Here is a 72,089-nt window from a genome sequence, read left to right as displayed (position 1 = left end):
GACCTAGGTTTGCCAAATGTAGACATTAAATGGATTGGAAAGAGAGGGTTAAAGTGGCACCAATTGATGCCATTGGTAAAATCCTTTATGCATAGCCAACGCCCTGACCTCATAATAGTGCACTGTGGTGGCAATGACCTAGGCACTTTGACTGGGGTAGGTCTGGAAATGCTTATGAAGGACACCTTTGCAGAATTGATTTCACTTTTTCCCAAAACTGCCTTTGTGTATTCTAACATATGCCAAAGGCAGAAATGGAACTGCTCCAATCATTTTTGTCCACAAATTGAGAAAGCTAGGAAACATGTGAATAAATCTGTTTCTGCTTTTCTCCGAGACTATAGAATGGGGTCCATTTTCAATAACAATCTGCGCTTCCATATGCAAGAGATGTATAGGAGAGATGGAGTACACTTTACTGAAGAATGAAACAGAGTCTTCCTCAACAACTTTAGACTCTGTATAGGTACTTACTTATAACTACCAAAACTCTCAATGAACACAACGGCTCTTTTTAGAGCCACTCAAGAACAAAACACTTAAGCTTGATGTTTATCTCCCCAAAATTTCAGTTTTTTTCCTTGGATCCGCGCACCCAACGCGTTAGCAACCTTGTACCCTACGCAAGAGAAATCGGCTACCAACGCGTTAGGATGCGCAACTAAAAGAAATAGCCCCTATCACTAATTTTTATTATCCCCGGGGACCCCATCCCCAGGGGTTTATAAAAAAAACTTTGGGGACCGTGGGGGGACCCAACGCCCCCATCCTTCGGGAGCAGGCATTGCTTTTCCACATGGGGAGCTGCTGACATGCAGCTCCACATGTGGAAAAGCAATATCGTTAGGATTTTGAAAGAGAGAGCAGGTTTCCCTGCTCTCTCTTTCAAAATCCTAACGAAGTTTACTATGGGAGGGTAGGAGTCTCCCGCCCTCTCATAGCAAACAGCAGTGTCCTGGGGGTGGGCACCCCAGGACACTGTAGGAGCCGGCCCTGGGGGGGTGGCGGTCGCCAGGGCACTCGAGGGTGCCAGGAGGGGGGCCAAACAGCCCCCCTCCCCTAATAATTTGTAAAGATTTTGCCCCAGGGATTTGGCCACCCGGGGGCTAATTATTAACAAAGCCCGGAGGTCCACGTTTCAGGTTATTTTTTTTGGGCCGGATCCGCGCACCCTGCGCGCATTTAGCCGTTTAAAAAAAATAATAGAGGGTCAGAGTATTTCTACCCTGCCCCCTTTACATCTTTCACACACTTATTTCCCTTACTTAATCAGCCTCGCTTCTACCGAGGCACAAAATGGCTGCCAACAGTTCCTGGTTTCGAATGTAGACAGACACTTGACAGACACTTGACAGCCAATTAGCATTCAGCGCGTAATCGGGAGGGTGCGCGCTCGGTTCGCAGAGGGTGTGCTTAGGGTGCTCCGAGGCCATAGATATATATATCTATCTTTTTTAGTCTAATTTTCTCAGGAACTACTGAACGGATTTACACCATTTACGCAAAATTCACGAGTCTGAACTGAGGACTACCTCTTTGCCAAATTTGCCAATTTTAACCTTTAACCTTTCCCCCTTACACGCCAGCCAGTGAACAAGGAAACATATCCGAAACGCGTATGGCAGACATGGTGGTACATTATGCTGTGAGGACGTATCTTAGCCTGCTGTTGCCTCCCAGACAATAAAAGGTTAAAATTGAACATTGTGTGTGGTGTCCTCAACTGGGAGCAGTTTTGATTGGAATATTGTGTGGTCCGCTCTGACCACGAGGAACACCCCACTGTTGAAAAGCAGATCCGTGTGCTGAGGGCACAGAAAACGGAACAACGTACCTGTTTGGAATGGGCGTCACGAAAGCAGCAAGCGGGATCCTTCCGCACAACGACCCAACGGGATCATATTTGGGGAGGAAAAGGTAAAGCGACATCCACTATGGACATTAATTGGCTAAGAACTACATTAACCAGAATGCCGAGCAAGCACGCGCCCAATGGGGCGGGACCATTACTTGAAATCATCTGTGATAAACCGGCAAGCTGCTCCTTTCCCCCTTACACGCCAGCCAGTGAACAAGGAAACATATCCGAAACGCGTATGGCAGACATGGTGGTACATTACGCTGTGAGGACGTATCTTAGCCTGCTGTTGCCTCCCAGACAATAAAAGGTTAAAATTGAACGTTGTGTGTGGTGTCCTCAACTGGGAGCAGTTTCGTTTGGAATATTGTGTGGTCCGCTCTGACCACGAGGAACACCCCACTGTTGAAAAGCAGATCCGTGTGCTGAGGGCACAGAAAACGGAACAACGTACCTGTTTGGAATGGGCGTCATGAAAGCAGCAAGCGGGATTCTTCCGCACAACGACCCAACGGGATCATATTTGGGGAGGAAAAGGTAAAGCGACATCCATTATGGACATTAATTGGCTAAGAACTACATTAACCAGAATGCCGAGCAAGCACGCGCCCAATGGGGCGGGATCATTACTTGAAATCATCTGTGATAAACCGGCAAGCTGCTCCTTTCCCCCTTACACGCCAGCCAGTGAACAAGGAAACATATCCGAAACGCGTATGGCAGACATGGTGGTACATTACGCTGTGAGGACGTATCTTAGCCTGCTGTTGCCTCCCAGACAATAAAAGGTTAAAATTGAACGTTGTGTGTGGTGTCCTCAACTGGGAGCAGTTTCGTTTGGAATATTGTGTGGTCCGCTCTGACCACGAGGAACACCCCACTGTTGAAAAGCAGATCCGTGTGCTGAGGGCACAGAAAACGGAACAACGTACCTGTTTGGAATGGGCGTCACGAAAGCAGCAAGCGGGATTCTTCCGCACAACGACCCAACGGGATCATATTTGGGGAGGAAAAGGTAAAGTGACATCCACTATGGACATTAATTGGCTAAGAACTACATTAACCAGAATGCCGAGCAAGCACGCGCCCAATGGGGCTGTCGTAAATAAATTATTACGCGTTCTGAATTTCTATATATCAATATGATCATGCATGAAGCAAGAGGCCGAGTCCGTGGTATCAGGTTCAAAAGGGCTTTATTATTCAAATAACTCGAGTTATAGGGAGAATAGTTCCATCACCACAAGGGATCAGGACCAGGATTCTCAAAAAGGTATTCTCAAACTTTGTTCACAGAGTACAGTATATATATGTTTGTAATAATATACGTAAGCAAGAGTGCTTCAGGCGGAGCAAGAGAGAATGAGATAAGAGCATGTGGGTGTGTAAGTAGGCATGAAGGTGGGCGTCCACTCGATGATAATAGGTAAGTGTCATAGGTGGGTGGATGCCTAGAGGGGGTTGCGTGATCAGCTAGAACTGACGTGTGAAAGGGTTGCTATGCAACCGGGGAGCCTGGAGTCTAGAAGTGAGGCCTTCAGTGTCAGGGCGACCAGCACATCTTGTATTATCTGGTATCTAAAGTCTGGAGCAGGGACTGATACGTGACATAGGTTGCCCATCACCAAGGGCCAATGTGGCATTTATTTCTTCGTTTACTGCTGAAATCTCACATGGGGGCTATGGGCTTTTCACTGACGTGAGCTTTGTAATCACACAAAAAGAGACAGAAAGGCTGGGCTTTCTCCTTTGCGGATGGGTCATGTTTATCCCTCCTTCTCCAGGCAGGAATGTGGTTTCAGTAGGAGTAAGCAGATAACCGTGCTCAATACTGTCTCGGACAGGGCCCCTTTGGCTGAGGCCCAAGTGTGCAAGGCCAAGGGTACGCAGCTACAGCTTTCAGAGCTTTCTGAGTCCTGAAGCCTCTTTTCGGCTCTGGCTGGGCCACAATAATGGAAATGCGGGAAAACATGGTGCAAAACGTGTAGGCCTCAGAGCAGATTTGTCGTTTCTCTCATGGGAGACTGGATTATGGCAGGCCACGTTATAGCATAAGCATCATGTTAGACAGGCCATGGAGGGGAAATACATAGGTGACATGTATGTGCGCATGAGTGTGGGGGAACACACGGGGACACATAGGCCTCATGATATTTTATTTTCCTCATTCCCTCCTTGTCCCCTAGTGGACCCTCATGTCATATCTATTCTCATGAGACAGTCAATATGTTTTTGCAGCATTATTTTACCATTTTCAATGCTTTGTAAATGGGGATGTGGAACACATGCAGTAGCACACAGGCCGTAAATGGCCGGGCCACACTGCAGACATAGGCAACAACTGAATATCATCAGTAGTATTAGTCAACACTTTCCATCCCCATGCTGATATTATTTCCCAGAGCCAACTGGACCAAGTCCACGTGCCTGGGTCTTGGTGTATGCTTTGGGCAATCTTGTGGAGCCTTGTTATTGCTTTGTATACAGACGGTGCATTATTAGGTATGAAAACGCAACAGCTGGAACCGATGACCCTACAGGCCCCGCCCCTATCCGCTAGGATGACGTCAAGAACAAGACGATTCTGAAGAATGACCATTCTCATAGCAGACTGTTCCTGGGTCAGGTTCCCCAGGGCTGATGCAGTCTCATTAGCAACTGTTTCTAGAATCCTTGTTAGTCTGCGGATAAGTTTACTATTCTGGACGGGACCTATGAAGAAAAAGAATCCTTTGTTGAAATCTGTATATTGCTCCCAAGCTGTTTCAGTCTGGTCAATGCCAGAGGCATCGAGCCCTCGTCTGTGTCTGATAAGTGCTAGTTGAAGATTTTGATGATAGTTCGATGGGGCCAAGAAAACGGGTGGTAGAAGAAATGATATATAGCACGTCCCACCCCAGTCTAAGGGCAGTTGTACATAGGCTGTCTGGCCACAAACAAAGTAGGTGTGTCGTGATGCTCTGAAGTAAGACTTTCCTTTGTCTTTAAACACTAGTATAGTGTTACACTCGCTGTGCCCCAAATGTACAGAGCCTTCTTTTCTGACACACAAGTTCCCTTTTACTGGCAGGACTGTGATTGAGGATGGACCTAAATTGTGTATGGGCTTGACATTCAACACTATAAAGTCAAGGGTCGCATTTCCTTGCAGATACTCTTCATTTTCTAGATCGGTACCTTTCCTTTGGGGAAGACCTTCTTCATCTGGGAAACATGCTTTATTCATGACTTTATTCAAGTTACCCCATACCCAGTCACCTCTACACTCCTTGTCTTGACATTCTTTGGCATCACCGTTGATGGATGTCATTAAGGCAAACCATGCTCCGCAAGAACCATTATGGGAGAATGGAAAAGGGAAAAGAGGCAACACTCCCTTCACCTTCTGATACGGGGGAAGTCGGCCACAGACCCAGCAGTCTGTAGCATTGCTAGTCTGATGTGAATGGTGCAGCATCTGAATAAAGGTATTGTTGCGTAAGGCAAGTCGATATGATAGCTCATGGGATGGCAGATCACTAAATGTGTGCTTTATGGTATCATTGGTAGAGTGTAAGAGTGAGGCAATAGGAGGAAAAATAGCATGTAGTATTAAGCTGATACATATCATCGTGATGCACAGAAGAAATAAAAATATCAAAGTCACTATACATCTACCACTTAATATTTTACAGTATTTGCTTTTCATCTTGCTCTTTTTCTCATCCGCGGTATCCAAGATCTTATGCAAGCCAGAATACATGTTCAACCGCTTCACCACCTAGTGGACTTAATTGATCAAACGGGTTCTGACTTTTTAGATCTAAGTTTAGTTTTGTACTCCTGCTGGGGAGTCTCCTCTAGTAAAGGGTGCTCAAAGTCTGAAGTCTTTATGTCTTTTTTAAACGAATCGTTATTTCCAAAGTAGCGTTTACAATGATGAAGATGAACCCATCCTTTCCGTCCTTCGACTTTAACAGCGGTCCTCGTGGTCAATAATACCAATTTGGGCGTTTTCCACCTTGGCTCAAGAGGGCTCGTTCTGTCAAAGTTCCTTATGAGAACATAGTCCCCAGGGGCGAGGGAATGTTCCTTGACCTGGGTGTTGTCAGGGAAGGCGGCAGCAACCTGCGAACGACAAGAGAGTAGTGCAGACATCAAGGAAGCCAGGTAATCTGTCAGCATGTTACTATCAACATCAGTGATCTTTTTAGGCATTGGAGTGCCCCACATATTCGGTGGTCTACCAAAGACCACTTCATAGGGAGATAAACCTGTTCTAGAATGGGCTACCATTCGCATGTAAAAGAGGGCAACCGGCAGGGCTACCATCCAATCCACACCTTTGTCTGCGCAAATCTTTGCTACTTTTATCTTTAAGGTCTGATTATGTCTTTCTACAAGGCCTGCTGCCTCAGGATGTCGTACACAATGGAACTTCCAGGTATACCCTAACAGAAGGGACACCTGTTTCATGAGTTCAGAGGAGAAAGGCTGACCGTTGTCGGAATATACGACACGCGGTAATCCATAACGTGGGAAAAACTCTCGCACCAGTTGTCTGGCGGTAGTTACAGCAGTATAATCAGGGACTGGATAGGCCTCTGTCCATCTTGATAGGGAACATACTACTACTAGGACATATTTGTTACCTCTGCATCTGTCCATTTGGATATAATCCATTTGGAGGACTTCAAAAGGATGGTCAGGTGGATGGAAACCACCTTGTTCCATTGGAATGCCTTTACCTGGATTGAATTGGCAACAGATCATACATGTTCTGACCTTTTGTTTCGCTGCTGCACGCAGGTGCTTGTTGAACCATATATTCTGTAAGCTGTCTAGCATTGCTTTCTCTCCTAAGTGTGCAGGACTATGTGCGGTATTTATGATCACTTGTACCATCGAATCAGGAAGAAACCATGTTTCTTTGCCCTTAGTCATCCAACCCTGATCAGTCAGTACCCCTCCTTGTCCCGACCATTTCTTTAATTCGTCTAGAGTAGCTGTGTCTGAATGTCTTGTACGTCCTTGGAAGGATCCCTAACTGTCATGGCTTTGGACATTAATGGTACCTGTGATTTCGTCATGTCTAGTGGGGTCTGAGCTGTCTGTTTAGCTGTTCGGTCTGCCAGATCATTGCCTTGAGAAATGGTATCTGTGGCTTTAGTATGTGCTTTGCATTTCAGGATAGCTATGGCTGTTGGTAAATGTATCGCTTCCAAAAGGGCTTGAATAAGGGGACAATGCTGTATCTTGGCCCCGTGAGAAGCCAAGAAACCTCTTTCCCTCCATAGGACGCCGAAGTCATGAACTACCCCATATGCGTATTGTGAGTCAGTGTAAATGTTTACTCTCAGGTGCTTAGCTCTTATGCACGCTTGTGTCAGAGCGATGAGCTCTGCTGCTTGTGCTGACAGTATGTCTATTCTTTTAGTCTCTATGATTTCAGTAGCAGTGGTCACTGCATATGCTGCCACTAATTCTCCCGCCCCCGTCCTCATACATGAACCGTCAACAAAGAGTGTTAGGTCAGGGTCTGGGAGTGCAACATCTGTCAAGTCTTGTCTTGGTTTTGTCACGGTATGTATCACTTCAACACAGTCATGTGGGGAAACGTTTTCTGTACTGGAGGGCAAAAGAGTAGCAGGATTCAGTATATTGCATCGTCTGATCTCTATGTGTGGTTGAAATAACGTCAGCTCATAACCTGTCAGTCTCGCTACAGTCAGGTGTTGTGTTTGTGTTCGGTTCAAGAGAACCTCTACTGCGTGTGGTACTTGTACTGTCAGGGGGTGGCCCAGCACTATCGAGTCACTTTGTCTTATGGCTAAGGCTGTTGCTGCAACAGATTTTAGGCACGCAGGCAAAGCCTGTGCTACTGGGTCCAATGTACTAGAGAAATAAGCACAGGGCTTGTGTTTTCCTGCATGATCTTGTGTGAGGACAGATAGTGCCGTTCCATCCCACTCTGTCACAAAAAGCATAAAAGATTTGTTGTAATCAGGGATCGCTAAAACTGGTGCTTGACATAAAGCTCTTTTTAATTCTTCAAATGCCACAGTGTGTTCTTGTGTCCAAGGGAGGACTTTAGTAGAAGCTACCTCCTGTGTCGTCAGCTGTATTAGGGGCTTGGCTATGTGAGCATACTGGGGAATCCACTGCCTGCAATATGAAGTGAGGCCAATGAATGCACGTACCTCCTTTTGTGTCTTGGGCTGTGAAAGGCCAGAAATCAATTGAATACGTTCTGGTGTCAGTCGCCTACCCTCCTTGGATAGCAAGTGCCCAAGGTACGCCACTTGCTGTTCACAGAATTGCAACTTCGAAGGGGACACCTTGTGCCCCTTGTCAGCCAGGAAATGTAAAACAGTGAGTGATGCATTTTCACAGTCAGTTTCCGATCGTGCAGTAATGAGAATGTCATCTACATACTGTATCAGTGCTGCAGTGGTAGGCATATGAATACTGTCTAGTTGTCTTTTGAGCGCCTGACTGTAGATGCTAGGACTTTCCGTGAAGCCCTGTGGTGCTCTTGTGAATCTGAAGCTGCGGCCTTTTAAACTGAAACCGAAAAGATATTGGCTGTCCGGATGTATAGGGATACTGAAAAAGGCGTTCTTCAGATCGATAACTGTAAAGAACGTAGCCTTCGCATCAATGGCAGTCAATAATGAAGAAATGTCCGGGACCACAGGGTACTGTGGCACCACACATTTGTTTAATTCTCGCAGGTCCACAACTAATCTATAGGCAGGTGATGCATTGGGATCAGTTCTTTTAAGAATAGGAAGAACAGGTGAATTGCATATGTTTGACTCTGTCTCTATCACCACCCCTTGTGTGATGAGTTCATCGATAATTTTCAGCAACCCTACTTCAGCTTCAGGTGGAATTTTATGTTGTCGAATCCGTGGCAGCACCACTCCTTCCTTGAGGGTGACCTGGACCTGGTATGGTGTAATGTTCATGAAACCTACGTCAGTCGGGCCTTGGGCCCATAGGTGCTGTGGTACATTTTGAAGCCTGATGTCAATATCTTTCATAACAAAATGTCCCTTGAAATCACGTAAATACAGTCGCACTCCTTCTGGCGAGCAACAGATAACTGCTCCCAGTTCCTTTAATGTTTTTATGCCAAGTAAGTTTTCTGGACATGATTTAGTAAGCAGTAAGTCTGTTGTATGTATTAGTGGACCAACTCCTAAAGAGACTGGTTCTGAAACCTCATTGATAATAGGATTTCCTGAAAAGCCCAGGGATATACTCTTTGAGCCCGAGAGGGGTGCCCCTGGAACCTCAGAATGACTGATGGTAGTTCTACTTGCCCCGGTGTCAATCAAAAACTTTTTATTCTTTCCTAGTAAACGTGCATGCACATAGGGACCCGCTTGGTCCACAGGAACTGGAATAAGGGGCAAGTCGAATTCCCTCTCTGGGCTTCTTCACGAATATGCTTGGTATTCTGGGTAGTTAGTCTGAGCGTGCTCATACATTTGTGCTGTGGCGTGGGCTGGTGCAGGTGCATGGACAGGCGGCGGCGGCGGTGGAAATGTATCTGATGTCTGATGTGTGTTATTTTCTTTGGGAGGATAAGGACGTGGCTTAGTTTTACCTATCGCTATATTGTGTTTCAGGACTGTACATTCATTTACGAAGTGGCCTGGCTTCTTGCAATAATTACAGGTCCCATTATTTTGTTTCGTGCTATTCTTGTTCGTGTTTGTGTTTGCCGGGGTCGATTGGGCCACCAGCATCTTCATCTTTGTGTCTCTCATGCGTCTCTTGTCCTGTTCGTGTTCCTCTCTAATTCTGTTCTGGTGGTATTGTAACATCTGTAACATTTGTGGAGGGCTGTTTGCTTGCCAAGTACTCTCAACCTTCAGTACCCTATACTTCACTTCTGGTAGGGAATTTTCTACTAGTTTGCTCACGAAAAGATGGGGATATGAATCACTACCGGGCTTAAGACCACTATTGATAGTGAAACATTTCTCAAACCTAGAGTAAAAATCGCTAGTGTCCTCGTCTGGTTTCTGTTTACAGGCCGAAATAGCATCCCAGTCTTCCTTCTTGGTAATTAGTAATCTGGGCAAAACTTGTACAAGGAGTTCAGGTAGGTCTTTAGCTCGGGGACCCAGACCAACCCCCGGGCCTCTTCCTACTTCCTCTCTTTCCAACAGATCCCAACTGAGCCTTTTCTCTCCCACCTCCCAGTCCTGTCCTTTCAGTTTCTCGTAAATACCAGCAGGCAATAGTACTTTTAATAACTTTAGAATGTCAGCATATGTATATTCTCCTAAGCGAAGAATGTCCTTTAGTTCTCGGTGAAAACCCCTCGGGTCTTTATCATGGGATGGTAACATTTTCTTCATTTCCAGTATCTCTAATTTCGACAAGGGGGTGTAGACATACACCCGTTGCAGGTCATTGTTTGCATCCTTTACAGGATGAACCTCTCGTAGGGGGTTCAGCTTGTCGTACGACTGTTCCTTAACCTGGGGTGGAGCGGGAAGCAGGGATCTAGTCACGTATACTATATACTTGTGTCGTTGATCCAGAATGACATTAATCAGTTCAGTACCCATGTTCATCCACCTGTCTAGTATTATGTCGTCCAGCGACTTATACAAAAGACCAGGACCAGAATATTGACTCTCATATAACGTGATCAAATGTTGGACCATGTAAACACCAGCTATGCGCTGTTCGTTTGGTGGGAGGCTCAAGAACGTTTGGGCTACGATATCATTATTATATATATCATATTGGGATATCCACAGGGTGGCTGATCGTGCTAATTCATTTTCGGTCGGGGTGAGGGGCTGATCGTTACCCAGCCATTTATTCACCGCTTTTTCGGTGATCTGGAACAAACTTTCAAGGGAATATCTTTCCTTTATGGCAGTTCCCTGTTTACGGTGATTGAGGCCCTTGGGCCTTTCGAATCGCCGGGCACGGCCCACATAATGTATTCTGTCTTTGTCCCCTGCTTCGTCATCAGATGATAACTCAGCTGTTTCGTTCGGGCCTCCTTCGTGTGATGCTATTATTCCCTTTCAGATTTTGGTCAACATGTTGTCTGTCTGGCCTGATTTATCATGCTGACCGGCATCTATGCGATCACTCCAACCAATATAACAACGGTCTACGTCACCATCACCTTCGTCTTTTTCCCTGATCAAACAATTAATTAGGAAGCGAAGGATATAGTTCTTAATAATTACCTTTCTATTTTGTACGGCTTCTGCTATACACTCAGGACCTTCCCCTGTTCTTATGAATGTGTACATTTTCTTTAGATGTTTATCCATATCTGGTAATTTTTCCAAATCTGCGACTGCTCGTCTAAGCCGTAATGAAAACACGAGCATTCTGCCCTTTCCTGGATCTGGGTCATATATACATTCGGAGATGTCTACTTTTACTGTCGGCCCCCCTCCTGATGTTGCCCCGGAACCTCCCTCCCCGCCGTCCTCGAGCTCCTGGAGCTGTTCTTGCGTTGGGGGTGCAGGGAAAATTCCGTCCACGTATGATGGTGGGGGTTCCTCTAGGTAGGTGTTAATGAACGTGTCGGATGCTGTTTGTTTTATTTTTCGGGGTACTTGCGGTGGCACTCTAACTGGTCTTTCTACTGGGGCCACTTTTGCTAGTTCCTCCGAAAGGACGGGATAAATACCAGCAACGGCAGTATTTCTTTCTCTTTCAGCCTGCTCTCTTTTTACCCGCTCCCCTTCTTCCTGTAATTTTTCTTCTTTGGCTTTTTCGGACTCCTGTCTACTTCTCTCTGCTTTGTGGAACTCTTTCTCTGTTCTTCTATGTGATTCCTTGCGCCATAACTCAATGGCATCCTTCTGAGCAGGTCTAGATTTTCTCCTCCATATCTCTTCCTCTACCTTCATGATGCATTCCGCATCCCACGTTCCCGTAATGGGCCATTTATACTTTGTCTCTAAATCCTTCGTGTAATCCACCCAAAGTTCTAAAAACAACACGGCATCTAAACCATGCTTACAGTACATGAAATGTCCAGGTGTGTCTCTAGGCGGAATGTTAACTGGTTCCTCTAGTACACCTTTCCTGGTACCTATCTTACGCAGTTTTGAAAATAACGGCATGTTGGAATGTAACCGAAAACAAAAATCACAATGAACAAAAAAAAACAAAAATCACAATGAAACAAACTTACACACAAACCTGACACATTCAAACCTAACTGAACCTTACTAAGACAATAACATTCATACAGTTATATCGGTGCACCTGAAAACTTGGACTCTAAATCTTGAAACATTAATCCTTGAATGCATGCTCTTGAACATACCGGTCTCACAAGTGAGACACGTCTTTACCGTGTTCATTAAATGAACCCGTCATTATTGCAACCCCCATGAGAAACTCACCGGGAAGCAGAACTTGAACTTGAACTTGAAGGCCTCGGACACTTGACGCTGCGCAGGGAATGGCGTATCTTAGGTGGATCTCTAGAAACCTCGGACACAGCTCTCTCGCAGGTGGGCTCTGGGTCGGGACGATCCGCAATCCTCACCGCCTCGTATGGATGCCTGGTCGCAGTCCGTCTCCTTCGTTGGCCTGAGGGAGTTGGCGGGAAAACCCGCGACGTGTACACTCGAAGTCCGTCACGGCTGTGGAAGGGGGCAAAACTGGACCTTCATCTCCGGCGCATGGGGAAGGAGATTTGTCCCTATTCAGGCGCCATTAATGTCGTAAATAAATTATTACGCGTTCTGAATTTCTATATATCAATATGATCATGCATGAAGCAAGAGGCTGAGTCCGTGGTATCAGGTTCAAAAGGGCTTTATTATTCAAATAACTCGAGTTATAGGGAGAATAGTTACATCACCACAAGGGATCAGGACCAGGATTCTCAAAAAGGTATTCTCAAACTTTATTCACAGAGTACAGTATATATATGTTTGTAATAATATACGTAAGCAAGAGTGCTTCAGGCGGAGCAAGAGAGAATGAGATAAGAGCATGTGGGTGTGTAAGTAGGCGTGAAGGTGGGCGTCCACTCGATGATAATAGGTAAGTGTCATAGGTGGGTGGATGCCTAGAGGGGGTTGCGTGATCAGCTGGAACTTTACTGGAACTTTGCCTTACTTGTGCTCAACTCGAGCATGACGTGTAACTGACGTGTGAAAGGGTTGCTATGCAACCGGGGAGCCTGGAGTCTAGAAGTGAGGCCTTCAGTGTCAGGGCGACCAGAACATCTTGTATTATCTGGTATCTAAAGTCTGGAGCAGGGACTGATATGTGACATAGGTTGCCCATCACCAAGGGCCAATGTGGCATTTATTTCTTCATTTACTGCTGAAATCTCACATGGGGGCTATGGGCTTTTCACTGACGTGAGCTTTGTAATCACACAAAAAGAGACAGAAAGGCTGGGCTTTCTCCTTTGCGGATGGGTCATGTTTATCCCTCCTTCTCCAGGCAGGAATGTGGTTTCGGTAGGAGTAAGCAGATAACCGTGCTCAATACTGTCTCGGACAGGGCCCCTTTGGCTGAGGCCCAAGTGTGCAAGGCCAAGGATACGCAGCTACACTTTTCAGAGCGTTCTGAGGCCTGAAGCCTCTTTTCGGCTCTGGCTTGGCCACAATAATGGAAATGCTGGAAAACATGGTGCAAAACGTGTAGGCCTCAGAGCAGATTTGTCGTTTCTCTCATGGGAGACTGGATTATGGCAGGCCACGTTATAGCATAAGCATCATGATAGACAGGCCATGGAGGGGAAATACATAGGTGACATGTATGTGCGCATGAGTGTGGGGGAACACACGGGGACACATAGGCCTCATGATATTTTATTTTCCTCAGGGCGGGACCATTACTTGAAATCATCTGTGATAAACCGGCAAGCTGCTCCTTTCCCCCTTACACACCAGCCAGTGAACAAGGAAACATATCCGAAACGCGTATGGCAGACATGGTGGTACATTACGCTGTGAGGACGTATCTTAGCCTGCTGTTGCCTCCCAGACAATAAAAGGTTAAATTTGAACGTTGTGTGTGGTGTCCTCAACTGGGAGCAGTTTCGATTGGAATATATATATATATATATATATATATATATATATATATATATATATATATATATACATACGTACATACTAGTACTTCTAATCAAAATGTCCTTATGCTCATCTTATCCTTATAGGTAAAATGATCATTAAAATAATTATACTGATTCCAATGTGTAGTGTTGATTTGCGCACTGACATACTGAGCTTTTTTTTTTAATTCAGTCTAAATTATTGTTTTTGCCCCACTGCTCAAGGATGATTTTTTTATACAGTATATCATTAATGTGTGTAAGTGTAAAACCTGAGAACAGTAAATACAGGAAACCAATTAGTTTTTTTACTTTAACATAGCTTTATAGCATGAGAATTGTGTAATGATTTGTTGCTATTATGCACTTGTGCATTGTTAAAATTGTTTAATTTGTAATTTTATAAATTCAAATATTCATATTTGTTTTTTATCTTTTTTAAACAGGTGAATATCACTGTTTCTTGGAGTAATGTGGTTTATAAATTAATTGGTGCTGTGTTGTTGCATTAGATTATATTATGAGTGTGTTCCAAACTACAAGTGAAAAAACATATACAGCTTCTTATGTAGTCAGACAGCCACTTACACTCCCATACAGCTACTTATAGACCCACTCAAACTGATACAGATTCTTACACACCAAGGCACATACTGATACAGAAACTGACACACTGATACAGATACTTACACAGCCATTCACACACCGGTACAGCTATTTCCCCACGAGCCACACACTGATACATGTACTCACACACCAATACAGCCACTCACATACCGGCTCACATATGATACAGATACTTACACACTCACTCACACACTGACACAGCCACTCAAACCACTAAGCACACAGCGATACAGCCACTAGCTTACCGAACCACACCCCAATACAGGCACTCACACACTAATACAGTCACTCACACACTGACTCAAACATGATACAGACACTTGCACACCCACTCACACACTGATACAGCCACTTACACACCAATGCAGCCACTCATACATCCAGCCACACACCAATACAGGTGCTCACACACTGATACAGCTACTCACACTCTGACTAACACATCAATACGGACACTCAAACACCCAGCCACACACCGATACAGCCACTCACCCATCCAGCCATAAACTATTAAAGACCCTCACATACCCACTCACATACCAATAGTCACTCACACACCCAGCCACACACTGATACAGAGGGCTACACACCTGCACCCTATACAGCCATTCACACACCCTCAATGATACAGACACACACCAACTCACACACAGATACAGCCACTCACACACTGATACAGACACTTACACACCTAGTAACACACTGATACAGCTACTGATACACCCAACCACACATTGATACAGCCAGTCACACAGCCAACCACAAACCGATACAGGCACTGAAACACCCAACCACACACTTATACACCACTCACACATCCACTCACACACATATGCAGACACTAATGTACCCACTCACACACTGATACAGACAGTTACACACCCATTACTCGTTATATCTGCCACTCACAAACACAGCCACACACCAGTACAGTAATTTACGCACTGGGTCAAACACTGATACAGGCACACATGTATCCTATCCAGCCACTCACACACCAATAGAGTCACTCACATACCCACTTACACACTAATACAGTCACTCATACATGCATTCACACACCGATACAGCTACTAACACAACCAGCTACACATCACTACAGCCACTTAAATACCTAGGTGCTCACCAATACAGTAACTAACATACCCAGCCAACACCGATACAACCACTCAGACACCCACTCACACAGTGACACAGACCCACACCAACTCAAACACTGATAAAGCTACTCACACACTGATATAGACACATACACCCACTGATACAGACAGTTACACACTGACTTACACAGTGATACAGTGACGCACACCTAGTAACAACCTGATACAGCTACTGATACACCCAACCACACATTGATACAGTCAGCCACACAGCCAACCACAAACCGATACAGGAACTGAAACACCCAACCCCACACTGATACAGCCACTCACACACCCACTCAACCACCATGGACTGACCACCACTGCGTACACTTCACCATCGACAAACCCAAGGCACCTAATCCAGCCCCACACCCACCACAAACAAACTGGAGCAAGGTGACTGATGAACAACTCAACTGCCCCCTCACCCAAGACAACCACACCTGGGCATCTGACACAAACATCGCAGCCAGAGAACTCCACACCTGGATGTCCAACTGTGCTACCTGGTTCACCACCGAACTCAAGGAAGCTAGGTGCAACAGCAGATGCCTGTAGAAGAACTGGAGAAACACCAACACAACCAAAAACTACTCCAACTACAAGGACGCCATGACGGAACACCACAAGCAAATCAGAACCACCTAGAGGAACTTCATCCACAACAAAATCCTTGCCAACTCCACCAACTCCAAGGAACTCTTCAAAGTCATTCAGGAATTCAACAACCCACACAGCGAAGCCACAGACATCACCCCATCCCAAGACCTCTGTGACAAACTCGTAACCTACTTCCATCTCAAAAACAAAAACCTCTACGACAACTTTGTCAGACACCCTCCAAATGCCACAGCTGACCCCCCACCCTCCAGACACACCAGCCAGCCCACCATCTCCAACTGGATGCCAATCATGACCAAAGACACTGCCTCGACCATGAAAGGCATACACTCAGGGGCCCCTACAGACCCCTGCCCTCCCCATAGGTACCACTGAGCCGCAGCCGCCATCGCACCCGAACTACAGCGCACCATCAACACCGCCCTCCAAACAGGCACCTTCCCAGATGACTGGAAACGGGCAGAAGTCAGGCCCCTGCTCAAGAAACCCGCAGCTGACCCCACCAACCTCAAGAACTACCGATCCATCTCTCTCTTCCCCTTCGCAGCCAAAGTAGCACAAAAAACAGTCAACAGGGAACTGACTCGAATTATTGAAGAGAACGCCGTCCTCGACCCACCCCAATCCGGATTCCGAAGCAACCACAACACCAAGATTGCCCTGCTCACCGCCACAGACGACACCTGCACCCTCCTGGACCAAAGCCACTCCGCAGCCCTCATCCTACTCGACCTATCAGCGGCCTTTGACACCGTCTCCAACCGCACGCTAGTCACCTGGCTACACGATGCCAGCATACATGGAACAGCCCTGGGTTGGATCCGATCATTCCTCACTGGAAGAAGCCAAAGGATCAGTCTACCACCCTTCCTTTCTGATCCTATGAAACTCACATGCGGAGTCCCACCGGGGTCATTGCTGAGCCCGACCCTCTCCAACATCTACATGGCCCCATCGCAGCCATCGTACAACAACACAGCCTCAACATTGTATCCTACGCCGACGACACCCAGCTCATCCTCTCCCTCACCAAAGACCCCACCACCGCCAAAGTCAACTTCCAGAAAGGAATGCAAGAAGTTGCAGCCTGGATGACCAGCAGCTGCCTGAAACTCAACGCTGAGAATACAGAAGTCCTCATCCTTGGAGCCACCCCCTCAGCATGGGACAACACCTGGTGGCTGACTGCTCTTGGAAGCCCACCTACCCCCACAGACCACGCCAAAAACCTCAGCATCATACTCGATGCATCGCACACCATGAACCGACAGGCCAATGCCGCCACATCCAGCTGCTTCAACATCCTCCGCATCCTCCGCAAGACCTTCAAATGGATCCCCCAAGTCAAGTAAGATTGTCACCCACGTACTCATCACCTGCAGACTGGACTATGGGAACGGGCTCTACGCCGGCATCAAGTCCCTACTCTGCAAACTCCAGACAATACAGAACATGGCCGCCTGACTCGTCCTCGGCATCCCCCGGCATGAACACATCAGCCAACACCTGAGAAGACACCATTGGCTCCCCATGGAGAAAAGAGTCACCTTCAAAATCCTCACTCACGCCTACAAATGCCTACACAACAATGGACCCAAATACCTCAATGACAGAATCAACTTCCACGAACCCAAAACAAACCTCCGATCTTCCAACCTCGCACTGGCCGAAACCCCGCGCATCCACAGAGCCAGAGCAGGCAGATGATCCTTCTCACACATTGCAGCCAAAACCTGGAACGAACTGCCGGAAGACATCAGACACACGCCCTCCCTGGACACCTTCAGGAAGGCCCTCAAGACCTGGCTTTTCGGTTAATCGATCTGCAGACCTCCCCTCAGCGCCTTGAGACCCTTACAGGTGAGTAGCATGCTTACAATTCACTGATTGATTGATTGATTGATTGATCACTCACAAAATATATCCACTCACCCACTGATACAGACAGTTACACTCTGACTTCAGTGATACAGCAACACTCACACATTGATACATACACTTACACACCTAGTAACACACTGAAACAGCTGCTGACACACCCAAGCACACATCGATACAGCCACTAACACACCCAAACACACACTGATAGAGAAACTCACACACTCACTCACACATTGATACAGCTACTGACACACCGAGCCACACACCAATACAGCCATTCAAATGCCCAGGCATACACCGATAGAGCCACGGATGCACCCAGGCACACACCGATACAGCCACTCAAACACCATGGCACACACTGATACAATGACTGACACACAAAACCATACACTGATATATCCAGTCACACAACCAGTCTCACTCCGATACAGTCACTCACACACCCATTCATAAACTAATACAGCCACTTATACACTGATACAGCCACTCACACACCCATTTACCTACTGATACCGATGTATACATACCCAGTCACACGATCATACAGCCACTGACACACCTAGCCACACATTTATACAGTCACTGAAACACATAGGTGCACACTGAAACATTTACTCACACAGTCAGCCACTCACCTAGCAAGTCACTTACACTTACAGAAGCACACATATCACCATGCAACCACTGACAAACTAACTGACAAAAACATACAGTCACTTGCACAATCATTTCCATTTTAGAATTATAGATGACATTGCAAAATAGTTGCTACTGTCTTCTTTAATACTTTAAAGGTTCATTACCCTTGGCGAATATTGAAGTAGTCACATGTCCTATTGTAATTTTACTTATGTGGGGTATATGACATATACACATATATACACTCACAACCACTTAAACAGACACATGTACAAAAACATAAAACACTTACTTAGCTCTTTTTTGATTGGACGGAATGGTTCTGAAAAGAGCCATTTTTTGTAGAAGGTTTTATTAAGTTCTATTTTTTTGTATTTTTTGAAAGAACTTAAATAAACAAGGTAGTAAAGGGCGTAAGGGAAGGGAATAGGGAAGAAGCAACCAGCTTCAGTCCCTCAAAAAGATGACGATTTACCTGCGATCCAAATAAAAAACTTAACAACTGTAATTCCTCACTGCATCAAGGTATGCAACAACCAACATCATCTTCAAACCCACAGGCATGTGGCATTTGTCAGAGTGTGTAGTCATGTCACTTAATTTTTCATAGACAGCTGAAATGGTGATTACTTCAGCTGCTGATGGTTGTGACAATGTTGCTGAAGATGTTCAAGATCCTCTTTCATTTCCCTTCTCCTGCATCATTCTGTTATATGTAAGTACGTGGATGGTCTTCAGGTACTTCCACATGGAACTTGTTTCTTCTTTTTGCAGTGCCTCTGGATTGTAGTTATTCACAGTTGTTGTACTGTGCATGCTTTGCACTAACCATCTTCTAGCCCGAAGGTATGCTGAAGTGGTTCCACAGATCACTTTTTAGCAGATCACATCTCTTCCTTATCTTCAATGACAGGTGTAGGATCTTCTTGCTTAGTGGAAGACATGGCTGCAGCCACCCTAAGTTGTTTTTGGACAAATCAGGAAAAAAACACCAGTTCTTCCCTATCCTCTCTGTACAGAGCTGACAGGAAAATTACTGATTTAGGCTATGGTTTTCTTTCAACATGGGTGGGGTCCTTATGTACACAATCAGAAGTTAAAATGTGCGTGTATCATCAGTGAGTACACAGATTATCATTTTTACAGGTTTTGATGAATCTGTGAATCAGAATTTGCATTTGTGTTCTGATAAGGTGACCGGAATTAGAAACCTTAGAGTGCTTCTAGTTACGTCTTTTTTTGGGGGTACCACGGAGGGTCAGCGGAAACATAAAATAATTTAAAACCAAAGCAAACTTGTTTTATTACATTTTCAAAAATCAGTAAAAAAATGTAATTAACTTACACTGTGATCATTTACTTTTAATATGTATATTAACTATATTTATTTTTAAAAAATCTATAGTTGTAAAAAACTCGTATTACTAAATTGAATATGTAAATGAAATTGTAATACAATATATATTAAATAAGACCTAGAAATTTACTGAAAAAAACTACAGGGACATTAGAGTTATGGAAAATAATTTTTTTTAAACTTGAAATTCACTGAAAAAAAACAAAAGTAACAGGAACTTTATAGTTAGGAAATAGCATTTAAAAAATGCTAGAAATTCATTGTTAAAATGAAAGGTTACAGGTATGATATAAATAGGTAATAGAATTTAAAGGATTATACAAATTCAAAGGTTCCAGGGATGTTATAGTTAGGTAATGGAAATGAAAAACACTTAGAATTCACTGAAAAAACTGTGACGAGTGATGTAGTATATGAGTTCATAAGCAGTGCATTGTGGAGACGTAAGTTACAGCTTGCTGAGGTAACGATAACTACTGAATTTCTATGGTTTTGTGTGTCTAAAATCTGAACCTGACTAGAACGCCACTTTAACTTTTATCCTTTCGAGTGAATATCTAATGTTTTTTATATTCTACTTCCTAACTATAATGTCTCTGTAACCTGTGGCTTTGTCAGTGAGTGTATGTATAAATATATTCACTGAAAAAACCATAGGTTTCAGGGGTGTTATAGTTAGCTGGACTTTTCACTTGTACAAAACCATTGAAATTCCCCCGTTATAGTTAGTTCAGCTAACTATAACTCGCGCGCCCGCAATGCACTGCTGATGACGTCACATATTACATCACTCATGACATGGTCAGTGACATCACTCATGACATCACTGATGACATCTCAAATGACATCACTGATGACATCACTGATGACATCATCCAGTGAATGTGTGTTTTTCTGAAAATTAAATATGTTTTATATATGTATATCTCAAGGTCGATGGAAGAATAAATGGGTATATAAGTGTCTAAATGGATGATTTGTTTTTGAAAAATTGATTGTGTAACTGTCTGATTAAGTGTATCATAGTGAATACATGGCTTAGTGAGTAATGTTTAAATATGTAAATATCTGTATCAGTCTCTCACTTTGTGTATAAGTGGCTGCATGGGTTGGTGAGTAGCTACATGGGTGTCTATATAGGTTATTAGTTGGTTTTTTGAGTATCAGTCTGAGTGTCTGCATGGTTCGGTGGGGGGTATTACGTAGTGCATAGGTGCATGAATGAGTGACTCACTGTTTGTATGGGTTGAACACAGCATGTGTGCAGGACTGTATGGGTGGATGAGTGTGTGTATGGGTGTGTTAGTGAGTGAATGACTGTCTCAATAGTGTCTTTATGAGTAACTACATATGTTTTAAACTAGTATATGTGACTATTGGTGTATATATGTGAGTATATGTGAGAGTGAGAAATTGAAAGAGTTCCTGTATGAATAAGTAGGTGTTTCTATAAGTGATTGTTTAAAAGACTAAGTATGTGTAAGTTTCCGTAGAAGTAAGTAAGGTGGTGTGTGTATAACTGTATATGCAAGTAAATGTATGTTTGATTCTTTATTAGCATGAGTGACTATGTGTGTGAGTAACTCTATGGATGAGTGGCATTGTGTAACAGGATGTATAGGTGTATGAGTACATATGATGAGTGAGTACATGTATGAGTGACTGTATAGGACTGTTGGTGAATGAGGGGATGTGTATGTGGATCTTAGAATTACTGAAGAGGTTGTTGTAACTGGTATTGGTATGTCCATTGTTTTGAAAATTTTAGTCTCTATTTTTGAATGTGTGTATCAAAGGTTATATTAGGGTGAGAGGAGGTCTGCCACTCTATCACAAGGATGATGTCATCAGTGATGTCATCAGTGATGTCATTTGAGATGTCATCAGTGATGTCATGAGTGATGTCACTGACCATGTCATGAGTGATGTAATATGTGACGTCATCAGCAGTGCATTGCGGGCGCGCGAGTTATAGTTAGCTGAACTAACTATAACGGGGGAATTTCAATGGTTTTGTACAAGTGAAAAGTCCAGCTAACTATAACACCCCTGAAACCTATGGTTTTTTCAGTGAATTTCTGAGGTTTTTTAAATGCTAATTCCTAACTATAACGTGCCTGAAACCTATGGTTTTTTCTGTGAATTTCAAAGGTTTTTTAAATGCTAATTTCTAACTATGCCTACAGAGATAGGACATGTGAAGAAAGAAGAAAAAATGCACAGAAAGAAACAAAAGAAGTGCAGAAAGAAGCAACAGAAGTCCTCAAATACGAAGATAAGTGCAGGAAGAAGGATAACGTGCAGAAAGAACAAAAAGAAGAGCAGAAAGAAGCCTTGTTGCAAAATCATCCTGTACCCTCAACTTTTTCAGACGGATACTGGTGGTAACTGAGTCTGACTAACCAGTCCTAGAGCCAGTGCTGTGTTAAAAGACACTTAGAATACAGTGAAAACACCTACATACACTAGGGAACATTATGCGTTGGGGTCCCCCTGTGATTAGCATGACCTCCTCTGTAAGCCCCTAGTATATAATAGGGCATGGGGATTAAAACTACCTCTTAAAACAGGCCACAGGGCGTTTTTGCACACGTTAACTCAGGCCCCGTCCCCTCCATTCACCACTGTGTAAACACGCCCTGTGTCCATTTTTAGTTGGGAGATTAAGTTCATTTGAATCCTCAGGGTCCCTAGGGTCCAACTAGCCCACTAGGTACCTCCAGTAAGTGCCACAGAGCTGCGTTGCAGAGAGGTGTAAAAAGTGGCACGGCCTGGACCACCTCTCTGCAATGCAGCTCAGTGGCGCTTACTGGAAGCACTTGGTGGGCTAGTTAGCCCCCAGGGGCCCTCAGTATTGAAGGGAAATTATATCCCCAATTTAAAACGTGCCACAGTGCGTGTTTGCACACGTCACCTCAGGCCCCGTCCCCTCCCTTCACCACTGTGTAAACGCGCCCTGTGGCTGTTCTAAGTTGAGAGATTAAGTCCCCTTGAATCCTAAGGGTCCCTAGGGTCAAACTAGACCACTAGGTACCTCCAGTAAGCGCCACAGAGCTGCGTTGCAGAGAGGTGTAAAAAGGGGCTTGGCCTCAGAACACCTGGCTGCAGCGCAGCTCCCTGGCGCATACTGGAGATGCCTGTTGGGGGCGCGTTTGCAGAGTGCTGCACGGAGGGGGCATGGCCTCCGGCACGATGCCAGTCTTTTATTTATTTTAGTTTTTTAAGAAGGGGGGCTGTTTGGTTCCCCTTCTTATTCTAATTTATTGGCCCTGATGACCCCATCCCCCAGGGCCAGTCTCCTAATTATATTTTTTTGACCCCAATCCCCAGGGCCGGCCACTGTTTTTTATTATTTTTAAAAAATATATATTCATAGACACACCTAGGACATGCTGGACAAACCGTACGTACCTATCACCATGACGATTTGCGTGATATTCATTAAAAGGCGACTATGCATGCAATGAATCCACGTGGAATGTATTTACACCACTAGTGAAGCTCTGACATGTCCGATGCCCTACCGTGCCTAATCCTGGTAGACACCCTTGTCGTTTATTTATACAAACATGGGTAGCTATTGACGGGCACATTTAATACACATGCACACCAAGCCATTCAAAGGGGATTCGACAAAAATTCGACCAAAACTATGCAAGAAACCCCCCTCATGGTTAATAAAACACACATCCACTGCCGGATGTGTAATACTTTTTATTTTACTCTCTGGAAAGGGGACGAACATCACTTGAGAGTCACAGCGTGCTCCTGACAGAGCCCAATGCTGTGTTACACCCACCATTGCCTGCCGAGTGCCACACACCTCTGTGTTGTATTCCACTAGCTAGTGCATATGCTATGACACTCTCTAGCCCATGTGCACTGTAACACCACCCCGTGAATATGTCATGCCACACTTGTCTTCGCACGGGTTATATTGCCCCATCTAACGTGCCTTTCTCGATGCCTATGTTATAACGCACAGTGCTATGCCATACATATTACAATCTGGGATCCATATCTTTGTCACAGTGCATATGCAACGTTACACTCCCCAGCACATATTTTATATTACAACTTTAGAGACTAGTTAGGTTACACAACACTGCCCTGTGCATATTACACTCCAAGGCGCATATCGCATAGCACGCGCTAGTGCCTGTGCTATCTCGCGCTCTCCAATGAATCTGTCATTGCGCACAATGTATTGCATATTATATTTCACGCCCGGTTCACCTTATATCACACTTTTTGGTGCATAGTTTATACCATACACTATATCTAGTTTTCATTTTCAATCGTGCTCTCAGGACTATGTTCTATATAACACTGTGTTCACCTACCCTTTTCACGGGCATTACATTTTGCGATAGAGGGTGGAGGGTCAGGGGGTGTTTCTGCCAAGTGAGCCCGGAGTCACAGTCACAAACGTCCTCTTCTTCCTGAATAAAAGTGAGATTATGCTGCATACTTGTTCATATTTTAAGTAGTTCGCACAGACACAATGTTTTAAAAACAATAAAGTTCCTAATACCCGCCTTCTCTGAACAGTTAGCTTGCTGCCCCATCCCCTTCCTCCCTATCCTCTGTTGTGTGAATCCATGGACTAGCCTCCTCCCTCCTGCCATGCATGGTCTGATGTGCTGCCACTGCCCTCAGTTTAGTATGATGTACCAGTCCACTCCTCCTGCCCTCCATTGCCCAATTCTATGCCCCATCATTGACCTCCTGCTTAAACTCTGTGCTTAGCTTGCTGCCCCTATTCTCCTTCCCCCTGCCCTCCGATGTCTTTGTGCATGCCCCTGCTCCATCCTTTTTGCCCACCATGTCCCATGGACCTGCCACTCCTATCTACTCTGAGTGTTCTGTTGAGCTGCCACTCCCCTCCCACCTGCCTAGCATTGTCAGATGACTGTAACCTGTCCCTGCCACCTCCACCCTGCCTGTCCACATGCCATGCCCCTATCCTCTTCCTCCTGTCCTACATGGTCCATTGTACTGCCACACCCTTCTGCCCTCCCTGGTCTGTTGTGCTGCAACTGCTCCTCCTGCCTGCCCCGTGTGGTCTGTTGTGAGGTCCCTTCCCCTGAACTTTCTTGTCTGTGCACAGGTCCTGACCCTCCCTTCTATCCTCCATCGTCCTTTGTGCATGCCCCTCCACCCTCCTTCTTGCCCATCATAGCCATTGTGCTGCCACTAACCCTCCCACTTGCCATGCATGGTCTTCTGTGCTGCCATGGCCCCTCCCACCTTCCCTGTGTGGTCAGTTAGCTGCCCCTGACCCCCTCCCACCTTCCCTCCATGGTCTGTGTGTATGCCATCACAGTCTCACTGTTGCTCTTCATGGTGTGTCTTGCTTCTAGTGCCCATCCTGCCTGACCTCCATGGCTATCTTGCTGCTCCTGCCCTGCCCCCTTGCCCCCAGCCCTACTCCCTCCCTCCTGGCTTGTCTGTTCCATTGTAATGCCCCTGATCCGTCCCTCCTGCCCTTTATGGTCTGTTATGCTGCAGCTTTCTCTCCTGTCTGTCCATTATGGTCAGCTAGCTACCATTGCCTCTTGCCCCTCTGTTCTCTGTTGTCCATGTGCATGGTCCTGTCCCCTCCCTCTTGCTTTCTATGGATTGTTGTGCTGCACTCCCGTCCTGCATGCCCTGTGTGGTGTATTGTGCTGCTGCAAACCCTGATGCCTGCCCTGCAGGGTCAGTTTGGTGCACCTCTCCATGTCCCTCCTGTCCTCTGTTATCCAAGTCCATGTCCCTATCCCATTTCCTTCCATGATCCAATGTACCATACTTGCGAACATTTTGAACTTGGTAAGAGGGAGATTTTGAAAAAAACTGGGGTATTGATTTTCCCCTTTGAGTTACATTGAAAAAGAGGATATTGTAGACAGGAGACAGATCAAATAAAGCCCATTTGAGCTTAAAAACATTGGACGTTTCCTGGCTGAATCGGGTCTGTTGGCATGTATGGTTGTACTACCATTGCCTCTTCCTTCTGCCCACAATGGTCTATTACATTGCCACAGCCTTGAAGGAGGGTAGATTTTGTATCACAGGGGCCCCTGGCCCGTTCTGTCCACACCTGAAGTATGAGACCCTTGTCCTTGCCCTGCCAGCTGCATTTGTAGGCCGTATTAAATTGACCAGCGGGTCCTGTGTTGCTATATAATTATCCTGAGACATCCTTACCACTCAGCCAGCATAAACCCCTGTGTAGGCCCTTCTGTTTAATATGTAGGCCTCTTTGTTAAATTGACCATAGCTCTGCAATTTTAGTGTATAGCAGTCTGAAGGCAGGTCTGCGAGGCCTTCTGAGCCAAACTAGTAGCCCCCACCCTACCCGAGTGCTCCGTGCTCGGTATCAAAGTTCAACATCCCCCTGAAGCTGTCGACATACAGTAGGCTGCATCCTGGACTGGTACTTGCTTCCTGGGAAGGTTTCCCGCTTTTAAGGAAGTGGCAACCGCAGAGCGTCAAGTTAGGAGAACTGAGGAGATTTTATACATGAATATATTGAATTCCCGTACAATACCCATTATTTTCTGCTTGCTCTATGGAACTTACGATAAGCGATTGGCCTGAGAGACTGACCTTTTCACCCAGTCCATTGTCAGCATTAAGTGGGTAAATGACGAAATGTCTGGTAAAATCTGCAGACGAAGCTTTTGGGTAGCATATGTAGGTAGATGTAGCGTGCAAAGGAGCCCACAAAATGATATAAAAAGGGAGCACCCACAGATATCGACGGACTACCTCGCCGTCTGTATGTAGGTTAACAGGCAGTGCAGGTTTTCCCCAAGAGCTGGGAGCTCTTGTCTTCCTTTGCTTAAAATGTCTTGCTCTGCTTTGCTTGAAGTATCTTATTCTATTTTACCTATATGAAATGTCATGTTATGTTTAACCATTGTTCTCTTTACATTTGCATTTAAAAGATTTTGTATTGTAATTGCAGGAATGCTTGCTCTAAGAGTAAACGTGAGTGTTCCTAGGTAACATTTTCCTTGGTGTAACTTGTTTCTCATGATGCATTTATAGATGTGTTTTCTCTCTCTCTCTGTCAGTACATTAATTGAGATACAGAGAATATTATGACAGCTGTATGATTATCTGGATTCTGTATTTTGTACTTTATGTCTCTATTCTGCGGTTTCTTTGAAGTTGCATCTTCTCATTAAACTGCCATTGTATTCTGCCTCCAATTCCATGTCTCATATGTCTGTTTTCTTCATTTTTGGAGCAAGCGTTCCTAGGCACCCCGGCTCAAATTAAGGTGCCCCTTTTGTCCCTGACTCACTCTCCTGCTCAGTTCTGTGGTGGCTCCCGGGGATCTGGGGACCGCCCCTAGCTTCCTTGACCCGTAATAGATCTTCCCTCCAACAGCCTCTCTTGCAAGTCCTGTATTGTTGGTTTGTTGCCCCTGCCCCCCTTTCCACTGCCCTCCATAGTCTGTTGTGCTTCCACGGCCCTTCCTGCCTGCTCAGTGTGGTTAAATTGTTGCCTTTGCACCCTCCTACCTGCCTTCAATTTTCAGAGTCCGTGCCCCTGGCCTCTGCCTCTCAACAGTATCCTAATGAACAACTAGATTGCTAACATTCTATATTTATTACAAAAGTGTGGAACGCCTGACATCATCTTGATGTAATCAAAACTGTAATACCTAGAGCATTTCCTTTAGAAATTACATATATGAGAGGGTCTTATTGGCATCAAAATTATGGTTAGTGCTCTAAAAGACTAAAATAAGGACATATTTTCTGAGTTTTCAAATAGCGACAAAGCACTTTTAAATTATTTGTTATCTTTATGTTTTTTTATCCAGTTGACCACTTGATTAAATGTTGCACTTAGGGGAGAGGATGTGGTGTTACTTCCAGAACTGCAGACTTTGCAACTGGGGAACCAGGTTGCAGTTTCTGCTTCAGCTCGACATTCTGTGATTCTGGTCAAATCACTTAGTCTCCCCATGTCTACAACCAAAATGAATTTGTTCTTGTGTGATGTAACCAATGCTCATGTAAAGCACTCCAATACCTGACAAGTCTGCACTATATGACACTGCAAAAACACAAAATAATAAGGGTTTTGCACACTTCTGTCATTGGGCTATATTTGGGCTACATCTGGGTGATTTTGGGCTACATTTGGGCTCTTTTGTCTCCAGTGGCCATCTTGGGAGATTTATTTGTTATGAAGTTTCCTAATTTCCTCATGTACTGCAGTCTCCTCAGTAGGAAATGCTTTCAGTTTTTTACTTTGATTCCATCATGAAGGTATTCAGATATGTCACACATTTGCCATAAATTCTGAATGTTAGCACTCTAGTTGCTCATTAGATCACTGTAGTAAAACTACTGCACCATGGAAGTCTGCTCCTGGTATTAAAAGTGCATGTTTCAGTCTGCATGTCAGAATGTTTTAATGAAATAGAAGAGGATTTGAGAAGTCACTCAAAATGTGCCCTCATTTTCTTTCTTCAGCATTAATCATAATTTCTATGGCAAAATGAACCTCCTCATTGTGTTCCTTTTTAAATTAAATGTTTTAAGTGTTACCAGTTTATTCCAATCAAGATGGCTTCAGGTGTGCCATACTTTTGTCATAATGAAGACAGTAAGCGCTCTAGTTGTTTTTAAGAATATTCTGGGACATTCTGTCATTGGGCTATACTTGGGCTACATCTGGGTGATATTTGGGCTACATTTGGGCTCTTTTGTCTCTGGTGGCCATCTTGGGAGACTTATTTGTTATGAAGTTTCCTAATTTCCTCATTTACTGCAGTCTCCTCAGTAGGAAATACTTTCAGTTTTTTACTTTGATTCCATCAAGAAGGCATTCAGATGTGTCACACATTTGCATAAATTCAGAATGTTAGCACTCTTTTTGCTCATTAGATCACTGTAGTAAAGCTACTGCTCACCAGGGAAAACTGCTGCTGGTATTGAAAGTGCATGTTTCAGTCTGCATGTCAGAATTTTTTAATGAAATAGAAGAGGATTTGAGAAGTCACTCAAAATGTGCCCTAATTTTTCTTTCTGCAGCACTAATCATACTTTTTATGGAAAAATGAACCCCCTCATTTTGTTCCTTTTTAAATTAAATGTTTTAAGAGTTACCACTTTAATCCAAGCAAGATGGCTTCAGGTGTGCCATACGTTTATCATAAGTAGGACTGTTAGCGCTCTAGTAGTTCTTTGGAACACTCTGGGAAGCTGCAGTAGAACACAAAGGAATCAACTGACAGTCTCTGCCCTTGTTGGATGTACATGTTTTACTGAGAATGTCAGACTTCATTCTCACATGACTGAGAAAGATAATGTGAATTTACAGAAAATAAGCTCTCAGTTTAGCCTATAGATCACCTTCCAAACCTCTGTGGTAAAAGCATGAGGGAATATTTTTCTCTCAATCATGATATCCCAGCAGAAGGCTTTTTCACATGGTGAAATCATCTTAGAACATACCACAATTCCTAAAATGAGTATGGTACCATCAACAAATGATTTATAATGTAACTAAAGTCTTAAAACCTTCTATTAACTGCAATGCTTTTTAATGAGGTGCTATCATGTATATTGGTCCCAAGATGGCTGCCAACACTTCTTGGATGAAGTGCTGACAGCCAATCAGATCTCAGGATGAGATGTGTGGTTAGGCTCCGCCCACATATATATATGCTTTTAAATGCTATTTTCTCAGGAAATACTGAACAGATTTACACCAGACCTGCAAAAGGCACTTCCTTGACCTTATGGCTACCTCTCTGCCAAATTTCAAGTAATTCTGTTCAGCCGTTCGGGCTGTAGCTGTGTCTAAAGGTCCTATGGAAAAATGCATGGGGAAAACGCGTTTTGGGACCCCCCTTTTTTCTCGGCCCCTGCTTGACGAATCCCCCCGAGACTTTCAGGGTAGGAGCGGAGCGTAGCGCCCCACCTATTTTGAAAATTTCGCGAGGATTCGTCGACCGGCGCCAAAGTTATTCCAAATAGAATGTTGCGGATTTCCTATGGAAACAGGGTCCTAACTATAATACCTACTGGCGACCGCCAGTAGGTAATATAAAAATATATATATATATATATATATATATATATATATATATATATATATATATATATATATATATATATATATATATATATAGAAAACGATAGTATCCCTGCACCTCCACAGCAATGGCGAACAGAGACGCGGACCCAGCGAAAGTAGGTTAGATGGAGTTTATTTGTTCTTCAACCTCGAACCTGACGCGTTTCGGGCTACGAAAGCCCTTGCTATATATATATATATATATTACCTACTGGCAGTCGCCAGTAGGTAGTTATAGTTAGGACCACGTTTCCCTAGGAAATCCGCAACATTCTATTTTGAATAACTTTTGCGCCGGTCGACGAATCCTCGCGAATTTTTCAAAATAGGTGGGGCGCTACGTTCCGCTCCTACCCTGAAAGTCTCGGGGGGATTCGTCAAGCGGGGGCTGAGATAAAAGGGGGTCCCAAAACGCGTTTTTCCCATGCATTTTTCCATAGGACCTTTAGACACAGCTACAGCCCGAACGGCTGAACAGAATTACTTGAAATTTGGCAGAGAGGTAGTCCTCAGGTCAAGGAAGTGCCTTTTGTAGGTTTGATGTAAATCTGTTCAGTAGATTCTGAGAAAATAGCCTTTAAATCAATATATATATCTGAGCCAGCTTACGGTGCGCTTACGGTGCGCTTACCGTACGCGTACGGTGGCGTGCGCGAGCGCGATTCTGATTGGCTCTTAGATCTTAGTAAACATTCGAATCGGCCGAAACCAGGAAGCGGCGGCCGCCATTTTCTCTCTCGCACTGAGAGTGTGGATTAAAATACAAAGCACAAAAACATGTAAAGGGGCTGTTTGGACAGCTCCAAAGCACCTAGCCATGTTGAGGGAGTCCCCAAAGATCCCCCAAGGCCAAAAACTGATTTTTTTTTTTTCGCTAATTTCGCCGATTACGCTTACCGTACGCGTACTGTAAAAAAATATTTAAAACAAAAAATTATCCACACTCTCCCCACCCCGTGTGCAAATGGGGCCCGAAGGGCACCATTTGTGCATGGCTTATAACAGGTGTGAAAAATTAAAATATTACCTTTCAAAACGAAGTGCATCATATGTCCTCCATGTGCGCACGGTGCGCGAAGCGCATCGTGCGTACATGGCCCATCTAGCGTAACGTGGGCATGCGGTGCGCGTAGCGCACCGCGTGCCCACTGTGTGTGCACGGCACTAACTGCGTAAAGTGGGCGCGCGGTGCGCAAAGCGCACTCGCGCACCGCGTGCTCACTGTGCGCGAGCAGAGGATTGCGGTCGCGTGAGTTATAGTTGCCTGCACTAACTATAACGGGGGAATTTCATTGGTTTTTTATCAGTAAAATTTCCGCTAACTATAACATGTGTGAAACCTATGGTTTTTTCAGTGAATATATATATATATATATATATTCACTGAAAAAACCATAGGTTTCAGGGGCGTTATAGTTAGCTGGACATTTCCCTCGTACAAAACCCTAGAAATTCCCCTCTTATAGTTAGTTCAGCTAACTATAACTCGCGCCCCCGCAATGCACTGCTGATGACGTCACATATTGCATCACTCATGACATGGTCAGTGACATCACGGATGACACCACTGATGACATCTCAAATGACATCACTGATGACATCATCCATTGAGTATGTGTTTCTGAACAGTTTTAATATGTTTAATATATATAGGGAAAGGCCTGTTGAAAAATAAGTGGGTGTACAAGTGTGTGAATGGATGATTTTCTAGGTGTGTAACTGACTCTATAAGTGAGTCATTAAATGTATCTTACTGCACACTAGTGACTAAACTGTGTGAATGTCTGTATGTTTCTGTGTGTTGGTGTATAAGTGGCTGCATGGTTTTGTGAATAGCTATATGAGTGTCTATATGGGTTATTTATTGGTTGTCTGAGTATCTGTATGGGTGCCTGAGTGTTTGTGTGGGTAGGGTGTGTGTGACTCTGTGACTAGATGTGTGAGTGGGTGATTCAGTGGGTGCATGGTTTTAAGAGTGCATCTGTGATGGACTGTATGGTTGGGTGAGTGTATGTATGGGTGTGTTAGTGATTGAATGTATATCTCAGTTGTACATGTGTCAGTAACTACATATGTGAAACGCAGTGTATATGTTTGTAAGAGTACATAACTATCTATATGTGAGAGTGTGTGATTTTGGGAGTGGCTGTATTCGCCATAGTGCAATGATATCTGTGTCATGTGCTGTTTATTTTTCTGCAGGAAGACACAGAATTTGTTAGTATTTTTATGAGTAAGTGAACTTGAGTGTGTTTAACTGTATAGGTGAGTAAATTGGACTGTGATTAATTATTTGCATGACTGACTAGATGTGTCAGTACCTCAATGGATGATTGGTGGTGTGTGAGTGTCTATATAGGTATATAAATACACAGAGTGACTGTAAGTATGAGTGACTGTACAGGTGAGTGAGTGGACATGTATGTAGACCTAAAAGTCAATGAGTGGGTGTGTAGTTATTGGTATTGGAGTATCTATGGTTGTCAAAAGGGCCATTTGAAATTTTGAGTCGGTTCATCAAAGGTTATATTAGGGTGTGAGAAGATGTACTAATTTATCACATGGATGACGTCATCATTTAGCACCTTTTTTTTAAATTGTACTTTAGCCCAACACTAGCAGTGCTACCGTTACCCTCACCTGGCTTTCCCTGCCCGCCTAGCGATCTCCGGACTCGAGATGGTCCCACCTGCGGATCGGGTTCTGGAAACGGCGGCCATTTTGGAGAGGAGGGGTGGTTCAGGCAGGTCTAGTTGTTTTTCTCAAAGACTATTTCAGGGGCACTGGCGCGACCGCGCACTGTCAATTATACTCCTGAGGCTTGAGCTGGGAGCTGGTGACTCATAGGCACATAGACCCGCGTTTGCGGCTTGAGGCGAATATTTTACAGCTTTTATCCTGTTTTAATACTGCATTTGCACTTTGTCGCCGAGCGCACATTTAGCACCTTATTTTTAAATTGTACTTTAGCCCAACACTAGCAGTGCTACCGTTACCCTCACCTGGCTTTCCCTGCCCGCCTAGTGATCTCCAGACTCGAGCAGGTCCCACCTGCGGATCGGGTTCTGGAAACGGCGGCCATTTTGGAGAGGAGGGGTGGTTCAGGCAGGTCTAGTTGTTTTTCTCAAAGACTATTTCAGGGGCACTGGCGCGACCGCGCAGCGGACGCGCGCCGTGAGCGCGCCTAAGGCAAGCCCGTCTGCGCCCGTCCGCGACAGGCCAGGACCAGGGGCCACATCCCCTGCCCAAACGAGTGGTGATACCCTAGGAGAAACGACCTACTCCATCTCCTACTCCAGTAGGGAGCTTATGAGCCTCAACTGTACAAGGGTAAGCAAGCCTGCACTATGTGCAGAATGGGACCATTAACCACCATGGGCCCTTTCTGTTGCCACAACTGCAGATGGGAGAGTGACACCTGGCGCTATCCCACTCCAGTAAACATCCCAAACCTTGCCCTTAAATGCATTTATCTTAACATTAGATCTCTACCCAAACACGTGATGGAGATTTGGGACATATTGACCAATCTTAAACCTGATTTGGCCTTTATAACAGAGACTTGGCTTGATAACCATAGCACCCCCGATGTCGCCTCTGCTCTTCCAGCTGATTACAAAATACTTTATTTAAATAGAGTGAAGAAAAGAGGTGGAGGGGTAGCTTTGTTATTCAAGGACTCCTTCATATGCAGGCAAGTAGCAATCACACAGACCAATAGCCATGAAGCAATGGCATTTTCAGTATCTATAAACACTAACATTCTATTTTGCGGTGTGTTAATTTATAATCCCCCGGGCAGTACGCTGGATTTTAGTGCCCAGCTTCTTGCACAAATCATGCCAGTCTGTCTTAAAAACAAAAATATCCTGCTGATAGGGGACTTTAATATACACTACGACAAAAGTAGTAACCCCCTGACTAAACAGCTACTGGAGGATATGGAAATCCTACAGTTGACTCAAAGAATTAATCAGCCTACACATATGGCAGGGCACATATTAGATTTGATATTCTCTAATATAGGAGTCATCGACATTAATGAGATAAAACCAATGATATGGACAGATCATTTCATGATTGTTTTCTCCGTTCACTTGTTTACTAAACATTCTAAACCACTGGCTTCGGAAGTAGTAAAAACAAGGAGCTGGAAAAAATTCTCTGTAGATAAATTCCAACAACACATCACGCACGTAAACACAGGAACTACTAAAACTAATGACGTAATAGAACTACTTCAGAATGATATTGAGAGTGCACTGGAATATTGTTCTGTACCATACTCCAAGCACAAACATAGACCCACACCATCAGAGAAATGGTACGGACCAGAATTAAAGTCATTAAAAAGGAAATGTACATCATGTGAACATAAATGGAGACTTAATAAAACCCAAGAAACTAGAGCCACTTACAAGAGAGAACTTACGCTTTATAACAAAGCTATTAGGAAAGCAAAGAAAGACTATTTCTCACGTAGAATAACAGAAAATAAAAACTCGTCGAAAGAACTATTTAAAATAGTTAAAGAACTATGTAGCCCTGCAAGTTTTTCACTAGATCTCACCCCTTCGCAAGAAGGCTGCAACAAAATAAATGAATATTTCTGTGAGAAAATAGACACTATCTACGCATCATTCTCTAATATCGACATGGAACATACAGAATTCCATGTGCCGCCGATTATTCAGGCTAGCTGCCCTAGGTTTGGACCCTTCTCAGAAGAGGAGGTGGGCAAAACCATGTTGAAAGTCAAATCGGGCTCTCCATTGGACCCTTGTCCATTTCATATCTTTGCGCAATTAACCCCAATACTCTGTCCGGCTGTAACAAAAGCATTTAACCTCTCTCTGAATTCTGCTGAATTCCCAACAATTTGGAAAAACGCCATAGTCACCCCTTTATTAAAAAAAGCAGGCTCTGATGTTAACAATCCGGCAAACTATCGGCCTATATCGCAATTACCTTATTTATCTAAGGTATTAGAAAAACTAGTCAATAGATAGTTGTCCAATTTCCTGGAAGCCAATGATCTACTGGACATCTCCCAAACAGGGTTCCGATCCAACAATAGCACCGAGACTACACTCTTGGCAGTGATGGATAACATCAGAACCCAGGTAGATCGGGGGAAAACGGTTGCCCTAGTATTATTGGACCTTTCGGCGGCATTCGACACCGTACCACATAATCAGCTACTGGAAATTCTTGCAGCAAAAGGAATCCGAGAAATTGCTTTAGGTTGGCTAAAGTCTTTTTTGCAAGATAGAACCCAATTAGTACGGATGGGTGACTTTTCGTCTCCTCCTCGGAACATTAAGTATGGGGTCCCACAAGGGGCCTCACTGAGTCCGACGTTGTTTAATGTGTTTGTATCTTCGCTAGCTCAAACAGGAAGAAAATGGGGTGTCGATATCTGTTCTTATGCAGACGACACCCAACTGATGATCACATTAGATGAGGAGGATGGCCCAAAGGACAGGTTACTAAATTGCCTTACGGAATTAGCCAACTGGATGCCTGACCACTGTCTTAAGCTGAATGCAGATAAATCCGAAATACTGTTGTTCGGCAGACATATACAACTATGGGATAGCAGCTGGTGGCCCTCAACCTTGGGCACCCCTCCCAAACCGACAACGGCGGCTAAAAATTTAGGTGTGATATTAGACAATACTCTGAGCATGAAAACCCATGTATCAACGATCTGTGGAAAAGGCTTTGCATTATTGAAAATGCTTAGAAGAGTCTTTCCATGGATCCCCACTGAGTGTAGAAAGATCCTGGTTCAGTCGTTATTGATGAGTAGACTTGACTATGGAAACTCCTTGTTCGTGGGAATGGCTGACTACCTTTTCTCTAAATTACAGATTGTACAGAACGCTGCGGCAAAGGCCATCTGTAATAAAAGAAAATACGATCCAGCCAGGAGCTGCATGAGAGAATTACATTGGCTGCCAATGAGACAAAGAGCCACTTTTAAGCTACTATGCATAACGTAGAGCACTGCACAACACAGGCCCACGTATCTTAAAAAACAAAATCACATTTTATGCCCCATCCAGAAATCTACGCTCCCAAACAATAGCAAGAGCAAACATCACCCGCGTGAAAACAGCAAGGATGGGTGGACGGGCTTTCTCCCACCTGGCGGCAACCAGCTGGAACGATCTGCCTGTAAATCTTTAGATTAGCAGACAACTATCTGTCCTTCAGGAAGCAACTGAAAACATTCCTCTTCCCCAAGCCTGTTTAAATAATGACCCTGTCATCTGCCTACCTCTCACTATTGACATTATAGCGCCATGATATCCTATTGGGATGAGTGTTCGCGCTTTATAAGTACTATTAACATAACATAACATAACATCAGTGATGTCATCAGTGATGTCATTTGAGATGTCATCAGTGATGTCATCAGTGATGTCACTGACCATGTCATAAGTGATGTAATATGTGACGTCATTAGCAGTACATTGCGGGGGCGCGAGTTATAGTTAGCTGAACTAACTATAACAGGGGAATTTCTAGGGTTTTGTATGAGGGAAATGTCCAGCTAACTATAACGCCCCTGAAACCTATGGTTTTTTCAGTGAATTTCTAAGGTTTTTTAAATGCTAATTCCTAACTATAACATGCCTGAAACCTATGTTTTTTTCAGTGAATTTCAAAGGTTTTTTAAATGCTAATTCCTATCTATAACTTATCTCTAAAGATATCATGAAAAGCATTCTTTTTTAAAAGTAGGGTGCACATTAGTTTTGTGGAAAAGCATCTTTGTGATTGTTTAAGAAAAAGCAGTTTCAACGTGGAGTACATATCATAGGTTAAAATTTGCTCAGCTCAACCACACCTGCTACTTGCATTTGGAAGGCAATGTTCGAACTTAAAACAATCGTCAACTTTTAACCTGCATGTGCCGTTAAATATTCAAGAAAAAGTTACAAAAAAATATCGTTAAGTTTTAAAAAATTGATGAACTTTTAACCTGCACATGTTGTAGAATGTTCTAGAAAGTGTGTTGATAGAATACGTTGCACTTCTGACTTCTTTGTGTTGTTGAATATTAAAAAAAAGGTTCATATGGAAAATTAAAAAGAAACCAATAGAGAAGTTTTGAAACCTAAAATAATCAAGGAACTATTCTAATGTATTCTTTACATGTATTTATGTGTGCAGCAACAAAATTATAGACACAACAGCACTAGGAAGAGGAAGAAGCAGGGAGTGGGGGAGGGGGGGAGATGGGCAGAATGGCACACATGCACAATTAAGTACAACACACATATAGACTAACAATGGCCAAAATGAAACACACCAACAAGGAGCACAAGACACACAACCCGCCAACATCACACCACTGAACGAGCATAGAAGTGAAAATCACGCTGCATTCATACAGGATGTGTACAAAGGCCAGTCGTTGGTGTTGTGGGATGTCTGCGACCGTGGTCATCATGGATGAGATGCCCAGCATGTGGCACATGGTCGAGTTCACTGTGTGTTATGTTGCCAAACGGCTGCTCCTCCCTCCCACGAGCCCCCACACTTTTGTACGGTGCGCTGTTGTATCTCGTGCACTCGTACGGCACACCATTGTAATGCCTATTTGCGCATGTCCTGCTACATTCCAACTTCAACATCAGAGTGCCGTTTGGAGGTGGTGCATGCCACTTTACAACATCGACTGCTGCGGCTCTTGTAGCAGGCCACACCAGAACACAGAGACACACTTACCGCACTTCCTGTACACGGACATGTCCGAGACACCCCGTTCCCCTTGCCGGATAGGCACACCCCTGCACTGACCTGTGAACCCCAGACCAGCACACGCCAGTTGTGCACGCAGGAGGATGCGTGCGTAGCTACACATCCAGGCTCACTGCCAACGCTGAGGTGACAGCACACTGTGATGTTGCAGGGCTCGTGCCTATCATGCTAAGACAATGACCACAGGGACACACTTACTAAGATGTGGGTTTGGGGGGCATTGGCGGTCCTGGACTTGTTGAGATGAGTCTTCTGGCCCTCATGGGTATCCCTGTATCATGCTCATTGACACTATGGCACCTGTGGGTGTTCTGGTGTGGCTCTTGGCTGTGTTCCCTTTCATGGTGCAGGTAGTTGTCCTGCTTAACACCAGCAGAAAGCAGGTGTAAAATCCCTGGTGCTAACGTGTCTTATCACCGGAATTTGTTTCGCATTGCAATTGGTGTGAAAGTTGTGATGTGATTTTTTTTGTGTGCAGAACAATATACGAACTGAGCAGTGTATCTCGTCAAGATCCAGCACCTGACGCACTATTCCCAATCAATATAAATACAATGAGATTTCTTAATAGATTTTGTGTAAGTGCAGCCAATACCTCAGTGCAATTCAATACAGGATTTTAGTATTTAGAATAAATCGGAAAGGTGCACCTCGTGTCTTTTTGCACGGGAACGGCTACTCTCTATTTCATTATCAGCACTTTAACGGAAGTAAAGTTGAGATAAATCTAACACACTATTCAGAAGTTGGTGCAAACTGCAGATATCACCAGTATTCCAGCAATAAGTGCCCCAAAATTTAACACCATGGTGGACTCCATCAAATAACAGTAATAAGAACAAGAAAGAGTCACACAGCAGTTAAGAGAACAACCAAAAACGTTATAAATTTTTTTTTCAAACTTTATTTTTTATAATAATAAATATATAAACGATAAACTATTTTCAAACTTTATTTTTTTATTTACATATATATGAACAATAAACTAATAAACAAAATGTAACAACAATAATACAAAACAACAAGGCGGACACTCGTGTGGGGACCATTGATGTCGACGACAGACCTGGAAAATCAGAAAGATTGTTAAAAAAAAAACAACATGGTATTCTCATCAAAATACCACAAGAAACAAATCACAGATATATAAAATGCATACAGCTAACAAAATTTTATAAGTTTAACTTACAAAAACTGTAAATGTTGCTGCTTTCAAATATTTACCGAATCTGAGGAAAAATATTTGCAGAAGGCACCACGCCCACAATGTTTTTCTTCAGTGGTGAGGACATTTTTTTACTTTTCCCAAGGGGCAAACAAAGACCAATGCCGTCTTCGTCACTCGCAAGATTTGCCAAAGAGTTCTGTTACGAGGGGATCCTAACAAAAAATACTCGTGCGGCACAGCAAGTATGATGAAACTCCTAGGACCCTTCATCCAAACAATCTTGCACGAGAAGAGTGCAAACAGATGAGAAACACTCCTGTTCTGTATCTGTAAAAAAGAATCACAAATAAATGTATATTAATAACTTTCAAATTTATACTATTCCATCACTGTACAAACACATTTTATATAAAAACTGACTAAGAAACTATAGCCCTGAACCACAAGTGTGACGATCGTTAAAACACTACATGCATAGTGCATACTACTTTGAAGCAGTTCATGCCCTAAAGCCTACCTCACTAAAAGACTACATGCTAATTGACGAAATGATTACAGTACTATAAGGAGACATACTGGGTGAGTGACAGGGTGTTTGCTAGAAGAGTATGAATACTAACTAGGGAATAGAAGGTGTGAAACACAACTGTGTAGGTGATTAGAGGACTGCATCCATACTGCATAGGCATTTAAAGCAATCCATGTGCTAAGGCCTGGCTCACTGCATGACTACTTGGGTACTGACTGAATGATTAGAGTACAGCAAGGAGAGTGCCTAGGTGAATTTATAAGTGCTAGGCTTTTCGCACAGGCAATGGATTAGTACTTGGTACTGAATGGGTCACTAAAGGAGTGCAAAGGCAGTGACAAGTGCTGGACTGTATGGATACTGACTAGGAAATTGAAAGTGTGAAAGACAAGTGTCTAGGTGGTTAGAAGTAGGCCTGGGCGGTAAATTCCGTTCCGCTCGCGGAATTTCGGCAATTTCGCGTTCTGCGGAGAACGTGAAATTGCCCAAAATTCTGCTTTCCGCGACTTCGCGAAATTTTTTCTTGTTCGCATTCTCAGAATGCGTGTTCGCGAGATATTTCTCCCCGAGCACGCGTAAGTAAGTGTGGTTAGGCTCCGCCCAGATATATATATATGATTTTACTTTTGATTTTCTCAGGAACTACTGAACAGATTGACACCATATATGCAAAAGGCACATGCCTGAGCTGGGGACTACCTATTTGCCAAATTTCAAGTAATTCTGTTCAGCCGTTCGGGCTGTACCTTGGACTAAAGGTCCCTATGGAAAATTGCATGTGGAAAACACGTTTTGGGACCCCCCTTTTTTCTCAGCCCCCGCTTGACGAATCCCCCCGAGACTTTCAGGGTAGGAGCGGAGCGGAGCGCCCCACCTATTTTGAAAATTTCGCGAGGATTCGTCAACCGGCGCCAAAGTTATTCCAAATAGAATGTTGCGGATTTCCTATGGAAACACGGTCCTAACTATAACTATCTACTGGCGACCGCCAGTAGATAATGTATTATCTACTGGCGGTCGCCAGTAGATAGTTATAGTTACAACCTAGTTTCCATAGGAAATCTCAAAATTCTATTTAGAATAACTTTGGCGCTGGTTGACGAATCCTCGCGAAATTTTCAAAACAAACGGGGCGCTCCGTTCAGCTCCTACCCTGAAAGTCTCGGGGTGATTCGTCAAGCGGGGGCCGAGAAAAAGGGGGGGTCCCAAAAGGCGTTTTCCCCATGCATTTTTCCATAGGACCTTTAGTCGCAGCTACAGCCCGAACGGCTGAACAGAATTACGTAAAATTTGGCAGAGAGGTAGCCATAAGGTCAAGGAAGTGCCTTTTGCAGGTCTGGTGTAAATCTGTTCAGTATTTCCTGTGAAAATAGCATTTAAAAGAATATCAATATCTATACGCGCGCACCGAGCGCGCACTGTGCGCGCATCCTGCCATGCGCGAGCGCAATTCTGATTGGTTGTTAGATGTCAGTAAACATTCGAATCGGTCGAAACCAGGAAGTGTCGGCCGCCATTTTGTCTCTCGCAGTCTGAGGGGGTGAAAAACAAAGGTGGAGAACGTGAAAAGGGGGCAGAGTGGACAGTTCCTGACCCCCTAGCCTTGGTCAGGGGGTCACAGAAGGACCCCCAAGGGAAAAAAAAACAATTTTTTATTTTTTTAAATCGCGAGGTGCGCGCACCGTGCGCGCATGGCACGCACTGTGAACCGTGGTTGCTCGGTGCGTGAAGCGCACCGAGCGCCCACAGCACGCTCACGGTGCGCGCACGGTGCGCGCACGGTGAAAAACCTGAAAAAAAAATAATTTATAAATACATACCTTATCATTTAAAAAACTGTACAAATTCACTGAAAAAACCATAGGTTTCACACACGTTATAGTTATGAATTAGCATTTAAAAAACCTTGCAAATTCACTTAAAAAACCATAGGTTTCACACATGTTATAGTTAGCTGGACATTTCACTCGTAAAAAACCAATGAAATTCCCCCGTTATAGTTAGTGCAGGCAACTATAACTCACGCGACCGCAATCCTCTGCTGATGACGTCAGATATTACATCACTGATGACATATGTGTCTTTATGAAAAATAAATATTTGTAATATATGTATAGCTAAAGATTAATGGAAGAAGACATGGGTAAATAAGTGTCTAAATACAGTGATGTAATATCTGACGTCATCAGCAGAGGATTGCGGTCGCGTGAGTTATAGTTGCCTGCACTAACTATAACGGGAGAATTTCTAGGCACAGATGTACAGCTTTGGATTGGTAAATACCATCCAAGACAAGCTGAAATGAATGATAAACAACCGCTGACACGTGTTTCGCTTATATTATAGCTCTTCAGAGAGGTATAGCATTACCCCCCCCAAAAAAATGGAGCACCCAGTATAAGTCAAAACAATTCCCTTTCAGGCATAGAGTGATGGATAAATTATGCAAAAAACAAGCAGAGAACTCTGGGTAGTTCTCAAATTTAGGTGGGGCGCAGCTCCAGTTTAGAGCACTCTAACCACCAGCGACACTCTAAATTTGCTCACCTCAAATGCCTGCTTTTCTATCAAAGTCTTTAAGCGGAGGGCTACGACAGTGCCATCCACGCCAAGATAGAACGTGACAAAGTCTTTTACCATTTCTACAACAAAGTTTTTTAAGAATAGGATTAGCACGGTGCTATCCTTGCCAAGCTGTAAAATGGCCAACGCCTTTTACAATTCCAGGCACAGTATTACAGCTTTGGATTGGTAAATACCATCCAAGCCAACCAGAAATTAATAAAAACAACCCCTTACATGTGTTTCGCTCTCATTAGAGCTCTTCAGAGAGGTATAGCTTTGTCCACACACAAGGGAGCACCCAGTATAAGTCATAACAATTCCCTTTCAGGCATAGAGTGACAGATACATTATGCAAAAAGGAAGTAGAGATCTCTGGGTAGTTCTCAAGTTTAGGTGGAAAGCAGCTGAAGTATAGTTCACTCTCAACACAAGCGATACTCTAAATTTGCTCACCTCAAATGTCTGCTTTTCTATCAAAGTCTTTAAGCGGAGGGTTACGACAGTGCCATCCACGCCAAGATAGAATGTGACAAAGTCTTTTACCATTTCTACAGCAAAGTCTTTTAAGCATAGGATTAGCACAGAGCTATCCTTTCCGAGGTGTAAAATGGCAAAAGCCTTTTACCGCTCCAGGCACAGTATTACAGCTGTGCATTGGTAAATACCATCCAAGCCAACCTGAAATGAATAAAAGCAACCCCATAGAGGTATAGCTTTGTCCAGACACAAGAGAGCACCCAGTATAAGTCAAAACAATTCCCTTTCAGGCATAGAGTGACGGATAAATTATGCAAAAGAAAAGCAGAGAGCTCTGGGTAGTTCTCAAGTTTATGTGGAAAGCAGCTCAACTATAGAGCACTCTCAACACCAGCGACACTCAAAAATGTGCTCATCTCAAATGTCTGCTTTTCTTTCAAAGACTTTATGCGTAGGATTAGGACAGTGCCATCCATGCCGAGATAGAAAGTGAAAAAATATTTTACCATTTCTACAGCAAAGTTTTTTAAGCATAGGATTAGCACAGCGCTATCCCTGCCGAACTGTAAAATGGCCAAAGCCTTTTACCATTCCCGGCACAGTATTACAGCTTTGTGTTGGTAAATACCATCCAAGCCAACCTGAAATGAATAAAAGAAACTCCTGACACGTGTTTCGCTCTCATAAGAGCTCTTCAGAGAGGTATAGCCACGTGTTTCGCTCGCATTAGAGCTCTTCCGAAGAGGTATAGCTTTGTCCAGACATAAGGGAGTATCCAGTATAAGTCAAAACAATTCTCTTTCAGGCACAGAGTGATGGATAAATTATGCAAAAAAGAAGCAGTGAATTCTGGGTAGTTCTCAGCTGAGGTGGAAAGCAGCTCCAGTATAGAGCACTCTCAACACCAGCGACACTCTAAATTTGCTCAGCTCAAATGTCTGCTTTTCGATCAAACTCTTTAAGCATAGGATTAGGACAGTGCTTTCGAAGCCGAGATAGAAAGTGACACAGTCTTTTACCATTTCTACAGCAAAGTTTTTTAAGCATAGGATTAGCACAGCGCTATCCTTGCCGAGTTATCACTTCAAGCATAGTATTACAGCTTTGTGTTGGAAAATACCATCCAAGCCAACATGAAATGAATAAAAGCCACCCCTGACACGTGTTTCGCTCCCATTAGAGCTCTTCAGAGTGGTATAGCTTTGCTGAAACACAATGGAGCACCCAGGATAAGTCAAAACAATTCCCTTTCAGGCATACAGTGATGGATAAATTATGCAAAAAAAAGCAGAGAACTCTGGGTAGTTCTCAAGTTTAGGTGGAAAGCAGCTCCAGTATAGAGCACTCTCAACACCAGCGACACTCTAAATTTGCTCACCTCAAATGTCTACTTTTCTATCAAAGTCTTTAAGAGTAGGATTAGGACAGTGCCATCAATGCCAAGATAGAAAGTCACAAAGTCTTTTACCATTTCTACAGAAAAGTATTTTAAGTATAGGATTAGCATAGTGCTATCCTTGCCGAGCAGTAAAATGGCCAAAACCTTTTACCACTGCAGGCACAGTATTACAGCTTTTGATTGGTAAATACCATCCAAGCCAACCTGAAATGAATAAAAGCAACTCCTGACACGTGTTTCGCTCTCATTAGAGCCCTTCAGAGAGGTATAGCTTTGTCCAGACACAAGGGAGCACCCTGTATAAGTCAAAACAATTCACTTTCAGGCATAGAGTGACGGATAAATTATGGAAAAAAGAAGCAGAGAACTCTGGGTAGTTCTCAAGTTTAGATGGAAAGCATCTCCAGTATAAAGCACTCTCAACACAAGCGACACTCTAAATTTGCTCACGTAAAATGTCTGCTTTTCTATCAAAGTCTCTAAGCGGAGAATTAGGACAGTGCCATCCACGCAGAGAGAGAAAGTGACAAAGTCTTTTACCATTTTTACAGCAAAGTTTTTTATGCATAGGATAAGCACAGTGCTATCCTTGCTGAGCAGAAACATGGCCAAAGCATTTTACCACTCCAGGCACAGTATTACAGCTTTGGATTGGTAAACACCATCCAAGCCAACCTGAAATGAATTAAAGCAACCCCTGGCACGTGTTGAGCTCCCATTAGAGCACTTCGGAGAGGTATAGCTTTGCCCAAACACAATGGAGCACCCGGTAGAAGTCAAAACAATTCCCTTTCAGGCATAGAGTGATGGATAAATTATGCAAAAAAAAAGCAGAGAACTCTGGGTAATTCTCAAGTTTAGGTGGAAAGCAGCTCCAGTATACTGCACTCTCAACACCAGCGACACTTTAAATTTGCTCATCTCAAATGTCTGCTTTTCTATCAAAGTCTTTAAGCGTAGGATTAGGACAGTGCCATCCATGCCAAGATAGAAAGTGACAAAGTCTTTTACCATTTCTACAGCAAAGTTTTTTAAGCATAGGATTAGCACAGTGCTATCCTTGCTGAGGTGTAAAATGGCCAAAGCCTTTTACCGCTCCAGGCACAGTATTACAGCTTTTGATTGGTAAATACCATCCAAGCCAACCTGAAATGAATAAAAGCATCCGCTGACACGGGTATCGCTCTCATTATAGCACTTCAGAGAGGTATAGCTTTGTCCAGACACAAGGGAGCACCCAGTATAAGTCAAAACAATTCCCTTTTAGGCATAGAGTGATGGATACATTTTGCAAAAAAAAAGCAGAGATCTCTGGGTAGTTCTCAAGTTTATGTGGAAAGCAGCTCAAGTATAGAGAACTCTCAACACCAGCGACACTCTAAATTTGCTCACCTTATCTAAAATGAGAGGTGGATGGGTGTATGATAACTCCCAGTCAGAGGGATCCAAGGTCCCAGGTCAGGGAACAGTGTGTTAAAAGGATGATTGCACTGTTGCAACAGTTGGTCTGAATCAAGAGAGATGTTTATAATTATAACTATAGTGAGATATTATTTAACACGTGCACCGCATGGCATAGTCAAGCAGGAGCATAATCACAATTTCTATACACAGCTTGGTTAATAGTAGCGCATGCCCAGGGCAACATAGTCAGGCAGGGGCAAATCACAATTTTTAGTTAAATTGCTGAAAGTGCGCCGAGAAGCTTCATGACGTAACAGGTAACAAACTGTGTTTATCCAATGACTTCTTCACATTGTTTTAATGAAAAATAGGCAAATATACTTGGATGAAAACAGTCTACTGCTCACAAGGCAGCAGTAACAAACCACAATGAGCAATGACAATAAGACTGTTCCCGTGGGTCCCGTGGCAGCCCAGTAATGAAGCACCACAAAGCCTCAAGAAGGCACTATCAAAAACAAAATTCTATCAGGGCTGCAGATAAAAATAAGTTAAGATAGCTTATCACTCATGAGGCTGCGTCCACAAGTCAAGGGTAACCTGTATGAGGAACAAACCCTCAGGCAAAGCCAAGCACTTTTTGGCAATAGAGCATAGTGTATTGCTCAATGGGCCACATTTACAGACAGAGGGGAATCTTGCACGACAAGTTAACCCCCGAGTGAAGCCTTGAGCTTATCAACACTAGAACATAATAGAGCCTATAAAAATATAATTAATACTTTGTAAGAGTCCGCGGCAGAGAGACACCCCCAATTGAGTTATAGCATTTATAAGTAAGGACAGTCGAATCCAAAAAGTTGGCATTAAAAACTGGCCGGACCGTGTTGATTCCTGCATTAAATCTCTTACCAGAATTAGTAGGGGTGTTCCTCTTTCATCAGTGGAAGACGGGGTGGGTAAAAGTCGCATTGTGAATCGACTTAATATACTAGCGCCTATTCCAAGCAAGTAGAAACAGCTGAATATGCTGATCTTTGTTGACTTCCGGTATTCCGGAGTCCATGGTGGCCGCCATCTTATGATGGTGTATTTTGTATATCGAGGTATGGAAAAAAGAAGAGTCACTGCACCGAGTTGCTAATGGGCCAGATCAAGAACAGAAAGTAACATTCCTAAGTTAAAATGTTGCATAATTGCAAAAAAATATATATAAAAAGAAGAGAATACGAAATGTCCTCAAGTCCAGCAGGAAGAGCACCGTACCCGTCCAGGATCATGAGAAAGGGTCCCAAAGTACCATGATACATAATACTGCAACATCGCATTAACTTCTGAAATTATTGAGTGGCCACTAATTATGATTATAAAAGGTACCGAAGACGGGCTGTAAAGGAAAATCGGCCAACTCATGGACGCCATTTTGACACTGTGTCCATATCTGCTAATTATAAATATTGAAAACAAACTATTTAGGGAACATTACTGGTATTGGACGCCATATGGATCTGGTGTCCATATACAATAAGATATAATAATCAAATTTTAACAGTTTACAATCTTGATGACCTGAATTCAGCATAGCGGCCGAGGGTAGAAAAGAGGGTTCCGTCTTTCAGAAGTCCCCAACAGAAAGGCTCTCCGAATATGTGGACCAATATTTACAGACTTTGGTCCAAAATTTGCCTGCCTAAATCAAGGATAGCAAGGACATCCTTGTTAAATTTGATGGGTTGTCTTGGTCAGATAGCCTCTATTTTGTGACTATGGACATCGCTAGTCTGTACACCTGCATTAAAAAAGAGTTTTGTGTGAAACCATTGGAGTTCTTTTTAGGTCAGAGAACAGCAGACCTTTATATGCATAACAAAGTATTGATGGATATGACTGACATCATCCTGTCAAAAAAATTCTTTCTACATGATTCAAAGTGGTACCACCAAATACAGGGCACCGCGATGGGCTTGAGGTTTGCTCCCGCTTATGCCGGGCTTTCTTATGGGCTGGTTCGAGCAGAAGCATGCCTGGGGTCATCATGCGGCCCGGTGGATGGAACACATCATTTTCTGGAGCAGGTACATTGATGATGTTATCATGCTTTGGGATGGACCTGCCCCAAGTCTTTTGGATTATCATGCATATTTGAATGAGAATCCCTATAACGTAAAGTTTAACATCAATTACAGTAGGGAACAGATTGACTTTTTGGACATCAACTTTTATGTAGAAACAACTGTATACAGAGCACGATCCACCGTAAAAGCACTGCCTGCAATAGCACCCTACATTTCAAAATCGCCCATCCTCACCATGTGATTGACAACATTCCTTATGGCGAAATGGTTCGCATGAGGAGAAATTGTGGCAAAAATATTAGTGAGACCAAACATCGCTTCCTTGCAAGGGGTTATCCTAAAAATAATGTAGAGAAGGCCCATAAAAGGATTAGTAAAACACCTAGGGAAAATACCCTTAAGTCCAACCCTGCAAAAAAGACTAGAAAGGCCCCTGTGGCTTTTAACACACCATATAATGATCGTAGCAGTAAAGTATACAATGTTCTGAAGAAACATTGGCATTTACTGCTGGAAATCCCCAGTCTCAAAGACCTTGTGACACCTAGGCCTAGGGTCACATACAGAAGAGAACAGAATTTGAGGAACATCTTATGCCCAAGTTATGTAACTACACCAAAGACAGTCTCTTGTTTGCAACACAATATTGAAGGTTTTTACACTTGTGGGGACTGTAATGTCTGTAAATTTGGGAAAAATAAAACCAAAACATTCAGTTTCAATACAAATCGCATACATAATATCAATCACATGATCAACTGTAAAACCAGGTAGGTATGTGCTAGGCTGCCCATGCAACAAAATCTATGTGAGCAGCACTATAAGACTCCTTAAAATCCGATTCCAGGAGCACTTAAGTGCCATACGCAACGGTTACCATAGGTATCCTTTGACCTACCATATGCAGGAAAATCACAGCACTGATGAAGAATGCTGGCTCATAGGAATCGATCACATCCCATTCCATCTGAGAGGAGGTGATAGGGAATTATCATTGAGAAAAAACTAAGCCGGCTGGATTTGTAAACTCCTGTGTGTAGAAATGGGTCATAACAGTGATGATGAGATGCTCTATTTCCTATAGAGTCTGGATATTGCTAGAATGCCTTAGAGGAACATCTATAATCATAATATGGTGATTTGCTGACATTGTAAATTAACATCACATAATTTGGGAAAATTATGCCTCCTTGTACCGTTCTTGATTTACACACTGTAAGGCTGGATTGATCTGAATTTGCATGAATAGTGCAATATTGAAAATATTGATATGTAAAATGTGTATATATTAGCATGATTATCCTCGACTGTTCTCCTTTACAAAATATTGTTTTTACATTCTCTTTTCTGGTCACTCATGACCTTTTTTTTTTCCCCTTTTCATTATTTCTTATTTTTCATATCACATCTATTATGATTCATTTTTTCCTCACTATTTACAGGAATCTGGGAGCTAGGGTATCTACATTTGGTTACTACCACCCAGATTAGAGCGACATTTAAGGGTTAATAGTTGAAATTGCCAGGCCATGGGCAAGAGACAGTTTAAAAACCTGTTTTTTTACCTCAAGAGTTATAAAGTTATATTACCTACAATTACCAGTCTGTCAGATATGGCAGCTGTGTTTTTACGGCTGGGCACATTGGGAGACTAACCTGCCATCGAGATGAACGTCATGTTCTTTATACGTGTTGATTTCAACATCACACTGACTCTAAATGCCACATAACTTGTGACTCTTTTCTCATACGTGTGTCCCCCCATTCTGACAGATGGAACCCCCTTTTGTACAATTGGCCACTATGCTGAATTCAGGTCATCAAGATTGTAAACTTTTAATATTTGATTATTATATCATATTGTATATGGGCACCAGATCTATATGTCGTCCAAAACCGGTAATGTTCCCTAAATCGGTTTTTTTTCTGTATTTCCTGTATTTATAATTAGCATATATGGACACCGTGTCAAAATAGCATCCATGAGTTGGCCGATTTTCCTTTACAGCCCGTCTTCGGTACCTTTTATAATCATAATTAGTGGCCACTCAATGGTTTCAGAAGTTAATGCGATGTTGCACTATTATGTATCATAGTACTTTGGGACCCTTCCTCATGATCCTGGACGGGTACAACGCTCGTCCTACTGGACTTGAGGACATTTCGTATTCTCTTCTTTTTATATATATTTTTTTGCAATTATACAGCACTTTAACTTAGGAATGTTACTTTCTGTTCTTGATCTGGCCCATTAGCAACGCGGTGCAGTGACTCTTCTTTTTTCTGTACCTCAATATACAAAATACACCATCATAGGATGGCGGCCGCCATGAACTCCGGAATACTGGAAGTCGACGAAGATCAGCATATTTAGCTGTTTCTAATTGCTTGGAATAGGCGCGGGTATATTAAGTCGATTCACAATACGACTTTTACCCGTCCTGTCTTCCACTGATGAAAGAGGAACACCCCGACTGATTCTGGTAAGAGATTTGATGCAGGAATCAGCATGGTCCGGCCCATTTTTAATGCCAACTTTTTGGATTCGGCTGTCCTTACTTATAAATGCTATAACTCAATTGGGGGTGTCTCTCTGCCGCGGACTCATACAAAGTATTGAATATATTTTTGTAGGCTCTATTATGTTCTAGTGTTGCTAAGCTCAAGGCTTCGCTCAGGGGTTAACTTGTTGTACAAGATTCCCCTCTGTAAATGTGGCCCCGTGAGCAATACACTATGCTCTATTGCCAAAAAGCGCTTGGCTTTGCCTGAGGGTTTGGTCGTCATGCCAGGTTCCCCTTGACTTGTGGATGCAGCCTCGTGAGTAATAAGCTATGTTATTTTTATCTGCAGCCCTGATAGAATGTTGTTTTTGATTGTGCCTTCTTGAGGCTTTGTGGCGCTTCATTACTGGGCTGCTACGGGACCTGCCCGGGGGATAGTCTTATTGTCATTGATCATTGTGGTTAGTTACTGCTGCCTTGTGAGCAGTAGACTGTTTTCATCCAAGTATATTTTCCTCTTTTTCATTACAACAATGTGAATAAGTCATTGGATAGACAGAGCTTGTTACCTGTTATGTCAAGAAGCTTCTAGGCGCGATTTCGGCAAATAAACCAAAAATTGTGATTTCGCCCCTGCCTGACTATGTTGCCCTAGGCACATGCTAAATAGTATCTCAATATTAACCAAGCTCTGTATAGAAATTGTGACTATGCTCATGCTTGACTATGCCATGCGGTGCACGTGTTAAAGAACATCTCACTATAGTTATAATTATAAACATCTCTCTTGATTCAGGCCGGCTGTTGCAACAATGCAATCATCCTTTTAGCACCCTGTTCCCTGACCTGGGACCATGGATCCCTCTGGCTGGGAGTTATCATACACCCATCTGCCTCTCATTTTAGATAAGGTGCTGCTCAAATACTAAATATAAGTAAGTATAGAGCACCGATCCTAGCTTGTATGCCCGGCCCATTTCCGCCTTGGGGATTATTAACCGAACTGTCTCTCTTAATATAGATACGTTTGATGCTGGAAGAATTTCACACCAAATATTCCTCTTGCTCTGTGGACTATTTACACCGCCAACAATAGAACATATTCATTGCGGTGGGTAAACCACATGAATTTTACGCACACAAACTGGGAATATGGCTCTTTTCACTGTTCTCGTAGATGTGCCATCTCACCTTGATATATCACAATCCTTGGTCTTTTTTACTTAGGACTGTGTGACTTCCCTATTTCTCTTTACTACAAGGCCCCTCCACTCTCTTTCTTTACCGTATGTTAGGTATTAGAATTGAACACAATGATGTACGAAATAACAGCATATAAACTCAAAAAACTGTACCTTCTTAAATATTTGTTGTATATAGCTTGTGATGTTAATGTCTTGTCCTATGTCCCTTTGTGTATACATATTCATGTTTGTACATATGTTTGTTGAACCAACAGCCCTGAAGAAGTCCTTCTGATAAGGACTAAACGCGTCGGCTGTGTTTTGATCATCTCGATTATGTTTTAAAACTTAATTGAAATAAAAGAAGAACCTGGAAGAATACATGTAGACATGGATTTGATAACATTCTTGGTCTAAATCTATCTGTGGTGCACCTGTGCTGTTTGTTTAAATTGTTATATTCCTGGACTGGAATCACATTGTGGCAGTGGGTGTTTTTCAGTGTGCACACGTCTCTCTGGGTAGCTCCAGATCATATTCATACAAGTTAGGGATAGCAAGTTAGGTGCTGAGGTTCATAGGGTTCCACTGTCTAGCCTCCTTGACTCATGACATGGCCATTGACATCACTGATGACATCTCAAATGCAATTGCTGATTACATCACTGATGACATCATCCAGTGACTGTGTGTTTCTGAAAAGTTTAAGTATGTTTTATATATATATACGCCAAGGTGTATTGAAGAATGAGTGGGTGTATGAGTGTCTGAATGGATGATCTAGTAGGTGCACAACTGACTGTATAAGTGAGTGACTACACGTGTCTTAGTGAATGCATGGGTTCGTGATTAATCTGTGTGAATGTCTGTATCAGTCTTTCAATTGGTGTGTGAGTGGCTGCATGGGTTGGTGTGTAACTACTTGACTGTCTATATGGGTTAATGATTGGTTATCTGAGTACCTGTATGGATGCCTGAGTCTCTGTGTGGGTGGGTGTGGGGTGTGTGACTCCCTGCATGGATGTGTGAGTGGGTGATTCACTGGGTTTATGAGTGCATCTATGAGGGGTTGTATAGGTGGGCGAGTATGTGTATGGCTGTGTTGGTGAGTAAATGGATGCCTCAGTGGTACATGTGTGAGTAACTACATATGTGAAAGGCAGTGAATATGAGTATTGGAGTATATAGCTGACTATATGTGAGAGTGAGTGATTGTGAGAGTGGCTGCAAGGATAAGCGTGTGTTTGTGTCACTGATTGTAGAATTATGTGTTAGTATCTGTATGAATAAGTGAGGTGGTGTGTGTATAACTGTATATGAGTAAATCACAGTGTGATTCATTCTTTGGGAGACTGACTAGGTGTGTGAGTAACTCTATGGATGAGTTGCAGTGTGTGAGTATTTGTATAGGTATATGAGTGTGTATATCAGTGGCTGTATTGATGAGTGACTGCGTTTATGAGTGACTGTATGGGCGAGTGGATCTGTGTGTAGACATATGGATCAGTCAGTGGGTATGTACTAACTGGTATTGGTGTGTCTATGGTTTTGAGAATGGAAGTCTGTATTTATGAGTAGGTGTATGAAAGGTTATATTATCGTGTGATGAGGTGCATGAAACTTAAAGTGGATGATGTCATCAGTGATGTCATTTGAGATGTCATCAGTGATGTCACTGACAATATCATCAGTGATGCAATATGCAACGTCATCAGCAGTCCATTGCGAGGGCGCGAGTTATAGTTAGCTCAACAAACTATAATGGCTGAATACCTTAGGTTTTGTACGAGTGAAATGTCCAACTAACTATAACGTTCCTTAAACCTGTGTTTTTTCAATGAATTTCAAAGGTTTTTTAAATGCTAATTTCTAACTATAATTTCCCTGAAACCTGTTGTTTTTTAGTAAATTTCCAAGGTTTTTTAAATGCTAATTACTAACTATTAAGTCCCTAAAACCTATGGTTTTATCAATGAATTTCAAAGTTTTTTTCAATGCTAATTTTTAACTCTAAATAAGGCTCCCTGTTTTCCATTTTTATGGATTTTTAAGATAAATACAGACAGAAAACAATGTGTTTTCTGTCTGCATTTATTTTTAAAGGTGGGTAAATACAGAAAATGTACTTCTTTTAAGTGACTCTGTGTGCTGTCTTTCATAAATTAAAGCTCAATAGCTGCGCAGATGGAAAGCATGGGAAATTAAAAAACAGGATGACATTTCTTTAAATACCTGCATGTGTCAACATACATTTGTGGTAAATGCTAATATTTGCCAGTGGACGTATTGTTATGTAATATTTGGCAACTTAAATAGCTAAAACAAGACAAACATCAAAGTATGAGTGTGCGTCTATCAGTTAAATAAATATGGAAATGTACAGTTTTACAACTACATTTAGATGCAGAACACAAAATAAATATGGATAAATACAGATAAAATGGCCAAAAAATAAATATGGATAAATACTGGCGGAAATGTTATAAAAATAAATACCATAAAACCAGGAGCCCTAACTATAAAGTAGTAGTTGCGTTTGCAGAGTTGTGCAGAAAGGGGCCTGGGTTTCTGACCAGTGCTCAGGAATTCCGCTGCAAAGGACTTACAGAAGGTACCAGGAGGGCTACTTGGCCACCAAAGTCCCTCAGGAGTAAAGTGTACTTCATCCCCAACCAGTATTGTGCCAGGAGGTGCGTTTGCAGAGTGGTGGAGAAAGGTGAGCGTGGCCTCCGAAGATCTCTTAGCAATCCCACTCTGTGGGACTTACTGGAGGTAACAGCAGGGGTAGTTGGCCCCTAAGGTCAACCTTGGGGGCCAACTACCCCTCCTATTACCTCCAGTAAGTCCCACACAGCAGTATTGCTAAGTTCTCATAGCAGGCCATGCCCCCCTTTCCCCACAACTCTGCAAACGCATTTCCTGGCATGCTCTTGGATGGAAATTAGAGTCCCCTTCGCTGTTGGGGGTCCTGAGGGGCCAACTAGCCTACCTGATACCTCCAGAATGCCCCAGATATTGGGATAGCTGACAGGTGGACACAGGCCATACCCCTTTTCTTCACCGTTCTGTAAATATGCCTCCTGGTGCATTCTGGGTTGGGGAATGAAGTCCCCTTGAATCCTGAGAGTCCCTGGGTGCCAACTAGCCCACCAGGTACCTCCAGTAAGCCCCACACAGCTGGATTGCTGAGAGTGGTCCGAGGCCATGCCCTCTTTTTACACCACTCTGCAAACACCTCCTAGCACACTGCTGCCTGGGGGATGAAGTCCACTTTAGTCCTGAGGTCCTCATAACACAAGGGGACCCCTGAGCATGGCTAAAGGGTCAGGGTGTTTCTACCCTTCCCCCTTTTCCTTTTTTATCTTATTTTATAGTGACTCCCAAGTCACAAGATGCTTCCAACACTTCTTGGTTATAAGTGTTGGCACAATAACAACAAGAGGGTGAGGGAAAATCACTCTTGATCCCCCTGGTTAATAATAAATCAACAACAAAAGAGTGAGTTAGGTAAGGAGCAAACCAAGAGAAAAGGCGTGGGCAAAAACCAAAATAGTGTTTTAAAAGAACCCTCACTCACCAACCTAGTTGGTGACATGCTTCATCATCGGGTTCCCACCAGAGAGGCCGAATGCCTCTCTGGTGTGCTGCAACGCCTGAATTACAGCGGAGCTGGTTGTGATAGAACGGAAGGTGAAAGTTTAAAAGGTAAATGGTTTTAACCAATAACCAATTTAATTCTGGCAAACCAAAAACCGGATAAAAACAAGTGAGTCGGACAAGAGCCGGCCTATTAGGTGGGACAAGGCTCGTCCTAATTATGGATAGGTCAACATGTTTCTGCTTAACATGCCTAGTTGGCTAAGCATTCGTCAGGACCATGGGGAACACCACGGCGGTATGCACACGCTAAGGTGCACCCTAACCAGTGGTGTTATTATACGGTACAACTTACTCTTATACCGCAAAAAGCCATCCTATAATTCAGGGGCTAGTAACGCCTGTAAAGAAAAAAACAGACAAAAACAGACATAACACACATAAAGATATATAAAGACAGACACTTTGTGTCACTTGAATTGCTTATACTCTAAGTGATTCAGGTGAACACAAATGGTAGGCCCATGCTGTGACGCGGGAGTCAGTGTTAAATAACGTTATGTGGTTATAAAAACTCCCACAGTAGGGTGCGGTGCTCCTTAAGGGCTAAGAGGACCTGTACATTTATAGGTGTCTTTCATTACGATACTCAGCACTATTTGTGTCTGTGAAAAAGTTCAAATAGAACTGTATTTACTGGTTGACCCGCAATATGCAGTCGACAGGGGCTATTTAGCCATTGTGTATGCCGAAAAATAGCTGACTCGTTCAAGTGGAGTGCATGCTGAAACGAGCGCACATAGTGTTTGCCAGGCGCCGTTGCTCCAGTGCATGACTACAAATAAAGTTGGTAAAAACAACAACAACATGGAAAAACGGGGCTGAACTCTTACTCAGTACAAAGGTATTGTTAGCGTCATGGGTCCGAGAGGGGGGTAGTGAGCTATAGTATCTGTGAGGGTAAAAACAGAAGAAACTAAATTGTCTAGGTACTCACTGGTGGACCTCTCTGGGACCGAATGGATGCGGGGGAAAGAAATATCCACTTACTTCCATGCTCGCACACTCCCGTGGAATACCTGGCTTCGTCCTGCTCGGCCCGGATATTGGTGAGTGCAGAGCGAAAGCGGAAGAAATACTAGCGCTAACCAATCAGGTGATCGCATTTACGTGTGTCACGTGATCGCAAATGCGTGCGTCTACGTGTGACGTCAACTAAAGGGGCGTGTGGTAGCAGACTAAATCCCAGCTGTGTTTTGCTCGGGGAATGCTCTTTGCAGAGAAGTTTAAAGGTTTGCATTCTAGTTTTAATTTCGAGACGGTGGGGGACGGGTAATGTTCCTGTCACTCTGGTTTAGCATATGAGGATATGAGGAATCATAAATCATATGCGTGCATTCTTACTGCAAGAACTGTGTCCCATCCTTAAAAGCTTGCGAATGGTAGTCATCCCGAGATGCGTGTGGCAACGGACGAACTCCTAGATGTCAATTCATCGTGAGTGGTCATTTTAGTAAAGATTAAGGTGGCATACTAGTCTCATATTCAAGGGCGGGGGACGGCTAATGCTCGAGAAGAAAATAGCTAGCATATGAAGATACAATAGGCATTTGCGTGCATTCACATGCTAAAAATATCTCATAGTTTGTTGGTTTGGAATTGCAGTAAGCTGCTGGTTGTTGGCTACAAGAAAGTAAGTAGTGTCTAAAACCCTTTCAGTGATTATATGTAAAATACATAGCCTTGATGGATTTCATGAGACATGGACCGATTTTGTTTTGTTCGAGTACCGCCCATAAAAATGCCCATGAAACCCTATCAAAAGCTTTTTCCGCATCTAGGAGGATCATCGACATCCGGGCGCCCGAGACACCCACAGCCTCAAACAGAGCAATAGCACGGCGGATGTGGTCCGTAGTGCCCCTGCCCGGAATGAAGCCGTGTTGCCATGGGGAGACCAGACGCTCGACGATCCCCCCGAGACGGTTGGCTAGGATCTTAGAATAGAGCTTTGAATCGGCATTTATGAGAGAGATTGGGCGGTATGATGTATTTAGATTGGGTGGTTTATCTGACTGTGAAGGGAAAAAATCCAGGCTGAATACGCTAGGGATGTGAAGAATGATGCACGAGGAATTAGCTGACAGGAACGAAGTATCGAGTACGACCCGGGTCTCGATATTGGCTTCAGCAATTGGACTATCTATAGTCCGATACCTTTGTAATATTTCTCAGAATTACAAGACTACCTATCAATCTTACCGGAGCGACGCGGGAGTTCAGCAACGGCAGTGCAGCGCGATGGCACCGAAGAATGCCACAAAGAACACCGCAGCTGCTCCAGCCACGAAGCAAAAAGAGGCGAGAGCGACTAGGCTGGCCACTCGGGACACATTAGAGGCATCGGTGACGGGAATACCTGAGAGGATCCCATCCAAGGCGGTGAATGCGAGCGCGACCACCCGGAAGAGTGGACAGACTGCCTCCTCTGTAATTGACCTTCTGCGGGGAGCCTCGGCTCGTCCTCTTCCGGGTCGGGGAGAGCAGCGCAAGCAGCACATTCAGGACGCGCTCGAGGCTGCCACAGTGAGCGCTGCTGAAACTGAAACTGACAACGCGGCTAAAGGGATTTCTCCGGCTGAGGGCCACAGACGATGTCGCACACACACACAGACGGTGAGAGGAGGGGAAGATTCCGGGGGTCTGGCGGGGGGGGATAAAGACGTAACGCAAGTTCTTGCTGAGACTATAGTGACTCTAGTGAATAAGACAATTGACAGCAGTCCTCAGTCAGTCAGTCCTCAGCTAGCACTAACCCCTGAGCTCAGGAGCAATGTCGCTCTAACGCCCCTCCCCACTCAAACAAATAGCCTAGGAGGCCGGCAACTGTGCCAACTGAGCCAGGCTCCGCAACTCCTATCGAGAGATTCACAATCTGTGCAGCTTGGATCTGAAAACACGGGCGAAACTTTGAGTGAAGCTGATACAGACACAGATAGAAACAGAGACAAGGATCAGGATAAGGATAAGGAGCCTAGCGATTTTTATTCTTTCTCTGACGAGTTGGGATGGTCAACCGATACTGCCTCTAATGTTACTGATTCTACTGATGAAGAGATTAATATTAATAAGGTTAGAACTGCTCAGAAATTGGAACTGAAACACAGGAAAAGTCACCATGAATCGATAGACTTAGCGTGGGACTATACCCCTGTCAGCGACCTCCCCCCCCCCGGGACAACTTCGATACAATCGCGGGGACCTATCCCCAGTCTCAATCAACATCAGGAGCAAGGTACCATTCTGGACACAACTACACCAACGTTAGAAACAATTTTGTCTGCTATAGCTGCGCATAGGGAGGAGACCTCTCACGATGGTCGCCGGGCCCAGGCAGAGCTACGTAAGGTACAAGGAGTGGTCCGTAAGTTATCAAAGAAAATTGACTCCTTCAATGATCGTATGACTGAGATGGAATCAAGATTACTCGCTAACGAAACGGAGACTGCATTAAATCATGAGAAGTCTGAGGCACATGATAAAGAACTCTCAGATATGAAGTGGAAACTCGAGGACATGGAAAACCGCCAACGGCGAAGTAACCTACGAGTCCTGGGAATTCCGGAGGGGATTGAAGGGGGGGACATTCGCTCTTTCATGGTTAAATTGTTTCAAGACTCTCTCCCAGAATTGTCAGCCTGGAAGTGGGATATTGAGGTACAACGTGCCCATCGGGTACCCCTTACCACGAGAAGTATGCCTAAACCTGGAGCATATCCAAGGGCAGTCTTGGTATATTTTGGCAACTTTCTGCTTAGACAGGCGATCTGGGAGAAAGCAAGACCCGAGGCAAAAAAAACTAATGGCAATATAACTTATTTTGTACGCCCAGATTTTTGTCATGTAACGGTTGAGCGGAGGTGGCGTCTCCGCCAACTTATTAGACCTTTTCAAGACAAAAAGCTCCAGGCTTTTTTGAATAACCCGGCCTGTCTGAAAGTAATTAATGGTAACCAGACCAAATTCTTTACCTCTGAGATAAAGGCCAGGGAATATCTGGACACTCTCTAAGGTTGAAATTAGTTTTCTAGCCCTTGGCTTATTATTAATTTTTTTCTTTCCCCCGTCTCCCTATAATCCTGACATTAGTTTACATTAAACCCCCCGGGGGTTCAAGGTCCCAAGGTCTGGGATATATATCCAGATGGGGAGGGGGAAAGGTGTGTTTAGGGGGGAAAAAAAACTATTAAAAAAAAAAATAATAATAATAATAATTAAATCTTTGTTAAAGATACACTACTAAGGAGGTCTTTAGATTTATTAATGAGCACTGGCCTTTTACTGCACGTCCATCATCACAGACTCTTATGGAGTCTAATTGCCCTAATGCTGGGGGAGTGGGGGGGGTGGGTCGGGGTAGGGAGGGTAATGGGGGGGAATTCTGGGGCAAGGACTGGGGGGGTGAAAACATATAAAATATGCAACCGCAGCTACAGAAATGAATATGGTAGCAGAAATGGAAATGGATTCTATGAGATTATTATTGGTAAATCTGGTCACATGGTAAGACTTTGCTGGTTAATAGATACAATGGAGTATGACTAGCTTAAAATTATGCTCGTGGAATATCGCGGGCCTCAATGACAGAGGGAAAAGGGATCGAATGTGGGGAATGATCTCCCAGAATACGTTCGACATAATATGTCTTCAAGAGACACATATCCCATGGGTAGAAAGAAATATATTGAAGGTCCCGGGGTTTGACTTAATGGCATGTACAACCTATACCACTAGAACAAGAGGAGTTGCTATTCTGGCAAAATCCTTTTTAGGACCACCTATACGCAAGACAGTTGACCCTTTGGGTAGGTGGGCGATTGTTGAGCTCAAAATAGGCATTACGATATGCTCTATCTATGCACCTAACCAGGATGATCCATCTTTTTTTTTTAATCTAGAGTTGGAATTAGCATCCTGGACCTCCACATTAATTTTTTGTGGAGACTTTAACATCTCTCTGACCCACAGAGCCCCGATATGTAACTATGACCAATTTAAATATGTTGGATATAAACCGAAGGTGTATAGAGCCATATTACAATTAAAGGAAAGCCTAGGCCTAGCCGATGTGTGGGACACGAGACAACATCAGGATCCGGGGTATACATATTTTTCATATCCACATAATAAATATGTCCGCATCGACTATATCTGGATGACAAGTACTCAACTCAATGACACACAAATAAATAAACTTCCAAAAACTATTTCGGATCATAATCCCTTAGTGCTCACAATAAGGACTAATAATATTTTAAGACCCCGGTCAAGCTGGTCCTTCGATAGAAAATTATTGGTTAATCAGGATTATATAGAATATATCAAGATATGGGCACAGGGATTTATAGACGCTAATCGATATAGCGCCCCACGAGATGTGGTCTGGGACTGCTTCAAAGCTTCAATCCGAGGGGAAACAATGAGCTATGTTGCTAGAAAAAGGAAGGAGCTTCTTAGAGCAAATGAGTCATCTCTTCTAGAACTAGCTAGAAAAGAGGAGAAGCACACTGCTATCATGATGCAAGGTGGTGATGGAGGGCCGATTTTAAATGAAATGACGATCCTCAAAATGGAAATTAATAGCAGGCTGACCAAGAGAGCTGCAGAGATCTACCAATCCCATCGCAATGAGATATATGAGGCAGGTGAGATGGTCGGCAAGCAATTAGCTCTCCGCACTCGACAAAAACAATCCCTTAACCTAATTGCTAGTATTAATGCAGATGGTCAAGAACACACAACACCTCAGGCTATTCTAGAAGCTTTTAAGAAATACTATCAGAATCTTTACCAAAACGAGGATACGCAGGACCCCCTAACAATTAAGGATGAACTCGCTAGGTGGGCAACTGAGCAGGGGGTAACCTAGGACTAGATGATGATACTAGACAAGATCTAGAAAGGGATATAACCCTTTTAGAGGTGCAAACGGCCCTTACAGACCTGGCTCCAGGTAAGGCCGCAGGCCCAGATAAAATACCATTGGAGCTATACAAAATTCTTGGTATTATTATAACACCCCTCCTTTTAGATTTATTTATAAGTATTCAGGTCCGAGCTACCCACCAAGCTCCTGGAGGGAAACGAATATAGTTGTCTTCCTAAAAAAAGACTGATATACTTCTTAATCTACAAAACATCTTGAAAGGTGAGTTATTTAATTGGGAGGGGATGTATGTAGACTATTTTGATTTTAATCAGACTAATGTATTTCTTCTGCTAAAGTGTAGGGAGTACTTTTTTCTCTACAATCTTATTGACAGTGTGTGTGCATGTAGAAACGATTCTGTGATAAGCATTTGTGTTTTTCATGTGTTTGCAGACAGATAACTGTGCTGTTTTTATATTTTGGTAGAATTAGAAACCAGACATTGTTAATGAATTTGTGAAAGGAGTTATGTTATGTTTCTATACTAAAATGTAGTACTTCTTCTTGATGAAGAAATGTGTTTTGGTATAGTGCAAGGGATAGTGTTGTTTGTCTAGAATCACACAGAGAGCCTGTGTTCATTTGGGAACCACTGTGAGAGAAGCATTTAGTAATATCTTGTATTTGCTGACAGATAACTCTTTTAAAACCTGTGATGTTGTCAAGTTTTAGTAGCATTAGAAGCCAGTCTTTGCTTATGCGTTGATTAAATGAGTCAGGCATTGACACTAAAGTGCAGTTGTGAAATATGTAGATTGTGTGCAGTTCCCTTACCTCTTCCACTGTAGTGAATGAGTTTTGGTAAACTACAAGGGATAGTGGTGCTTGTCTAGATTCACACTGTGAGTCTGTATACATTTGGGAACCACTGTGAGAGAAGCGTTTGGTAACATCGTGTATTTGCTGACAGATAACTGTTTTAAAACATGTCATGTTGTGAAGTTTTAGTAGCATTAGAAGACAGTTATGGCTTATGCTTTCATTAAATGAGTCAGGCATTGACACTTTAGTGCAGTCGTGAAATATGTAGATTGTGTGCAGTTCCCTTACCTCTTCCACTGTAGTGAATGCGTTTTGGTAAACTCCTAGGGATAGTGGTGCTTGTCTAGAATCACACTGTGAGTCTGTGAGCATTTGGGAACCACTGTGAGAGAAGCGTTTGGTAACATTGTGTATTTGCTGACAGATAACTGTTTTAAAACCTGTCATGTTGTCAAGTTTTAGTAGCATTAGAAGTTAGTCTTTGCTTATGCATTGATTAAATGACTCAGGCATTGACACTAAAGTGCAGTCGTGAAATATGTAGATTGTGTGCAGTTCTCTTACCTCTTCCACTGTAGTGAATGAGTTTTGGTAAACTCCTAGGGATAGTGGTGCTTGTCTAGAATCACACTGTGAGTCTGTGTGCATTTGGGAACCACTGTGAGAGAAGCGTTTGGTAACATCGTGTATTTGCTGACAGATAACTGTTTTAAAACCTGTCATGTTGTCAAGTTTAATTAGCATTAGAAGACAGTTATGGCTTATGCTTTCATTAAATGAGTTAGGTGTTGACAGTAAAGTGTAGTCGTGAAATATGTAGATTGTATGCAGTTCCCTTACCACTTCCAGTGTAGTGAATGAGTTTTGGTAAACTCCTAGGGATAGTGGTGCTTGTCTAGAATCACACTGTGAGTCTGTGTGCATTTGGGAACCACTGCGAGACGAGCGTTTGGTAACATCGTGTATTTGCTGACAGATAACTGTTTTAAAACCTGTCATGTTGTCAGGTTTTAGTAGCATTAGAAGACAGTTATGGCTTATGCTTTCATTAAATGAATTAGGTATTGACAGTAAAGTGTAGTCGTGAAATATGTAGCTTGTGTGCAGTTCCTTTACCACTTCCACTGTAGTGAATGAGTTTTGGTATATTCCTAGGGATAGTGGTGCTTGTCTAGAATCACACTGTGAGTCTGTGTGCATTTGGAAACCACTGTGAGAGAAGCGTTTGGTAACATTCTGTATTTGCTGACAGATAACTGTTTTTAAACCTGTCATGTTGTCAAGTTTTAGTAGCATTAGAAGCCAGTCTTTGCTTATGCGTTGATTAAATGAGTCAGGCATTGACACTAAAGTCCAGTCATGAAATATGTAGATTGTGTGCAGTTCCCTTACCTCTTCCACTGTAGTGAATGAGTTTTGGTAAACTCCTAGGGATAGTGGTGCTTGTCTAGAATCACACTGTGAGTCTGTGTGCATTTGGGAACCACTGTGAGAGAAGCGTTTGGTAACATCGTGTATTTGCTGACAGATAACTGTTTTAAAACCTGTCATGTTGTCAAGTTTAATTAGCATTAGAAGACAGTTATGGCTTATGCTTTCATTAAATGAGTTAGGTGTTGACAGTAAAGTGTAGTCGTGAAATATGTAGATTGTATGCAGTTCCCTTACCACTTCCAGTGTAGTGAATGAGTTTTGGTAAACTCCTAGGGATAGTGGTGCTTGTCTAGAATCACACTGTGAGTCTGTGTGCATTTGGGAACCACTGCGAGACGAGCGTTTGGTAACATCGTGTATTTGCTGACAGATAACTGTTTTAAAACCTGTCATGTTGTCAGGTTTTAGTAGCATTAGAAGACAGTTATGGCTTATGCTTTCATTAAATGAATTAGGTATTGACAGTAAAGTGTAGTCGTGAAATATGTAGCTTGTGTGCAGTTCCTTTACCACTTCCACTGTAGTGAATGAGTTTTGGTATATTCCTAGGGATAGTGGTGCTTGTCTAGAATCACACTGTGAGTCTGTGTGCATTTGGAAACCACTGTGAGAGAAGCGTTTGGTAACATTGTGTATTTGCTGACAGATAACTGTTTTTAAACCTGTCATGTTGTCAAGTTTTAGTAGCATTAGAAGCCAGTCTTTGCTTATGCGTTGATTAAATGAGTCAGGCATTGACACTAAAGTCCAGTCATGAAATATGTAGATTGTGTGCAGTTCCCTTACCTCTTCCACTGTAATGAATGAGTTTTGGTAAACTCCTAGGGATAGTGGTGCTTGTCTAGAATCACACTGTGAGTGTGTGTGCATTTGGTAACCACTGTGAGAGAAGCGTTTGGTAACATCGTGTATTTGCTGACAGATAACTGTTTTAAAACCTGTCATGTTGTCAAGTTTTAGTAGCATTAGAAGACAGTTATGGCTTATGATTTCATTAAATGAGTTAGGTATTGACAGTAAAGTGTAGTCGTGAAATATGTAGATTGTGTGCAGTTCCCTTACCACTTCCAGTGTAGTGAATGAGTTTTAGTAAACTCCTAGGGATAGTGGTGCTTGTCTAGAATCACACTATGAGTCTGTGTGCATTTGGGAACCACTGTGAGAGAAGCGTTTGGTAACATCGTGTATTTGCTGACAGATAATTGTTTTAAAACCTAGTAGCATTAGAAGGCAGTCTTTGCTTATGCGTTGATTAAATTAGTCAGGCATTGACATTAAAGTGCAGTCGTGAAATATGTAGATTGTGTGCAGTACCTTTACCACTTCCACTGTAGTGAATGAGTTTTGGTAAACTCCTAGAGATAGTGGTGCTTGTCTAGAATCACACGGTGAGTCTGTGTGCATTTGGGAACCACTGTTAGAGAAGCGTTTGGTAACATCGTGTATTTGCTGACAGATAACTTTTTTAAAACCTGTCATGTTGTCAAGTTTTAGTAGCATTAGAAGCCAGACTTTGCTTATGCGTTGATTAAATGAGTCAGGTATTGACACTAAAGTGCAGTCGAGAAATATGTAGATTGTGTGCAGTTCCCTTACCACTTCCACTGTAGTGAATGAGGTTTGGTAATCTCCTAGGGATAGTGGTTGTTGTGTAGAATCACACTGGGAGTTTGTGTGCATTTGGGAACCACTGTGAGAGAAGCATTTGGTAACATTGTGTATTTGGTGGCAGATAAGTGTTTTAAAACCTGTCATGTTGTCAAGTTTTAGTAGCATTAGAAGCCAGTGTTTGCTTATGCATTGATAAAATGAGTCATGCTTTGACACTAAAGTGCAGTACCATGTAGTATTGTCTTCACTGCACCAGAACTGAAAATTAAAATTGTTTACCCAGGCACTGTCCTAGAAGTAGTCTGATGATTTAGTCAGTTTCTAAGTAGTCATGTTGTGAACCATTCATTACCAAATAGACTGCTTCAAATGTCTATGCAGTATGCATGTAGTTCTCTAACCGCCTATACAGTTGTTTTTTACACCTTCAATTCCCTAGTCAGTATCCATACACTTCCAGGAAACACCCTGTCACTCCCTTTGCAGTCTTCTAGTTACCCATTCAGCACCATGTAGTAATCCATTCACTGTGCCAAAACCCAAACATTTATAAATTCACCAAGACACTCACTTTCCAGTACTCCAATGATTCAGTCACTGTCTAAGTATTCATGCACTGAGCCAGGCCTTAGCACATTGACTGCTTCAAACCCCTATGCACTATGCATGCAGTTTTCTAACCACCTAGAGACTTGTCTTTTACACTTTCAATTCCCTAGTCAGTATCCATATAGTCCAGCAAACATCCTGTCACTCCCTTTGCACTCTTCTCGTGACCCATTCAGTACCAAGTACTAATCCATTCCCTGTGCGAAAAGCCTACCACTTATAAATTCATCCAGGCAGTCTCCTTGCTGTAGTCTAATCATTCAGTCAGTACCCAAGTACTCCTGCAGTGAGCTAGGCCTTAGTACATGGACTGCTTTAAATGCCTATCCAGTATTCATTCAGTTCTCTTATCAGCTACACAGTTGTCTTTCGCACCTTCAATTCCTCAGTTAGTATTCATACACTTCTAGGAAACACCCTGTTACTCACCCAGTGTGTCTCGTTTTAGTACTGTAATCATTCAGTCAGTCAGTTAGCATGTAGTCTTTTAGTGAGGTAGGCTTTAGGGCATGAACTGCTTCAAAGTAGTGTATGTAGTGTATGTAGTGTTTTAATGATCGTCACACTTGTGGTTCAGGGCTATAGTTTCTTAGTCAGTTTTTATATAAAATGTGTTTGTACAGTAATGAAATACTGTAAATTTGAAAGTTATTAATATACATTTATTTGTGATTCTTTTTTGCAGATACTGTTTTTCAACGTTAAAATCGAGAAATTATGCCAGAAAAAAAAAGAAAATAAGAGAGACAGGAGAATTATTTGAAGAAACATCAACCACAAGTATTGAATGTGCAAGATAATGTGGCTAAAAGGAAAAAATCTTCTGGTAAGATCATAAAGCAATTTATTAAAAATGTTTGTAGGAGCAAACATAATGTAGAGAATGCTGCAACTTCAGAACATTTTTAAGTAAGAAAAAAAATCAAAATAGGAGGAAAAGTAAAAAACCAAATGTTCAGTCAAAGGAGATAAAGTATGCTAAAAGAAGACAAAATCAGTATAAGGAATTACGCAAAAAAATATTTTACAAGAGAGTAGTGCATAATTTGCTGAAAGATGTGAAGAAATATAAAAAGAGAGCTTTATTTTATAAAAAGAAGAAGCATATTGAAAGCATTGTGGAAAAGGCTTTTGGAGTAAAAAGGAAACTGTTTATTTTAGTGTTAAACAGAATTCGATCACTAGATAAACCAATATATGTAATGAAGGCCAAAAGTAGGAGGAAAAGAGTTATTAATAAAAAAAAATGTGTGATTTTTTTGGGGAGAATGGAAACACAGTTCTAGTTCAGAGCCTTTTTTTAATGAAGAGAGTTATTCACTAAGTTAAAAATTATTGTATGCAGTTGACACCAGTGGTAGAGGTTAGTGATGGTTGTCCAATGGAGAAAGAGAAAATGGTTGAAAGAAATGCAGAAGAAGTGATAGCTGATGAAGTTTTAGGGAGACGTGCTAAAAATCCTGTGTACACTTGGGATTGCAGTAGTGTTTGTAGTGTACGACAGGAATCTATTGAAAAATTATGTAGTTTCTTACGAGCCTATACTAACAAAGGTGTAAAACAAAAGATTAAGCTGTTGCAAGGACTAGACCCTTGCAGAGTGAGAAAACATACTGGTTTGCAAGGTCATTCTCTGGCTTGTCTTTCTAGGAAAGTTTGTGAAAGTGTTTTTCACCATTTCAGAATGCTGGCAGTACATCATACTCAAATGCGGAAGTTAGTGAGAAGGTTGTATTATGCAAAAAGTCCAGCACTAAAGTTAAGTGAGTTGAACAGTGCTCTTTTACGTGGGTCAGTTTCAGATGTGAAGCAGATCTGTGAGGGTATTGAGTTTTGTTACTTTGGGCCTCAGCAAGAGAGTGAAGAAACTGACACATTAGTAGAACAAAATGTTGAAGACAATGTAGAACTGTAATTACAGAAGAATTTGAGGATGAAATCACAAAGTTTAAGGTAATTTCAGGTGAAAGACCAAATGTTTCTTGTATTTGTTGTCGGCGAAGTCACTATAAAAATCAGACTAGGGGTGTCAATCTGTATTTAAAAAGTGAAATAGAAGATAATGATAAGTGGATGGAATTTGCAACTTATTTGTTGGTAGAGGATTGTTTTGATTTGGGATGTGAGCAGCGTATTTGCAAATATTGTTATAATAAATTAGATGAGAATAAAATGCCTGCTAGACCTGTTCATAATAATATAGAGTTGGTTGCTATTCCTCCAGAGCTGATTGATATAAATACGTATGAGTCTATTCTGATACAATGTGTTCACCTGTTCAGGCTATTGTTCGTATGGAGCCCAAAACAAGTATATTACCTCCATCAGAGTTGCAAAGAAGATTGAAAGGAAGAGTTGTGTATTTACCATTAGATTTAAGGAAAAATGTTGAAACTATTGGTGTAGATCATGCAGAAAATGAGCCACTAGTCATTCTAGTTAATGGTGTTCCTACTAAGAATAAGCAAATCTGGCAAGAGTTAGTGGATGTTAGAAAAGTGCAAAAGGCATCATTGTATCTGTTAAAAAATAATGAGTACTATAGAAATGTGTTTGTTGGAGAAGAAGAAATAGATTTAGCAGAAGATAATTAAATTGAAAAAGTGGACATGTCCAGATGTGACGAGATCTATGAACAGTACAGTGTACATCCACTTCATTCCAAAGAGGTGATGGGGAATACAATTGAGTTGTTTCAAATGAAAAAAGCAACAGGAAGTCCCATGAGTGTATGGGAAGAGAGCTTGGAAGCTCGTTGTTTCCCGCAGTTGTTTCCAACAGGAAAAGGTGGACGATATGATGAACGTCCTGTGCAGATTCCTGTATCTGAATATCGGACAACAAGATTATATGCAGAAGATCCAAGATTTCGACAATGTATCCCCTATATGTTTCATCTTCTGTTTGAAAGTGACTTGTCTGGACTTTCATATGCAGTAAATCACATTTTAAAAACTGGAATGCATCTTTAAAATGTAACTGCAAAGGATTTTATGGATAAAGTGCATCAGACAGATGATCATTTAGAATCTCAGTTGATTAATCTGATGGCATGTCAGCGTGGGACTAATGAATATTGGTACCGTCGACATGGAGAACTGAAATGCATGCTACGGAACTTGGGAACTCCTACATGATTTGTTACACTAAGCTGTGCTGAGTATGCTTGGGATGATTTACTTGAATTTCTTCGAGAGGCAAATTCCAATATAAAAAATATTGAATACAAGACACCTGGAGAATTGTGCTCTTTGGATCCTGTCAATGTATGCAGATATTTCAATCATAGATTTGAAGCTATGATGTCTTTCATCTGCAATAAGAAGAATCCTCCTCTTGGAGAAGTTGTGGATTTCTTTTAGAGTATGTGAGAAGCAAGAGGTGCTCCTCACATACATATGTTGTTATGGGTCAAGGACGCCCCCGAATTTGGAACAGATTTAGATGAAACTGTTTTGTCTTTCATTGAAGATTATGCTACATGTGCTCTTCCAAATAGCAGAGAAGACAAAAACTTAAAACAACAAGTCTTATGATTTCAAAGCCACAGGTGTGGAAAATACTGTAGACGAAAGTACAAGTCAAAGGATAAGTTCTATACCAAATGTCGTTTTGGATTTCCACGTCCTGTATTATCCAAAGGAAGAGTGAACAGTTTTATGTCAGCTATACGACATACCATCACAAGAAAGTCTCCGAAAAACACCTACAGCTTAAGAAGAAGCGAAGAATAAAAAATACATAAATGACTACAATCCAGTTATTTTATCCATGTGGAACGCTAACATGGATATTCAGTATGTTGCGGACAATTCCATTGCTGTTGCTCGATATATAACGTCTTACATTACTAAATCATAAAAGACTGAATTGAAAGAAATGTGGGAAGAGATTTCTCACGAGAAGAGTCTAAGTAAGAAATTATACAGTTTCAGTTTGAAGATGTTATCGCATCGTGAAATTGGAGCATATGAATGTTCAGATCGGTTATCATCTGCAAGTCTATATTCCAATAGTAGAAGAATCATTTGGGTGAGTCTAGGTCTTGCAGGAATGCAAAATCGGGTACTGAAATCTGTTCAAGAAATTGAATATTTAGCAGAAAAAGACCCTGAAAGTACAGATATTTTGAAAACCAATATGTTGGACACATACTATCCAAAGAGAAGTCATCATCTTGAGAACATGTGTCTCTATGAAGTGCTGCAAAACTACACTTTTAAATGGAATATTACAGAGCACATCAACAATGGAAAATATGGAGTGATTGGTTCTGAAGGATGTCTGGTGAAACAAAGGAAAGGAAATGTAATTAATCACAGAAAACTGAGTTGCAACACTGCTGACAAAAGGGAATTTTACTATTTAGCCCTTTTGCAAATGTTCAAACCATGGCGTTCTGAACTGGAATGACTTGGAGATTTTCCCAGCTATGAAGATTCATTTAATGCTTGTAAAGATAGCTTACAATGCAGTGATTTTGCAAATTATGTTAAAATGTTGAAGGATGAAATTGATCAAGAAGCTACAATTGCAGCTGAGATTGCTAGAGACAGTTCTCAAGACAGTCAAAGTTCTGCTGCACTGAGTCAAGATCCACTAGGACAACCAATTGTTGAAAATGAAGCAGCGATTGCAATGAATGAGGTGGAAACAGCAATGTATCAAGCACAAGAAGATGCAATACAGTTAGGAAACTTGGAAGAGCAACTAAATGTTGAACAGAAACAAATATATCAGCAAGTGAAAGAGCAGATTGACCATGGATTATTTCATGAAAAAAAGGGTGCTCATGTACGTCATTTCAACCTATCCTAATGTATGTGAGTGGTCAAGCTGGAACAGGAAAGAGTTTTTTAATTAAAGTAATTACAAGTTATCTGCAAAAAACAACTGAGTCGCATTTGTCTTGTGTTGTCACTGCTCCAACTGGGTTGGCAGCACATAACATTAAAGGAATTACTTTACATCGTTTACTAATGCTGCCAGTAGAGCATGAGAACAAATTGGAATACCACAAGCTATCTGGAGAAGCTTGTTGTGAAGTTTCAAGAGTGCTGAAGAAAATGAAACTTCTCATTATTGATGAGGTGAGCATGGTTTCAAACTTGATGCTTGTCTTTGTGCATTTAAGAATGCAGCAAATTCTTAAAACAGAGTATGACGTGTTATTTGGAGGAAAACACGTCATAGTTTTTGGAGATCTACTGCAACTGACACCGGTAAAAGGACAACCGGTATTTAAAACACTTCCCATGAAGATACCAGAAAGTCTCTTGGCAGTGTTGGTAATGTGAACATTTGGAGTAATTTTGAATACAAAGAACTGACAACAAATATGCGACAGGCAAATGATGCTGAATATGGAAGTATTCTTCAAGACATAAGAATTGGAATTCTTTCAAAAAAAGGGAAAGAAGCTTTGGAGAGTCGATTACTTTGCAATGTCTTTCCAAATGAAAATGCAGTTGCTGCAAAAGTGTACGTGGAATTTGCTAAAAATAAGTCAGTGATTTGCTTAATGCCGACCCTGCGTGAGTGTTCAATATTCAACGAAGAATTATTAAAATAGGAAAATGAAGAAATTGTATAAATGGAAGCCATCGATAAAATACTACATGAAGGAATCACTATTATTTTGACGGGTAAATTGAAATCAAAACTAGATTGTTTAGAAAAAAAAATAACTAAAACTGCTGGTTTGGAAAAGACACTGTATGTGTGTGTAAACTGTCGGGTAATTTTAAGGTGTAATTTGGATGTAGAGAAAGGTTTAGTTAATGGTGCAATGGGTAAAGTGGTGGATTTTGTGAATTATCAGAAAAAAGAAGGAATTGAATTTTTAAAAATTAAATTTGATCAGATTGATAAAGTTAAAGAAATTGGTTGTTGTTCAGTTCGTTTTTTGCTTGTTAAAGATTTATATGTCCGTAGGAAACAATTTCCATTTTCTCTGGCATATGCAGTGACTATTCATAAATCTCAAGGATTAAGTGTAGACAGTGCATTGGTGAACATTGGATCTACTGTATTTAGAGAGGGTATGGCATATGTTGCTTTGTCGCGAGTCAGAACATTATCTGGTTTGTTTTTGATTGATTTTGATGAGACAAAGGTTAGTGCAGATGCAAACTGTGTAAAAGAGTATAATAGGTTAAGAAGGGTGTATGCTCCAAATTTAGGTCAATATCCTGTATTTGAAAAGCTTATGGTTGGTCGAAAAAGAAGGTTAGAGAATATCTGTACTGGAGATGTCAAGAAGGGAAAAGAACAAGATAATGTTGCGATTGCAGGTAAAAAGAAATTGGACACTGTTGAAGAGATTGTTGGTTATCAGTTTGAAAATAGTTCTGGTGTCAACTGCTATGCTAATGTAGTGGTCAATGTTGTTTTATGTCTGGAAGGTTTGCAAGCACAAATTATGCAGAATCGGGAAAAAAGATTTTGTTCTCTGTTGTATTCTGTTTATGAAAAATTTACAATAGATAGAAGTAAAATACAATCGGTTTCAGATGTTCGTAATCTTTTGGATGTGTGTTCTGGTTCTACACAATTTACACAAAATATCCAACAAGATGCTCAGGAATTTTTAATGTATATGCTTACAATTTTTGAAAATGAAGGTGTAGAAATAGAAAATATTTTTGGCCTTTCTTACAAATGGGAACATTATTGTGAAAACCGCATGTATACATGTAGCACCAATGTAGAAAGGAGCAATTCAAAACATG

This window comes from Triturus cristatus, chromosome 2_1 (genome assembly GCF_964204655.1).
Source record: "Triturus cristatus chromosome 2_1, aTriCri1.1, whole genome shotgun sequence".
In the NCBI taxonomy this organism is placed as follows: domain Eukaryota; kingdom Metazoa; phylum Chordata; class Amphibia; order Caudata; family Salamandridae; genus Triturus; species Triturus cristatus.
This window is presented reverse-complemented; position numbering follows the sequence as displayed.